Genomic DNA, 72089 nt, shown 5'->3' with positions numbered 1-72089 from the left:
ACACAGTTACATTTATGTGTTTTTCAATGCAATGATACCACTGCTTGTAACTAGGTCAGCTGTACACATACCAGGGTCCCTCAGATATTGATAGCATTAACAGATGTCTGCTGCTGTGCACCTTTGAATGTGTACACAGCCTGACATGCAGCTATGATTGCATGGGATGTTTATGTGGGGGGCAGATTGTTTTGACATTTGTGTAGAATATAACCTGGAATGTGGACAGGTCCCATGCAGCCTGTATGTATAGCATTAGAAAGCGCAGCTTGTACCTGCATAGTTGTTATTACAGGGGCTCTGTAGTGTACATGGATATATGATTGTGTACCTGTTGGGCGGGGAGACAGTGTGTTTATGCTATCCAATACCCTATCTGGCTGAACATGTGCTATTACCGTAGGTGCACAGCAGGTCTTGTTGTTGCCATTATGTTTCATGACACAGCTATGGAATCCTCTGTGTTTGGCCTCATAATATGTGGATGAGTAGTTTCACAGTAGCGTTGGCATTATGTATCTGCATCTTACTGAGGCTGACCATGGATCAACTTCCACTCATGTGTGTTGATCCTTGCAACAGTTACTACCCTCTGTGGTACAGTTTAAGGCAGGGTACCACCGGCTTTCCTTCATGGTCATGTTTGTTGGAATCCTGTGTCTGTTTCAATGGCACAATCACTGCACATATGTGAGTGCCTACCGTGCATTTGTGTAGGACCCAGCAGTTGCACATGCATTGTACATCTGCATGGGTGCCATAACAGTCACCACTTCACTCTTAAGGAGCATAACATTGGCTTTGAAGACTGACCATGTGTGGCATACTGTTAGCCCTGTTGGTGTGACTATGGTGACCTAGGTCATTAGTGTTAATGATATCCAACATGCATTGAGCACATGTGTTGGTGCATGATGAGTCTTCCTGGTTCATAATGGGATAGCTGAGTGGCCGTGATTATGGTGACCTGTCTCACAACCGGTATTCCCCATTACAGCACACTGACAGTTGTGATTTCTGACGCATGGTGGATGATCTGTCATAAGGTGCAATTCGGATTACACTTTGGTACAAAGGTAGATGCTCAGCATAATGCATCTTACATTGTGCAAGTGCAACTTCTGTGGGGGTGTACATATCCCTCAGGAGGTTGGACACACCTGTTGCCCATGTGTTCCAATAAAGGACGTTGGCCAAGAGGTGAGGTATGTGTTATAACATGGTCATGCAGGGGTGCTCTCCAAAGCATTGAACCATATCTCACTCACTGCACAGTTATGTTCTCCATGTTTCAGATTGCCGTAAGTGAGTCCATATTGAGTACCTGATTAGTATCATTGGGTAGCAAGACCCACAGTTAATGTCTTGGCTGTCCCTGTTGCACCAGTGGACTTTCACTTGAACCTGGCATGATGAGGGCACCATAGGGGAAACATGGGCCATTGCCGGTATCCAGATTCTCGGGGAGACAGGTGCAGACCCCGTCTGGAAAAGCATCATGGTCTATCAACCATGTTATCCCAGGCAGAGAGATGCTGGATACACTGTGTATTACACCAGTACATGTCATGATTGTGGAATACAATCCTTGTCCCTGTACTGCTGCATCATTCTGGCCACTGGCAGGATGCTACCCAGGCCTTGGGACATACCCACATGGGCTACATTACATGACAGTTCCTACATGTGTTTCCATGCAGTCCAGGCTACTTCATCACAGGTCCTGCACAACAACATAGCATATGCCAGAGACATGTGTATAGTTCTAAAGGTGGTCGGAGTGTATGGGTATGTGGCTGGTCATGGCAGACAGGCAGCTGACAGTCTGTTTGCCCTCACAGAGCTTGGAGCGTAACATAGTGCTAGGGTTCCCATTCACAAATTAGTACTGTTGGCCATGTTACCAGCCACGTGTTCTGAGGTGTGACACAATCATGCGAACTATGTCGTACAGTCTTTGTATTCTGTTGTCTGTCTATTCCAACTTGGGAGGCCTCTTGCTTGGCCAGATACTTAGAGGCCTCTGTGGATGTGTGTGATATCTGGTGGAATGCGTGTGCGTCTTCACTGTGTTCTGGTAAGGGTATGTGTTGGTTGTGGTGATGAGATGCATGTATTAACCTACACCACTTGACTGTCTAGTCCAGCCATGGGTGTAGTGTGGACTGCCTCCAGGATCACCCCTGTAGCTGCATCCCAGACAATGTGTGGGTGTGTTGTTAGGCAGATTTGGCAGTGTACATGGCATAGAGAATGCATTCCCCCAGGATGGCCACATACACAAAGCTGACATTAGTAAACACCAGTAGCTGAGTAGTGGAAATGCCTTTATGAGCATTCAGTACTACAAGTACCACGTACTGTATTTATTATACTTACTGCTTATGTAGATGTTTTAGACAGTGATGCTCACATGTATATATTTGAGTTATGGCCGTGTCAACACTAGCTATTACAGGAACATGGTAGCTACCTTCAGTAGCAATCCCCCTCTGAGGGCCACATCACATCCTGATAGTTGATTACAGATGATGCAAGTGTGAACAAAGCTGTATCCTTGCCTGGGTATAACCTCACATATCCAGATAAAGCATGGGGTCTTTTGAGCACAGACACCCGCTCCCCACACAGAGTCAAATATCAATAGAGTCTGCTGCCACTATTGACATGATCAGGATATAATCAGATAGTGTACGCCATCACCTATGAAGCAGCTATTGCACACGGGCAGCGGTTTCCTACATCTTACACGCCTACTGCAGATGTCACACTGGAGTTAAAGATGATATGCACCCTGTTATATTACCAGTACTGTCAACATATTTCCAAGCAGCTGTTAGTCTGGCAATGAGAGGTTAGACTACACAAACCCTCACGTTCAACCATTGTGTCTCTACTATCAATATCCACTTTATGTAGGTGTGCACATAGCCATTTGGCACAGCCCTGTAACAAGGGTCAGTACACATTTGTGGAACATGTACACATGCACAGCTGTCATGGATTGCAAACAATAGTAGAGAGGTGGATATTAGGCAAGGTGGACTTTTAGGCAAGGCTCATAAGACAGACCCACCACTGTACATAGCATATGTAACCAGTGGCTGAGGGTATTTCAACTCCGGATGTCTAAACCACACATTACACACACTCGAGGCACTCCTCAGTATGGAGAACATCGATATCTGTGCAGTAACAGACACCTGGTTTAAGGCTCCAGAGAGCACCCCAGCACCACCAGGCTATAACTCATACCACACCTTTCGGCCACAGAACCCGGACCGAAACACAAAAGGCAGGGATGTATCCATATTCATCAAGGATACTCACACCTCCAGGTTAGTGGTGCAGCACGATGCATCAGAGATCATCCAAGTGCAACTGACAATGGGCAACACAGCAATCCAAATTGTAGCTTGCTACAGATCACCCACCATGCCCAGGACCCACATTCCACATTTCTGGGGACACTGGGACATATGCGGGGCCTACCAGACATCCCACTACTGGGTGATGTCAACTACCCGGACATTAACTAGGAGAACTACTCGGGTAATAACTCCCTTGCCCAGTGCTTCCTAGGATTTCTTTGCTCAAACCCCCTGGAACAACTGGTCTACAGCCCCACCAGAGAAAACAACATATTGGACCTGGTCATCAGCAACATTGGCGACCAGTGTTCCACACCCAACATCAGCCCCTCACTGGTTAGATCAGACCATAGACTAATCACGCTGGATATTCACATTCCGCCCACAACCCCAAATAGGGAAACCACCATTGAAATCATATCCAAAGCAGGCTTCACGTTGCTTATGCCCAAGGTGGAACGGTTCACAGTCCCTACGCCACTGGATAATGCTGTCCAAGATGCTGAAACTATACAAAGGCACTCTATGATCATCTGCAGGAATGCATGGATCGCGCTATCCCAAGTCTAACCTAGACTCACTCCTCCTAGAACAGGGAACCGGTCTAGTGGACCCCTGCCATACACAGGCTCTACAATAGTAGGAGGTAACAAGTATGGATAAGAGCGTAATCTCTGGAAGGACAGACATCCCTGATCAGTATCATCAGGAAACTATGATCCCTCATGAAATCATCCAAGGCTTGCTTCAAAAGATGATTTCTCAAGGATCCTACAGGCAACCACAAAGCATCCTTTAGTTATGTCAAGAACCTAAGTGGGAACTCTCAGATCTGCTAAGAGTTGGTGCAGACTGGCACAAAATACACTGACCCGACTGATATTGCCAGCATTTTGGCAGACATGTTCAGTGCAAACTTCACATCCCTCTCAACCCCTACACAGCCCTTAACCATATCAGATGAATGTATGGACCGACACACAGGATGAGACAGCCCTATCCAGAGCCACACATACAGCCTTAATGGGAATGGACACTGTCCCAAGCTGTGTCTTATATGAGCTCTAAATGAACTAACCCCTCACCTGAACACACTGTTCAGACATGGACTCTCTCTACAGGCTACATACCCACAGAGTGGCACACAGGAACAGTGATCCCACTCCACAAAGGTAGCGCCACAATGGACCCCGAGAACTATTGCCCTATAAGCCTGACTAGCCTGGTCTGCAAGGCTATGGAGTGCATCATCATGGAACTCATTAACAGAGACATTGGGTACCTCCAGACACTCTGCACAACCCAGGTCTGCTTGATGAGTGCATATCATGCCAACTGAACCTGTTTGATGTCTTACAGTCACCCAGACCTTAGGTGTGGGGTCTGGTAGTTCACACATACTACCTGGACCTCATTAAGGATTATGACACCATTCCCCACTCAGGTATTGTTTATAAACTCACCAGCCAGTACATACACCCATACATCACAGGTTGGGTTGCCAACAGGCTTACACACAGAACCCACATGGTGAGCCTAGCAGCCTCCAGGTCCAACTCTTAACCAGTCACAAAAACAAGTGAAAAAATACAAAAGCTGAGTAAACGCCTGGTATACACCTCAAGCGAAAAAATGAAAAAAACTATGGTTAGACCACAGCTGAAGTTATAAAAATGGAATTCTCCACACCAGGAAATAAATCACTTGCAGCTTCACAGTACTGCCCTTTATAAAACCAAAAACCTTTCTAAACTTTAAGGTAATGCAGTTAGTGAAAGCTGCTCTCTTAGTTTTGTACTAATAGTTAACAATGTTTATTATGGTATTTAAGAGCACCATAATATTTCATCAATCAGTTAGATTTACTTTTTGTACTGTCAGTTACCATAGTCCAATTGTAAGATTTTAGTGCTGTATTGTTTATAATGTATATCATTATTGCTGCATATTTTTGCATTGTTTTATTCATAGTTTAAATTTTATGATGATTTATAGGTTTGTACTATCAGCTTTGACAATACATATAATATACATATTTTTGGTATTTTGGAAAATTTCGACATGTATTTATAGTTTATTGACATTTTAATAATGATTTTTCAATCAGGGTTTTATATGTAGATTCAGTTATAGGGCACAGACAACCTCTCTACAACATGTGCAATCTGTTTTTAGGCTCATTTATTTAGTGTATTAACGTAAGGAGCCTGTCACTTTAAATATTTAAATAAGGAAGATCAGTTTTAAAATTTGGCAGGTTCTGTATTTATATATATCAAGAGCAATACATTTGCTAATGTTTGTCTTTTTGTCTTCTGATGAAGTCCAACCAGTGGTGTGGACAAAAAGCATTTTTATGAGAGTTTTAACATTTAAAGATATTAAAAGCGTGTATCCGGAACATTAGCCTAAGCGGTTTTGTTTTTGTTTTAGTATATTCCTTATATAACAGAGCACCTCTTTCCCTTACTTGCAGGATTCCTGGCTAGGAGGAAAGAAACGGAACATTACTTGCTGCTGTTGAAGAATCCAGTTGACATTATGTGGAAGCAGCAACACAAGAACAGAATGTCTTTTGCATTTAAAATTCCACATGTGTGCAGAAAGGAAGAACAGGACATCTGTGCGACAATGCACTCACAGACGTGATGCAACAGGTGTGAGCAACTGGACTTTTCTTAAAGAAAAACAGCCTTAAAAACAAAAACAGTATTTTTTTAAATTAAAAAGTAAATGTGATAGTCCCTTGGCGAGTGATGTCAAAATCCAGGGGGTTGCAAGTTCACCCCCTTGCACATGTTTGCGGGCACCCATGCCCATGTGGTTGTCTAGTTAGCAAGTAACAAAGCACTTGGAAACAACTATGCAATGATAAGAGGTAATAGGCTAACTCCACCAAATCTTATTTTACAGATGGCAGTGGTGATCCTCTACAGTTGTAGGTCATGACACCTAGCTGCAACATATACAAATCTATAGAGTAATACATCAACAAGGTGAACAGTGGATGAGAGATATAGTACAGAGTTTGTTTGGGCTTCTGAAATCCATGTTCCAATACCCAGATACCTTCAAGGGAGGTATCCAGTGGTGGTCTCTAGTACATCTCTGGGATGATCATGCTCCATTCCCTGTTGCACAAGATGATAACAGTAAATCACAAGAGTCTGTCTCAGTTGGCTTTGGTTCTATCACCACAGCAAGAAGTGCCAGCAAAAAAAGCATCAATGAGATGGTGAAGATGGAAGGTAAGAGGATCCTGGGCTGCATATCAGTGGGATGTGCTTAAATTCAGTATACCCTAATGATATAGCAATATCTGGTGCCATGGCAGGACATCTATGCAGAACACACCAATTGTAACATGATGATACCCATAAAAGGAGTGCTGTAATACTGTGACAGAAACAGAGTGTACTCACCAGTGCAACCATACCAATAACAGACTCAGCTGTACTGCTCCAGGAGATGATGGGCTTACAAGAGTAGCATAATTAAAGATAGCACTGCAGAACATCATGGCTGATATGCAGGAGCTGAAAGAATATTTTGCTCTGCATCCACATCTGATTATGTCAGTGTTCACAGGTAGAGTCGTGTCCCTGCATAGAACAGTAATAGCTAAATCCAGTATTATGTAATATCATGCCATTTAACACACCAGTAATAATCCCATACTCATTGCCTTACCTGTGCTAGGCAGGTGAGAATGCACCAAATAACAAATACTATGCACACACACATACAGTATGTGTGCATGTACTCACACACAAAACACAAACAAGGTGGCAAAGTGTGGTGCTGTGTAATTATTCACATCAGACCATGTATGATGATCATTATGTCATTAGGATTCTTTTCAGTATATTATCAAATGGAGTGGCAAACATGCATATTACGGGATGGACTGCATCAGTGGTATCTCCTTGTTTATCAAGGAACTGCATGTACAACTGTTTTTCAGACTTAAAGGACAACACCATTTCATAGGTACAACATGCAACATACTGTGCAGCAAACCCAGGTGTATCATAATCTGCTGTAATGTGGACTGGAACTTTACTACTCTCTGGATCTCCACCTCAGAAGCACTGGATGCAAAGTCCACTGTGCCTCTATAGCCTCTACCTCCACTGATCAACATTCCAGACTAGAAACCATAAATACACTGGAGATTCCTGGGATTTAACTGCCAACTCTTCCCTTTTTGTCACTGTTTGATTTTGCAAATCAATTGTGTCACCCAGCATTATTCTTATGGTATCACCTGGTAACTCAGAAGTACCTAGACTATCAGTAAAAATTCCTAGCATATTACCAGCAGTACTGAGTGCAGACATAACCCCACTGCCCTCAGACATTGCTGCATCCACTGCATGTTGAAAGAAAGCATAGAAGTCATAACATACAAGGAATATGAAAGACATCCTCATACACTGAACAGGGGGCATGTAAATAAAAGGCCTGATTAAAATATTCATACACTCCTTACTACATTGCAATTTTTGTTTGAGGAGGTGACTTCTATATATGCTATAGTTTAGATTTGTAATCCTAACTGGACATGTGCTGTTGATGATAAGGTGGATTCAAGCTCTACATCTGGGACTACTCATAGGTTCATAGGTTCATAGGTAGGTACTAGGCTATTGGCCCTAGGGCCCATACAAGCCTAGCCAAAAAATGTACCCTGGCTTTCGTCACCCAAGAAAATTATTTTCCTGTGCCCCTGTCGAGCAGAGCCACAGAAGTGATCCCCAGGGTGAATTTCCCATTTCCCATCCAATCATCAAGATTTTTCTTGAAGAGTGCTAATGAGGAGCTCTGTTTGACATAGATAGGTAGTCTGTTCCAGAGTATGGGAAGTCTCTGGGACAGGAATCTATCCCTCCAGCATGTTCTGTTTATTGTGGTGACAAGGTTAAGGTCCCTAGAGTGTGTAGCTTGGAGGGATTGGGATTTCTTTAAGTGGAGCATGTCCAACAGCTCTGGGTTTGACATAGCTTTGTATGTTAGGCAGAGATCGCCCCTGAGTAGGCGATATGCGATGGAGTAAAGCTGTAGCTTTTTGAGACGGTCTGCATAGGGCATCTGTTTGAGGCCAGTAATCATCTTTGTGAGGTATTTCTGTGGTCTTTCCAGTTGTTGTAGATGTCTTGTGAGGTACATACCAAAAGGGGCGTTATACTCTATAATGGGTCTAATGAGTGATGAGTAGAGGGGAACAATGACCACTTTTTTTCTGGATGAGAATCCTTTTTTGATGAGATGAGCCACGTAGAAGGATTTTCTGACCACTGTGGCAATGTGATTATCAAAGGAGACACTACTGTCCACATGTGTCTCAAGGTCTCTTATCACATTTTCGGCATTAAGTAGACTACCAGCTATGTGGTAGTTCATGGGTACAGAGTTTTTACCAAAGGGGATGACAATGCACTTTTTGGCATTGAGCTTCAGGCCATGGCTTTGACACCAGGTATCTGTCTCAGTGAGGCCCTTTTGTAGTTTGTCCACATCGTTAGGAGTTTAGATTATGGCTCTTAGTTTGCAGTCATCTGCAAACTTTGTTAGCCAAAGACCTTCTGTGTTGGCCTGCACTTCAGAGACGTAGATACCAAACAGGAGAGGACCCAGCACTGAACCCTGTGGTACTCCACTTGTCACTGGTCTGATGTCGAATTTGGAATCCGCTACTTTCACAGTGTGGGTTCTGTCCGTGAGCCAGTTGGCAACCCATCTTGTGACATAGGGATTTATACCTAGTTTAGTGAGCTTATCTATAATTCCAGAGTGGGGGAATGGTGTCGAAAGCCTTGGCAAGATCTAGATAAGCTGTGTGAACCATTTTACCCTCATCTATGGCTTTGGTGACTGCTTCAAAGAAGTCAATCAGGTTTAGGAGACATGATCTGCCTTTTACAAATCCAAACTGAGTAGGGTCCAGAGTTTGGAGATTACCAATGTCTTTGTTTATGAGTTCCATGATGATACGTTCCATGGCCTTGCAGACCAGGCTCGTCAGGCTAATGGGGCGGTAGTTCCTGGGGTCTGTCGTGGCTCCCCCTTTGTGGAGTGGGATAACTGTCGCGGTGCACCATTCAGTGGGTACAAAGCCTGAGGTGAGGCTATGATTGAACATGGTGCTTAGGTAGGGTGCCTGTTCATTCTGTAGTTCGTGTAGAACGCAGCCTGGGATATTGTCAGGTCCCATGGATGCTGTGTTCTTGGCTTTGGAGAGTGTATTTTTTACCTGTGCAGCTGTGATTATAGGAACTTTGCATTCTTCCGGTATAGAGATGGGCCCTCTAGGGGGTGAGAGGGGGGTAAAGTTAGCACTGAACCTATCTGCTAGGATGTTGGCAATATCAGTTGGTTCTGTATATTTAGTGCCATTATGCTGTAACTCAGAACAGATCTGAGTGTTCCCATTTAGATTCTTGACATAGCTATAGAATGCTTTGTGGTTGTTTTTAGAGTCAGTGGCAATTTTGTTTTCGTAACTAGCTTTGGAGATTTTATGAGGGATCTCAGCTTTTTACTGAGGTTGACCAGGGAGTTCCTCCAGTCATGGGATTTTACTCTTTTTTGCAACAGTTTCTTTCTTCTGTTGTAGAGTTTGTTTATGGCAGAGGACCACCAGATTGGCGTCCTTTTTTTGGAGGGTAACATCTTGGTTCTATTAGGGATAGCATGATCCATGCACTTGTGTAAGTGCTTATAAAGTGCATTTGTGTAGGATTCGGCAGTCATACCTCTATTGACCGTCTGCATGGGTGTCATGAAGTTTGCCACTTCTGTCTTAAGAAGCGTGAATTTGGCTTTTGAGAAGTTTTTTACAATGGTTTCCCTAATTGGGGCTGGGGGTGGGATGTGGATGTCTAGAATGATAAGCTTGTGGTCGGATCTGACCAATGAGGAATTGACCTCTGGTGTGGAACACCGGTTTCCCATGTTGGTAATGACCAGGTCTAGGATATTGCTGTCCCTTGTGGGGGTGTGAATAAGTTGATCCAAGGTGTTGGAATTTATGAATTCTAGAAAACGTTGAGCAAAAGAGTTGGTACATGAGTAGTTTTCCCAGTTAATGGTGGTGTAGTTGAAACCGCCCATTATTAGGGTGTTGGGTTGTACCCTAATACTTTCCAGTGTATCAAGAAATGAGGAGTGTGAATCCTGGGGCATGGTGGGGGGTCTGTAGCAAGTTACAATTTGGATTGCGGTCTTACCCAGAGTTAGTTGCACTTGGATAATCTCGGATGCATTATGCTGTGCAACTAGCCTAGAGGTGTGGATATCCTTAATGAATATGGACACGCCTCCACCTTTAGTGCTTCTTTCTGGGTTAGGTGGCCGAAAGGTGTGGTATGAATTGAAGCCTGGTAATGCAGGGGTGCTCTCTGGAGCTTTGAACCAGGTCTCTGTCACTGCACAGATGTCAATGTTCTCCATTTTAAGGAGTGCCTCGAGTGAGTGCATTTTGAGGTTTAGACTTCTAGCACTGAGTAGCATTACCCTCAGATTTTGCTTGCTTGTACCTGTTACAGTGGTGAATTTGTCATTTGAACCTTGCCTAAAAAGGCACTATAGGGGTGGCAAGAGTCTTAGCCAGTATCCGGAATCCTAAGGGCAACAGGTGCAGGCCATCTCTGGCAAAGCATCGTGGACTGTCGATCATGTCGTCCCAGGCAGACAAATACTGGATCCCCTTAGAATGACACCAGAAGCTTAGCCAATTGTTGAAGTCAATCATTTTGTCCTTGTACTGTGGTATCATTCTGGGTCATGGCAGGATGCTACTCAGGGTTAGGATCATACCTGTCTGGGATACAAGAGCAGAGAGCTCCTCCATGTCTCTTTTCATGTAGTCCAGGGAGGTATGTCTCAGGTCATTTACACCAACATGGACAGTGACAGTGTCATATTTGTACTTATTGTGGAGTGACCTGAGTGCATGCATTATGTGGCAGATCCTGGCACCTGACAGGCAGCTGACAGTAACTTTCTCCTTGTTTAGTCTAGTGAGTGGAACATCAGTGTGCCTGACTATAGAGTCACCTATGACTAGAGTGTTGGGTACGTTGTTATGCCTTATGGGCTGTGGTTGAGTGGCACACTGAGTTTGTGGGCTATGTGTCATTTGGGTTGTGTTGGGGGGTGGAGTTTGCTTGCGTTTACGCTTTGGATGTCCCTGATGCTTGTGCAGGTTTTTATTGAGAGCCTCCGCAAATGTAGGTGTGTGTTTTGTGTTTCTATGTGTGTGTTTTGGTGGTGTAGGTTTTGAGGGACTATGTGTTGAGTGTGGTGTGGTGCAAGTGTTTACCCTCTCCTCTTGACTGTCTAGCCCAGTCTTGGGTGAAGAGAGCTTTGCTTCCAGTTTGGCTATAAAAGTGTATCTCTCACAGATTGTAGTGTTGGGAGGTAGGAGGAGAGGGTTGTCTGTGTACATGAGGCAATTGCTGCATTGCCTCAAGATTCCCAGATTTATCAGGTAGACAGGAGAAATCACTGGGAGCTGACCCTTAGACATGCCTGGATAAGTGCTTATTTATTAAGTACTAAAAATTGCTTTCCACTAGACAAGTGAGGAAAGTTGAGTGCTGTAGTAATTTGCAGCCAGCTTATGTAGTGCTTACAATGAGTTCTGAACAAGTGCTGAGTTCAAAGAAACAGATTTAAGTGCTGAAACTAGAAAACTGGCTAGATATAAGAAAAAAACTAAGCTAGAAGGCTTCCCACCGACACAGAAGGGCTTGGGGGCTCAGAAGCCTACAGTCTATACCACTTAACAGGAAAGGCAGGAAACAAGCTTATTTTTTTTTTTCGTCTGTTTCCCAGATGCTCTCTTTGTACACAGTAGGAGTGCCTGAAATCCGAATATGATCTCACTGTACTCAGTTGAGTGAGCAAATGAGATGAGCCCAAAAGGAGTATCCAAACACAAATTTACAAGAGGGGCGGGCAGTTTCAAGGCCACTAAGATTAACACCAAAACAAAAACAAGGAGGGTGGGTGGGACTAACTGAAGAGCAGAGTCAAAACTTCCATTTCAGTTAATATTCCTGCAACACAGTTAAATCAATTTAAATACTGTATTCTTTGAAAAAAAGTGCAGCTGGCTTTTGTACATTTTTTTCAATTGCCAATAATATGTCAGAATTTTTGGAAGTCAAGTCACCTTTTAGCTTGAAAAGCCAATGCAGAATATTAATCTGAGCTAAACAATGATGTTGTAAAGCTTCAGTGTGTGTCTACAATCTGCAAAGTGTCTTTCAAATTATACCATCAAAAGACACTCTTCATACAAATAACTGTTTTCTGTGGATCATTCCTTGGAATAAGAACAGTTGTTGTTACTGCCCTGTAAACCCTCAGACTTCATAGATCACTTTATTTCAGTCTTCAAGCATAATGACTCTCATCTTTCACTCTACAAATCTTTGTTTTGAGAATAGCACTCATTCAGATCACTAGAAAGCAGTTTCTGGTTACAAACTCTTACACTATAAAGGTTGTCAGTCTTAGCCACACTTGCAGAATCTATATCAGAGTCATGCGTCTCAAACAAGAAATCTGGAAAAAGCCAGAAATAATGGGGGGACAAAGACCCAAAAATAGGGACAAATTTTAAATATTACTCTTATAAACTTAGAAAGTTGCAAAAATAAAAGGTTTTGAGTTAACACGCATTTCCTGAAGGATATGAATACCGAAACTCAAATATCTATCATTATTTAGTGAGGACAGACCTTGATTTGCCAGAAAGCCACAAATGTCATGAGAAGCACAGCAAGAATATGAGGCAATATTGGACATTCTGTGAAAATCTGAACAGTTGATTGGTACAACTAAAGCAATTCCCGTGTGTGACTCCAGTTTACTGATCACTATCTTAGCAACCAATGATTCAGTACTTCTCTTAGCTCATATTATCTTTGTATAAGATCTGATACAACATCTTTGACTGTGTTCTGTACTTTATTTGCATTTTGTTTTCTATTTTATAAATTGTTTGCATGCACTTTCATTATAAATATTTCTGTCCTCAGTTGTGGCTGTAAAACTCAAATTAGTTTGTTAATAAGTCAGCCAATCAATCACTCATACAAGCCTGAACAAAAAAGGGTGAGTCAGGACTGTGGCCTGAACAGAACTGGGATGCAGAATATGCTCAGGTTAAGGCATTCAGAGAAAGGTTTTTAGTAGCAAATAATGTGGTACAGCTTTGATCCATTTCTACAGCTGTAGGGCTGACCCAACCCCAAGAGCTTTGTCCATACTGCCAAGACTAATTCTCTGCTCACAGTGTTGCTCTCCACATCTAAGAAGGAATCATTGGTTTCAGGAGAGAGAGCTGACCAATGGTAATTTGAAACTGAATCACACATGGATCTGTGGCCAATAACAGAACAGGAACATCATACAGTTTTGTTCAGGCTAAGACTGTGATTAAAATTGCACATGGCTCCTGTGTTTATAAGATGTCCAGGGGAATATAAACACAAATCTGGTGAGAAGGATATGCAGTTATAATGGCAGCTGTGGTTTGTTTCTTTTTTACAGTGTGGCAGTTTGTTTCTTTTTTTCTTTCTAATATGCAAATGTCTTTAGTGAACAGAATTTAGTATGTTTGTGTATGCTTATATGTGCATGTGTGTGTGTGTGTGTGTGTGTGTGTGTGTGTGCGCGTGTGTGTGTGTGTGTGTGTGTGTGTGTGTGTGTGTGTGTGTGTGTGTGTGTGCGCGTGTGTGTTCATACTTCTAAGACTTCGGAGGTTTAAGAGTAAGAATGGGAAGAAATAATACAGTCACTGAGACTATTTCTTCTTTTTCATTATGCTGACATATTTCCACTTTTGCAAATGTGTATTTTCTTTTTGTATAGCAAGACTCATTTTTAAAATATACATGACAGGTGCTGGTATAATTTATGGTTCTTAACAAAACTCCCCAGGTATGAAAAACATTCACTTCAAACAGATTGTTCCATACTAAGCAGCTTTATTCCTTTTCTTACAGGAACTGAAATGGGTCCATTTGGAATTCAGGAGCCTGCATTATTGATGGTCTAATTTTTCCACATGCAGCAAGATGACGCTATGAAACTTGAAATTAATTGTATTTTCTTAATGCACATAAATAACAGCCTTGCAGTTTAGTGCAGAGGATTAAAGCCATGATCTACTGACAAGCTTCTTCTCAATTTTTTTTTATTTTTCAAATACATTTCAATGAATTCTATAGTATTTATACATAACATCTTAAATAACTATGTACACTGTTTACATTAGCTTTACACTATAACAGATCTTAATGTATACAGTTACTTTATATGTATGTCCAATCCATTATCAGGGTGTCTGTACAATTATTGTATAGTGTCAATCAATGATAATACTTTTCCCCAAGGGTTGTTGATAAATGGCTTTGGATAAATTCTTAGTTCTTTAATTTTAATTTCCAGTAATGCTGTGGTCTTCAGTAGGCTGTAGAAATCTTCCAAAGTTGGTATTGTGTTTGTATTCCATCTTTTTGTTATACACTTCCTTGAAATTGCAAGTATAGTCCATACTAGATACATGTTTGACCTATTCAAATGAGGACATTTGTTCACATTTAATAATATAAGAGTTTTAGTTAAATAAAATGATTCATTAAATAAAGCTTGTATAAAGTTATTAATACCATTCCAAAATGACTTAATTTTAACACAATCAAAGAAAATGCTGTTCCAGCCTGCATTGTGTACTTGTGTATCTCCAACATATTCTTTTTATGGAAGAAGTAATTTTACTTATTCTGTCTGGAGCTAAGAATGCCCTGTGCATGCATTTCCAATTAAAAAAACGTTCCGGTATTGCATAAAGGATGTATATGTTATCAATAATAAGATATTTGTTTTAATATCTTCAGTTAACTGTATTGAGTATCCTTTTGTTATATATTTCCAATATGATATTTTGGGTCTTGTTTTATAGTTTATCAATATTTTGTAAAATTTTGAAATACTGTTTCCCATGTCAAAGTCATTATATATGATTTCATATATCTATTTCGTAAATGTAAGTATTTCTTTAAATGAAGAATTGTTAATTATTCTACTTAAATCTTGTGAATATGACAGAATATTATGTAAAGTTAGCCAGTCCTGTTGTGGAATTTTGCATGTTGTATTTAGTTCTTGCATATCTAAAACTTTTAGTTATTTGATACATTGAAGCCAGCAAACAAATCCTTTCTGTTCCCAGGAATTAATAATTTCTCTATATATTTTATGTGGAAAGTTCTTTGTGACTATAAATGGTGTTAAAAGATCAAATCAGATTTTTAAATCTATGTTTGGATTAATCATTTTCCTAAAATAGTCAATGTAATAATTAATCATATGAGTTTTAGTGGGTTTAGTTATGTTATATTACATACTATGTATCTGTGATTTGAATTTTTTTTGCAAATCAAATTAATTTATATATATTACATTTAGTAATTCTTTCCATTTGCAGAGTAATTTGGACTTATCCAATCTGAGATTGTTTTAGATATTGATGCTTTTATATATGTTTCTATATCAGGAAAGTTTAATCCTTCCTGTTTCCATGGTCTGATATGATGTATTAAAGCTATTCTGTTTATTTTGGGAAACCATAAAATTATTATCAGGCATGAATTTATTTCTTTATGTATATTCCTTTCTGGTAGCAGTTGTATTGCCAAGACTATATATAGGATCTTGGGCAGTAAAACCATTTTTATTAACTGTAGTCTATCTTCAAATGTTAATACTTGTTCCATTTTTCCACAGAGATTTTAATTGTATTGATGATATTAGTGTAGTTTTTTAAACTAATTCATTATTATCCTTGCATAACTCAATTCCTAGATATTTTAAGGTAGATTCTTGTTTCCTTATGATGTGATCCCCCTTAGTCTGCAGTTCTGTTTTTTTTTTATTTAAAAATAAAAACATTGATTTTAATTTATTGAAATGGAGTCCTGAAGTCATGTGAAATTTGCCAAATAATATATCTAATTCTTCTAATGTCTCTTTTGCATTAGATAATGTTAGTAATATGTCATCAGCAAATAGCATTACTTTACAATTGTATTGTTCATAAACATCTATTCCTTTGATTTTTATATTGTTATGAATTGAATCTGCCAATATTTCAACAGCCAGAGCAAATAGAATTGGTAACATGGGATATTCTTGTTTAGTGCCTTTTGTTATATGTATAGTTCAGAGGTAAAAGGACCTAACTTGACATACACTAAATTATTTGTATATATATTCTTTAGGAGATAAACAAAAGATGCAGGAAATTCAAATAGAATTAGGATTTTGAATAAATAGTCCCAATTTAGGGAATCAAAGGCTTTCTCTATATCTAAGCCAATTATGAGTGCTTATTTTCTTTATTAACATAATCTATAAGAAAAATTATCCTTTTAATAATGTTATGTGTGTGTCTATGATATATAAATCCAATTTGATCATTATTTATTGTTTTGGATAGTGGTATTTTCATTCTGTTAGTTAATATTGTCATAAATATCTTATAGTCATTATTTAATGATATAGGTCTATATGAGGTAACAGAGGTTTGGGGATCGGTTTTCCTTTAGGATTGGTGTGATTAAAGAATATCTCCAAGAGGGTGGTATTAAAGCTTGTGACTGAATTTCTAATAGAGTTTTATAGAAGAGGGATAGTATCTTTGAAAGAAAAAGCTTATATATTTCCATGGGCTTATATCAGATGATCGAAATCTGAGAATATCAAAGCTCCAAACCTCGAACTGGAAACCTCGTAACCGGAAAACATTGAACGTGAAAAAAAACAGTATACACTCAAAACAACACACAAATCACTCTATGCAGGGGGGCAAGTCCTCCTGCACCCCCCACACCCCCTGCTACTTAAATATACCAACTCAGAGATCACACTACATTGCAGTAAAGGGAAATCTTCCCTTCCCGCACTCTATGGTGATCTCCGCTTTATGCTTTGATGTTTTCCGGTTTTGAGGTTTCCAGTTCAATGTTTGTAGCTTCAGTATTCTCAGCTTTCGATTTTGTGATATACACCCTATTTCCATAATTATGCCATCTATACCTGGAGCTTTATTATTTTTACCCTCTTTTATTGTAGCTGTAATTTCTTTGTAGGCTATGGGTGCTTGCAGATCTAGTTTTAAATTTTCTGGTATTTTATTTTTATATTAGAATATTTTTCATCTAGATTTAATTGATCAATATGTATATTTTCTTTTTGGAAATGTTCCATATAGTGATTTCTATAGACATCACGAAGGTCACTTATATGTGAGACATTTTCCCTTTCTTTTTATGGAAGATACTTTTAATGTTATTAGCTTTTGATTGTATTTTGATTCTTGTGGTTAAAGTATGTAGATATTTAGAAGAAGTGGCCAAGGTATTAATATTTAGTTTTTCTAAAGCTAAACTAGTTTTGTGTGTTAGAATTTTGTTGTATTTATTGTTTAATACTTCTTTCTTTTTCATCTCCAACTGATTTTGATTTTTTCAGCTTTTACTGACAAAAGTTTGGATTGTAGATCTAATAATTCTGAATCCCATTCTCTGATTTTTTTTATACCAAGTTAGGGTTTTACCACATATGTAAGCTTTTAATGAGTCCCATATCATTATTTTATTTATCTCTGTGGTGTAATTAATGTCTAAGAAGAACTGTAATTCAGATAATAACCAGAGATTGAACTCCTTAATTTGAGTTATATATGCTGGAATTCTGGAGTTAAAGATTAATGGTTTGTACCCATTTTGAAGTTTTAATATCAATGAATTGTGGTCTGAAAAGGGTCAGGGAGTGATTGAGAAATTAATGGAGAAAATCGATATATGTACAGTAACAGAAACCTGGTTTAAGACTCCAGAGAGCACCCAAGCACTACCAGGCAACAACTCATACCATACATTTTGGCCACAAAACCCGGACCGAAATACAAAAGGCAGGGGAGTATCCATGTTCATCAAGGATACCCACACCTCCAGGTTAGTGGCACAGCACAATGCTTCAGAGATCATCCACATGCAACTAACAACGGGCAAAACTGCTATTCAAATTATAGCTTGCTACAGTTCACCCACCATGTCCCAGAACCCACACTCTGCATTCCTGGAAACACTGGAAAATAAAAAGGTCCTACCAAACACCCTGATATTGGGTGATTTCAATTACCCAAACATTAACTGGGAGAACTACTCAAGTAAAAACTCCCTTGCACAACATTTCCTAGAATTTATAAACTCAAAAGCCCTGGATCAACTGGTCAACACCCCCACCAGAGGTTACAACATATTGGACCTGGTCATCACCAACATGCTCTACAGGTGTTCCACACCGGATGTCAACCCCTCACTGGTTAGATCTGACCATAAACTCTTCACTCTGGATATCCACCACCCCCAGTCAAAGAAATCATCATGAAAAACATTTCAAAAGCAAACTTTGCATTACTTAAGACTGAGGTTTGAAGTTTCAAAGCCCCCATGCTAAAGGATAACACTGTCCAAGCTGCAAAATCCTTTATTAATGCACCCTACGAGCACCTACAAGAATGCATGGATCATGCTATCCCAAACAAAACCAAGACTCACTCCTCCAAGAAAAGGAAACCAGTCTGGTGGACCTCTGCCATAAACAAGCTATACAATCGCAGGTAGGAAGAAACTAGTACAGAAACGAGTAAAATCCCAAGAAGAGAAGACATCCTGATCAGTATCAGCAAGAAACTATGTTCCCTCATAAAATCATCCAAGGCTAGCTTTGAAAGAAAAATTGCCATGGACTCCAAAGATAACCACAAGGCATTATTTAGCTATGTCAAGAATCTAAGTGGCAATTCTCAGATCTGTACAGAGTTAGTGCAGAATGGCACAAAATACACTGAACTGACTGATATAGCCAACATCTTGGCAGACAGGTTCAGTGCAAACGTCACCCCCCTCTCACCCCCAAAAGGGCCCATAATGATGCCAGAAGAATGTAGTGCCCCAGAAATCACAGACACTCAGGTTAAAACAGCCCTCTCCAAAGCCAAAAACATATCATCAATGGGACTGGTTGGTGTCCCAGGCTGCGTCCTACATCAGCTCAAAGATGAACTAACACCTCACCTAAACACACTGTTTAAACTCAGTCTCTCCACAAGCTATGTGCCCGCAGAGTGGCGCACAACAATGGTTATTCTGCACCACAAAGGTGGAGCTACAAAAGACACCGGGAACTTTCACCTTATAAGCCTGATTAGCTTGCTCTGCAAAGCTATGGAGTGCATCATCATGGATCTCATTAACAGAGACATTGGAAACCTACAAACACTGGACCCTACCCAGTTCAGCTTTGTTAAGGGCAGATCATGCCTCCTAAACCTGGTGGACTTCTTTGAGACAGTTACCAAGGCTATAGATGAGGGAAAGGTGGCCCATACAGCCTGCCTAGACCTCACAAAGGCCTTTGACACCATTCCCCACTCAGGTATTATAGACAAGCTCACCAGCCTGAACATAAACCCCTATGTCATGAGATGGGTTACCAACTGGCTCACGGACAGAACTCACATGGTAAGAGTTGCGGGAGCTAGGTCTGTCTCTAAACCGGTTACAAGTGGCATTCACCAGGGCTCAGTCTTAGGACCCCTCTTGTTCGTCATATACTTCTCAGTGGCACAGGCAAGCACAAGAGGACTATGGCTGACAAAGTTTACAGATGACTGCAAACTAGGGGCTATAATTGACTTTCTGGCTGACACAGACATCCTCCAAAAGGGTCTCACTGAGAGAGATACCTGGTGTCAAAACCATGGCCTCAGGCTAAATGCCAAAAAGTACAAGTCATCCCCTTTGGAAAAAACAAAGTACCTACAAACTACCACATAGGTGGTAGCCCCCTAAATATGGAAGATGTAATAAGGGATCTGGGGACCCAAGTAAATAGTAACCTCTCCTTTGATAATCACATTGCCAAAGTGGTTAGAAAAGCCTTCTGTGTGGACCACCAAATCACAAAAGGGTTTGCATCCAGATCAAAAGAGGTCATTGGGTCTACCCATCAATCATCAGACCCATCATAGAGTACAATGCCCCATTTGGGATGTACCTTACAAGATACCTGCAACAACTGGAAAGACAACAGAAGTACCTCACCAAGAGGATCACTGGCCTCAAGCAGATGCCCTGTGCAGCTCAACTGAAGAAACTCCAGCTGTACTCGGTTGCATACCGCCTACTCAGAGGTGATCTCTGCCTGACATACAAGGCAATGTCCAACCCAGAATTGATGGACATGCTCCACCTAAAGAAAACCATATCCCCTCAAGCCACATGCTCCAGGCATCTAAACCTCACCACAACAATAAATAGGACATGCTGCAGGGATAGATTCCTGTCCCAGAGACTTCTCATTCTTTGGAACAAAATTCCAATCTACATTAGGCAGAGCTCCTCACTAACCCTCTTCAAGAGAAACCTTGACAAGTGGATGGGAAATAGAAAATTTACCCCAGGGATCACTTCAATGGCTTTGCTGGACAGAGCCACAGGGAACTAATCTAAGGGGGTGGCGAAAGCCAACACATTCTGGCTAGGCTTATAAATGCCTTCGGGCAGATAGCCTAGTACCTACCTATGAACCTATGACCCTAATGATTTTTAGAGCGTAAGTCATGGGCAGCAAATATTTTATCTATTCTAGTCTGGGTACCAAATCTGTGATCTTGATGGGAAAACAACAAATATTTATCTTCTTTAAATTTGAAAGTATCTGCAAGATGAAATGATTCTACCCACTTGTTTAAAGTTTTTGATACAGCAGATGTACGCAGCGGTCTTTTATTTGTAGCTTCAGAAATAATATCAAATATACAGTTAAAATTTCCTCCTACTATTAAGTTGCCTTTATAATTATTGGAAATGAAATCAAAGTGTTTTTTTTAACATTTCCTGTTCCAATGCCTGGGAACCAGTATAGCTTGGCTAGGGTCCATATTCTGTTATTGTATTTAACTATTACTAATGACATAAGGCTTTCTTTATCTTCATACTTATAAATGATTTCCGGGTTAATCACATTTGTTTGTCATAAAATTGTTACTCCTTTTGTCTTTGTCTTATAAGTGGATTGCACCAATATCATATATTCCTTAGTAATCCATTTGTAATTGTCATTTGTTTTGAAATGAGTTTCTTGAAGGAAGACAATTTGTTCTTTGTTCAGTTTTAAATATTTCAGTAGATTTGATCTCTTGCTAGGATTGTTTAAGCCATTGGTATATAAAGATTATTTATTTTATTTATTTATTTATTTACATTTGTTGACCGGGGGTGTCCGACTGAACATAGGTCCATTTTCAGTGGAGACCCAGGGAGAAAAGCTCCACAGTTAAAATAAACAGACAGTAGTTACATTGGATTACATAGCGATTAACAATTTAACATAGCAATTACTTACTTGAAGATAATAAATTTAAATCCATCTTAGGTTATTTAGACTGTGTATTTTTTTTTTTTTGTTATTGTGACTATTAAACATTTTCCTCTGATAGATATAAAGTATATGTTTGAGCTTTTAAAGGGAATTATCAGTTTTATACTTTGAGTGTTTACCAATAAAGTAATGTTTTGGTCAGGTATACTAAAAATGTTTTTGTGAAATAAATTTAAATTAATAAATGTTAACAAAACTAATATGCACACTAGGCATGGACTGAAAATCATTCCTAATCTGATGGATAAATCTAAATCCATCAGATTATCACTCATACCTTGACAATCCAGAACATCTGAGCTCCATAAATTGAATTATCCTATGGAGAATATTTGTAATAGGAATAAACAATATTTATATTATTTTGAACATATATAGTACTATTGTAGATTAGACAGAATTCTAATACAATATAAATGTCTTATTGTATAAGCAATTAATATTTACATGAAAGATATATGACAAGCAATTCAATCATAGTAAAGTCGGATGTATCATATAAAAAACCTCAATAAAAGATTATAGCACACAGTTATTTAACATATTCACCCTCATCGATGAAGTCTTTCAAAACTTATTACTTAATATAAATAGATGGTAATAATATTTATAGCTAATGTTTATAATACAATGTATTTTACTGGATATATCAGAAGTTATATTTCATTGTTTGCCAACATTTAAGTAATCACTTTGTTTGTTGCTAACTTACTTAAAGCATCAAGTTTGTTTTATGCGAACATTGATGAAAGTTAGTGCATTTAAATTATCAGTGCATCCCTCTTCCCCCATTATCTACACATGAGGATTTTCATATCTGTCATTTCTTATTCTAAAATGTGTGAAGTTACAGGTTAAAAACAACAAATTCACTTATTGTGATTAATGATTACAAGTTCCCTTTCCATATTCAGAAATTGTCATTTTATGGCATATACTGAAAGTTTTTAGATTTAAATGGCAACATTCTATTTTGTATAATCAGCAAAGGTTAAACTGAGTAATTACTGTCAATTTAATACTATTTCTTCAGAATGTGATTGTTATATTCTGTGAGATTCTTAGGTTAGGCTTCTATTGTTTCACTTGAACAATTGATGCAGGGAAGTAAATAGTGTGGGAAGAAATAGCCAGGGAATTGTTATGGCTAGGCTTGTATAGGCCCTAGGCCTGATAGCCTAGTACCAACCTATGAACCTATTAACAACTTTGTCAGTTTGATGGCATGTATAAAACATTAGTTAGCTTGGTAACAACTTAAGTATCATGTATGGTCAAGATGGGTTACAAAACCACAATTCAAGTTAAAGCAATTATATGACTTGTTATGCACATTTACTTATATGAGAAAATCATCATGCTTCCCCTTGATGCTCAATATAGTGTATGCAATTTATGACAAGTTAAAACAGTAAGAGCCTGAATGGCTGACTGAAAGCAACAGTATGTAAAAGCTCCATATAACTAGTTAAATAAGACAGGGAAAATGTATTGTTTTTATATTTAAAGTATAAAATCTTATAGATAAAGGACAAATTTACATAATTAGAAACTTTGGTGAAGTTTTACAACTAATTTCCTGTCAAAAAGCTTGGAGATATATTCACTTGTTAAAGTGAGTAACTCATAGAATTCTCACCAGGGTGCTGCCTTAAAGAAGGAACTACAACAGATGGCATCTACCCTGCATGAGTTGTCTTTGAAAATGGGTAATTTTAAACAGAACCTAGAAAATCTTAAAACAAGTAGTCAAAAATAGGCTGACACCCTCAAGAAAATGCTACAACAACAGCAGACAAGGATAACTGGAATAGAGGTTTCTCTAAAATGACTTAGAAAGCAGACTTAAGGGAGGGGAAACACAGAAATAACTGCTTCTTAAACAAAACACTTGGTTGGTTAATAAAGTAGATGACTTGGAAAATAGGGAGAGGAGAAATAACATCAGGATTATTGGATTACCTGAAAACACAGAAGGTGGGGATATTAATTCCTTTTTATCAAGAAGGATCCCTGACTTTTTAAATTTAAAAGAAGGACTTTCCTTTGACATTGAAAGGGCACACAGAGCTCTTGGGAAACCTGCCACTAACTCAAACTCTCCTCCTAGGTCAATAATTATCAAATTTCTTTCATACTTGGACAAGGAACTGATTTTAAGATCTGCTTGGAAAAAGGCACCTCTAAAATATAAACAGAGCCTGATAAGATTTGATAATGACTATTCATCTAGAATAATGAAACAAAGGAAAAAAGGGTGTGGCCAATATTAAAGTTTCTGAAACAAAATAACATCAAGGCACAACTTGCATATCCAGCTAAGATAATACTGTATGCCAATGAGATGAGGACTTTTATTGACTTAGAGGAAGCCTCTTCATTTATTAAAACCAATAATGTGATTACTTTACCAGAAGATATGTATTGGATGTCACCTTCTCTCAAGAGAACAAAAGAAACAAATGTCTGGACAGATGTCAAAAAGAAGAAGCAAAAGACTGATACTGTTACAGCCAAATCTCTCAAAGCATCTACTTTGACATGAATTGTTTTAACATTACTTTAAAGGACCAATTTTACTTCTTGGAATTTTAAATCAAAGGTAACTAACTACTAGAATCTTTATCTATATTTTTTGAAAATAGATGACACATGAGAGTTTTCACATTTCCTCAGGTATGTAAAACAGGATACTTTTTTTTCACAGAAGGAGGGTTATATAGCACATAAAATATTTATACTGTAAATCAACATACATAGTATATGTGTATTTTCTCTTAATTTTCTCTTTTCTTTCTCTCTTCTCTCTTTTCTCATTATTTATTTTAACTGCAGCTTGTCTCCTTTTCTAAATTCTCTCCTATTTACTATACTAATATAGTCTGTATATATTTAATAACTCACTATCTATACATAGATAAATAATAGTCTAAAGTAATCTAGTTTTAAGGTAGACTAATTGGAATAGTGAACTTAATTAATTATTACAATATTTATTAGATTAATGATGGTCACTGTTATGCTTATTGGGATTGGGGACATGTTTGTGATTAACTCTGAAATGTTTCGTTCATGTACATATGTCCTTTGAATTATTTCCTTTTAGTATTAACAAATATATATAAAAAAAAGAGGAGGGAAAAATATACTGCTGGTTAAGAGAAGTGAAGCTTTCTTCACATTCTATTTGGATTGCCATAGCAACAGTAAACAATTGCTGCAGTTTCTAAGGACACTGTGAATCTGCAAAGTGCATTTAGCCTCACAGATAACAAATAATAAGAAAAAGTAATGTTGTTTAGTTATTAAAATGAAAAACAACCTAAACAAGGTAAAATAAATACATAATAGGACTATTTGTAAATATTTTATGATTTATCCTCATAGGATTACATATTCCTGGAAACACAACTGAAATGTTCCCAAACTACATGTGCACTGAAATGTAGCTGCTTGATTAAAAAGTATTACTCATTTTAACATGCTGATTTCACAAGGTGTTTGCACTGTAAAAGTTACATTTTATATGTTACTTGAAATTTTCAGTCTCTATAGCATATGAAAAGATACATATTACTTTTGGCAACATGTTATCTTTGCAGTTACCTCACACTCTGTACAAACTCACTTGGTAACTAATAGCTATTCATTTAAAATATCAGTTTAAATATTAAATGTGCCTTTGAAATGCTATTGGCATTTTGACAAAATATAATCTGAACTGTAAAATGAATGACATTGACTTGAAAGAAGTGAAGTAATGCATAGATTTCAAAGACAGATCTGAAGTAGGCAGACTTCATTCGTCTGCAACCTGTGGGTATCGGATCCAACCCTCGATCGAGCCCGTGGTCAAAAGCTCCTGCTGGCCAATAAAGATAGATATAAGTTTAAAAAAAAAGTTTTTTCTTAATTTTTTCTTCTCTGCCCAGTTGTGTTTGAGTTTTAGGCTTCTCTTTGTTTAATTTTATCGGGTTTTGTGTAGTGGCTGTGTTTTCGAATAATTGCGCCCACAAGCTGGTCCAGCCACTGGCATCCGGCAAGTTAATGCTGTTGGGGGTTGAACACTCATCTTGTTGTATTTCCCATTGCAGGGTTCAAACCCCAGGCTGAGGGGTGGTGCTGGCGAAGGTTGGTTTGGCTGATACTTTACCTGCTACGCCTCCCACTCAGCAACCTGTTGCTGTGAGTGTCCCCAGTTCGGCCTCCCTCTCCCTCCCTCCAACCTTGCGAGGAGGAAGGGGGGAAGAAGGAAAACAAGGAAGAAGGAGAAGGAGAAAGCAAGGAAGGAGAGAGGAAGAAACTTCCAGTTGACTCCTCCGCTCTGCTGGCCTCCCCCTGTGCCTTAGCTTCCTCCTCCTTCGGCTCCACTCCCTCGGTTCTCTCCTGGACCAGCCGGGCTTTCGCCCCCCTCTAGCTTTCCAACCCCCCCACCACGGTTCGGTTATCCGGGTGGCAGATTTGATTCGGGGTGGTTTGGTCGGATCCGGGCACCTCGCGCACGTCCCATCCACCTCCATCTTCAGCAACTTCTGACTACTGACCTCTCGAGCCGAGGCCGAGCGAGCGAGATCCGGGGGGAGCTGGTGCTCTTTCGTCCCTCCCAGGCCTGGAGCACACGGTCTCTGGATCGACGGTTTCGGCCCTCCGATCCCGATCGTTTGATCATCGGGGGGGGGGTTGGCTCGGGGGCTAGAAGCTGGCTCCGGCTTTCAACGGCGGAAAGGGCTGGAAAGGACACTGTCGACCCATCCCCTCCCTGCCGGCGTTCCATCGTGACCCATTGCAGTTGGGCCAGGGCCCAGCCCCCTCCCAGCCAGGACCAGGGACAGCCCCCCAAGAGTGGTTCCCGGAACATCCGACTGCAGAAGAGTACTCGGACAGCCCCCGATGAAGTACCTCGGAAGCTGCAAGTGTAGAGGAGGCACATGGACTCCCTGACTCTGAACATTGAAGACACACTGACACGGAAGGGAAGGCTCCCCAGGTCACCCCCCTGAGGACGCCTCATTTGAGACATCATGGAGATGTTTGTTATCAGGGGGGGGGTGGCCCAAGGCAAGGCTTCGGACGCAGAGTGTGTTCTTGGAGGCATTCGAGGCAGGCCCTTCTTGAGCCTATCCCTAAGCACCCAAGCACCCGGACTGCATTCTTCCAGTCCTCCATACCGCACCACTCCCCAGGGAGGGAGGGATGCCCAGCTCCCCTGCCTCCGTGCATCCCCAATGGATGCCAGAGAATTGGCCCAGATTAGTTCAGGGGTGAGTCCATTTGAGAGGCCCGTGAATGGATGGCACAGGAAGAGAGGGATGCAGCGGGATCTGATTAAAGAAGCGCTGCATCTCCCAGCGTCCTGCATCGAGAGGATAAACAGGTTTACCCACATATGATCTGGACTCAGTCCACAGGATGACTCCCAACACATCAGTCCACTCTACATCTACTCAGATCAGTCCCCGAATACATGAGCTAGTGTAGTATGCTACTGAGGAGCAGCAGAGCCAGCGGAGCAGGCCTAGTCATGAGGCGACAGGCCTGGGCCCGCTCATTTCATTTTACCTGCTTTTCATGGCATTCTTGCCCCCTTCCGATGGTGGCAAGACTGTTCCAGAAGATGGTTCGTTCGACAGTAGTCCAGGGCGAAGAGAGGAGTGGTCGGAGAAGGCGAGGTCTGCCCAGAGTCTCTTCTCAGCTCCCCAGAGGTCCTTCTGTCAGAGTCAAAGATGACAGTCTTCGCGGTGATTGCTGGGTTCGGCATCCTTCCGTGGAGAGGGGGCAGACCAGTCGTAGAGTGGGGGAGGAGGAGGGGCAACGTTGGCTCCAGGCAGAGTTGGGGCTCCTGGCAACTTTGGGTCAGAACCTGAAGGGTTGCCCGGCGCCCGAGCAGTTTCTCGGTCGCGGCAGCCTGCCATGCACCTTGCTTTGGGGGTGTTTGTTGGCTGACAGGGGGTGCTTCACTTACATCCAGAGGATATTTCATACCCCTGGTTCAAGATTCTGCCTCCCAGATGTTCCACCCAGATGTTCCCTCCACCAAAGGAAGGCGCAGCCATCGAACGAAAAACAGCTGCAGAAAGCAGCCCCCCCAGCACCCCCCCATTAGAAAGAGCCAGGGTTTTCGGTTGCAGACTGCCAAAGAAAGGCAGGACTCCAGACCAATCTCCACTCTTTCCCAGTTGAACTAAGACCCCCAAGTGAAAAGTTCAGTAACCAAGCAAAGCAACCCCTACCCCTCTTGAGGGAGGGCGATCGATGTTCCCTCTGAGGGATGCGGACTACCGTTTTACATAGGATGGATGGACAGATCGATCCAGGAGGATTTCGGACTTTAAGCCAGTCATTGTCAGCCAATCAGTCTCCCCCTTTCCCTCACCTCTCAGCTAGCCCCCAGTTACCAAGGTGCTAAGTGGTGGTAGCGGCCACACCTGAGGTCAGGGATTACAGGTCTTTCTAATACCTGACGACTGGCTCTGGACGAGGCATCATCAGACACTTAACACGTTAGCCTTCCCCACAGTGACGCCCGCCAGCCTGAAGTGTCACAGTGCAGCGATCCTGCAACCACAAGGCCTAACTTGCAAGGCCCGTCTGAGGGGCCCTCCTGTTCTATGGCGCAGCTATCCCGCTTTTCATGCCCGCCCGTCTGCCCACATCTCTCCGGGTTCTACTTCACGCTTCGTGTCTGCGTCAGTTTCGCCCCAAACGCCCATTGCGGTCAGCAGAGTCTGTGCCCTCCCTCTGTGGTGGCTTTTCGGAGAGCCCCTGGCAGGGAGAGACCTTTACTGGGTGCTTCCTTGGTGCGTGACCACGGACGGCATTTTGCTCCTGTGGGGGGCATTCTGGAAAGGAGTCCCAAGCACGTGGGAATCCCACAGAGACGCCATTGCGGGGGTAAATGAGGAAATGAGGGCGGTGCTCCTAGCGTTGCAAGCACTTCACCCATTCTTCCTTAGACAGGGTTGCATTCAGACAGACAACATGTCGGTAGTCTGGTATATCATAATAACGAACGAGGAACCCGGTGGTTCCACTTTGAGAGGAGGCCATGAGAGTCTGGCTTTCATTTCGCACAAACGCTTTTGGTAGCAACGCATATCCGGGAAGTAACATCCTGCGGACAAACATTTCCAACCTATCCTTTCTCCACACCAGTCTCCTCAATCTTCAAGTAGTTTTGAAAGAAGATTTTTTTGGGGTTGGCCTGTTGCGATCTTTCCCTCCTCAAAAAAACGCCAAAATGCATTTTTTTTCGGGCTCTGCTCCCCCACCCAGGAGAATTGCTCGAGGATGCTCTGGTGCTTGCCCTCCCTCCGGTCTCCTTTATGCCTACCCTCTTCCTCCTCTGATGCAGAGGCTGCAGAAAGAACAGTTTGGGGGAGCAGAATGATGATTCTCATTGCCCCATGGCCTCGACAGCCTTGGTTCCCCTTTTGTATGGTCTCACAATCAATCCACCATGGATTCTGGATCTCGATCTCATCTCATCTACCCCTCTGGGAATGTCAGTTCCCAATTCATGGACCCCGCCTTATTTCTTTCTCTACCCTGATAGGGTGTGCCTCAGGACCAATCAAGAGCATCCTTTGGCTCAGCAGTGCGAACATCCTCCCCTCGGAACATCCGCCCAAGATTCAGGGTAGCTAGAGAGCAGGTACAGGTTGGTGACGAAGTTCGCCTATTTTCTTCGGTAGATATGTCTCATTTATAAGTTGCACTCTGCTAAGGTTGATTCATTCGATGTAACCATCCCCTCCCATCCTCTGACCCATCCCCTGACCTTATTATCCTTTTTTTATCCTGTTTTGGGTACTGTTTTGGGTATTTTGAATCTGAGGTCAGTCAGGGTCAGTCAGGGGGTTATGGGTAAGAGGAGGAGCTAGGAGCTCGCTGGCCTAAGCTTTTCTTTTGAGCTCGGATCTCGGTGGTCGGGATCGACACCACCAGGTTGCATCTGAATGAAGTCACCTTCTTGACACTACAGTAAAAGTAAAAATATATATTCACAAGGAAGTATTGAAATGTTTTAGTCTTCCAGTTAAAATAGCTTACTGTCAACATTTTGCGATATCAGAAAGTTTGAAGTGCTAGAAAATTACTATTCTTTGTCTTTATAATGATTATTAGACAGATGTTAGACTCTGCTTAGTTTAATGAATTGTGACATATGTTTATGAGGAAAAGTGGACTCAGTTACTCACATTCAGCTACACATTCCTGGAAATTCAACTGAAATGTTCTCAAATTACTTGTGAATTTAAATGAAACTGCCTGATTAATAAACATAATTTACTTTAACAACCTGAATCCATAAGCTATCCGCATTATATGTCACTTGCATATGACAGTCTATAGAGCACACGAAAAAATACATATTATTTTCGCAACATGCTATATTTGCACTAACCATACTTTCTAAACTAACTCAGTTGGCAACTAACATGTTATTTATTTGAAACATCAGTCTAAATATTAATTGTGCCCTTGAAATATTGTTGCTATTTTGACAAAACAAAACCTGAATTGAAAAAGGAATGATTTGAAGAAGTGAAGTATTGTACAGATTTCAGAGACAGCTATTGACACTACAATATAAGTAGAAATGTATACATGCAAGGAAAAATTGAAATGCTTTATACTTTTCATTAAAATTTCTTATTGTTAACTTTTTGCTTTATCAAAAAATTTAAAGAGCTAGGAAATTATTTCTAATTTGTTTTTATAATGTTTACTAAAGTGATGTTAGTCACTGACTTGTTTAATGGATTGCGAGTCATGTACAAGATGGACTACTGAATGTTATTTCTGTTTACCTATGTTTGCGGAATTTCTTTTATTAGTACTGATTTAAAACAAGGGAAAGAAAGGGAAGGGAAATCTTTGTTTTTGGTCAAGGGAGGAGAGGCTTAAGAATATTCTAACTGCCCCAAGAACTCTCAAAGATGCTCTAAATACTATTTGATTAATACTTACCTAAGGTAAGTCTTGATTAACATATAGGTACCTTCACATTCATTCTAGACCTGATGTGATTACCCATTCTGGAAGCAGGAGGTGCCCTATGCAGGATGGGAATTGTCAGGGTGATCATAGCTCATTCTTAGAATCTGCTTTGTAAATCTATAAATATGTAAAAGCATTGCACACTAGAATGTAGGGTGCCTCTACTCTGAGTCAGGATGTCACTGATAAGCCATGTCTTTTCATAAGTATAAGTTGAAGTTAGTGAGCTGAAGAGTGGGAAAGTAAAGGAAGACAGCACACTTACAGTAAATTCATATTTCATTGGTAATCACTCATTGTCTCCTGAAGAGTCATTTTAGTCAAATGATTTTAGTAATAATCTATTTGTTGTTGGCTTATTTAGTGTATGCTCCTCTGTTGCATTTAATTTATTCAAAATTACATATCTGACATGTTTGGTATCTCTTAAGGGTAACTAAATATTGGATATTTTCTAAGTCAACATAATAATTGTTTACACTACTAACATTCCATCCGGATGTATAAAATACTATTGAACAATAATAAAATAATATAGAATTTCATATCTCTTTTAAGAAAATTCTCCATGTAATAATTTAACATATGGAACTCAGTTGATATTGTTGGTTAAAATGTATGAGTGATAATCCAATAGATCTATCTTTATCTTTTGGATTAGGAATGACTTTCATTCCATGTTTAATGGGAAATTCATATTTACTTGTTTTTGATACTTTAGAATTAATGTTTTATAGAAGTACTTTTTAAAGCCTGACCAGAATTTTATCCTACTTATATTTAAAGAAGAAAGAACATTAAATTACACTCCCAAGTTTACACATATAAAAATAACATCCAATGTTATCAGAGAATATGGTATAACTACTATAATCAAAATAAAAAAGAAGCAAAAAGTAACTTGAAATGGCTTAAATAATGCAAATAAAAGATCAAACTTACTAAAATATTTAAATCTAAATAAGGCACAAGTAGTATTTATCCAGGAAATGAATTTTAAGACTAATGATAGCTTTATTTGGAACCCTAAGAACTATACAGTCTTAGTTCAATCCTCTTATAGAACAAAGACAAAAGGAGCATCAGTTCTCTGGTAGAAAAACATAATCACTCCAAAAGTTATTTATAAATATGAAGACAAAGAAGGTCTACTAGCATTTGTTATCATTAAATTTAATAACAGAATATGGACCTTAGCTGATCTATATTGGTTCCCAGAAATTGGAGCAGGAACGGTTAAAAACACCTAGATTTTATTTCCAACAATTACAAAGGAAATCTTATACTGGGAGGAGACTTTAATTGTACCTTAGAAGCTTCTGAACCCACAAAGAAGTCTTTTTGCATAGCAACTATTTCAAAATCCTTAAAAAAATGGATTGATTCATTTCATTTAATTGACACTTTTAAAGTAAAAGATGATAAATCCTTATTATTTTGCCATAAAGACCATAGATGTGGAACACAAACCAGAACAGACAAATTAGTCGTAGTTCAAGATTTACAAACAAAACTCCTCAACTTCTCAATAGTTCTATGCCCCTTCTCAGATCATGACTCTCTCTCTCTGATAATGAAGTGTCAAATAGAGTTTAAACCTTTAATCCTCTCAACTAGAATTCCATAATATATCATGAAAATTAAAGAATTCAGACCCTGGATTTTGTCAGAACTACAATTATTTTTTGAAATTAATAATTCAACAGACGTCAGTAGAGTCATGGTTTGGGACTCATTAAAAGCATATTTATTTGGTAAGACCCTTAGCTGGTACCAAAACAAAGTTAGTGAGTGGGAATCTGAATTATTAGACTTGCAAACCAGACTCTTCACAGCAAAATCTAAAAAAAACCTCAGAATTGTCCAGAAGTCAAAAAAGAAATGGAGGAATTAAATTAAAAATATAATGAAATTCTAACACACAAAACTTGTCTAGCCTTGGAAAAATTAAAAATAAACTCATTAGCCACCTCCCCCAGATATCTACATAACTTATCTACAAGAATTAAAATACAGTCTAAAACAAATAACATTAGCAGTATATATATATATATATATATATATATATATATATATATATATATGAAAAGAAAGGGAAAAAAGTATCAGATATAGGAGACATCCTTGAAGCATTTGTTTCCATTATATGGAACACTTCAAAAAAGAAGATTTAGATACCAACCAAACAAACTTAGATACAAACCTTATCAATATAAACAAAATCCTGAAAATTTAAAAATAAACCTACAAAAACCTATATCCTACAAAGAAATTGTTGACAAGATAAAATAAAGTAAATCTAACAAAGCTCCAGGGATAGATGGTATGGAAATTTACAAACTCTTCCCTTCAACAGTAATCTCCTTTTTTCATAAAACTTTGCAAGAAGTCCAGTCAGAAGCAAAAATACCACCCTCATGGAAATATTCTCTCATAACACCAATTCTAAAAGATAATAAACCATCAGACCTTTGCACCTCATACAAACATATCTCATTACTGTATAATGATTACAAAATATTCATGTCAATACTAGCTAACAGAATGAAAATCCCACTTTCAAAGACAATTAATAATGATCAAACTGGATTTTTATATAACAGGCACGCACATGATAATATTAAAAGGATATTTACTCTTATAGATTATGTGAATAAAGAAGATAGAGAAACACTTGTAATCAGATTAGACATAGAAAAAGCCTTTGATTCCCTTAACTGGGACTATCTATTTAAAACTTTAGCATTCTTTGAATTTCCTCCTCCCTTCATCTTATTACTAAAAAAACATACATATTAATAACTTAGCCTACATTAAATTAGGTCATTTCACCTCAGAATATATCCATATAACAAAAGGTACTAAACAAGGATGCCCCCTTTCTCCTATTTTATTTGCTTTGGCTATAGAAATATTTGCAGAAATAATATGCAATAATCCAAGAATAAAAGGAATAGAAGTCTATGACCAGTACATATCTAAAATAATGCTTTTTGCTGATGATATTTTATTAATCCTATCAAACTCCAGAGAGTCATTAGGAGAGCTAGAAGAAGTAACAGAGAAGTTTTATAAGATTTCAGGTCTACACTTTAATAGATCAAAATCAAAAGTTCTATTTTTAAATAAGAAAAAAGAACTAAAAGTTACAGATAAATCCATCATAGAAAATCAAGAACTTATGCTAAATTATTTAGGAATAGTGTTATGTAAAAATATAAATGAAACAATATTAATAAATTATAAAAACATTACTGAATTGAAACAATAAATAAATATATATATATATATATATATATATATATATATATATATATATATATATATATAGAAAAGTGGAAAAAATTATATTAAATTTAGAAGACAGATTGCAATTAATAAAAATGGTATTATTGCCAAATATTCTATATGTAGCATTAACATTACAGTTAATTCCTGAAAGATGCATTCTTAAAGAAAAACTCATGGTTAATAAAATTTATATGGTATCCCAAAAAGAACAGAGTTGCTCTAACTCATCACATTAGATGCTGGAAACAAGGAGGATTGAACTTCCCAGAAATAGAAACATATATAAAAGCATTTGTGCTTATAACTACAATAGACTGGATAAACCCAAACTATTTTGCCAACTGATTAACAACGGCTATATTAACAAATTAATTTAATCTGTTAAAAAAATGTTTTAATAGTAGACAAATCAAACAAACCCTGGTACATACTATGCATAAGTATACAATATAATATAACAAAACCTTCTAAAACAACACTGATTAATCATTACATCAATTCCTACAGGAAACTTATCAATGCAAACATAGATCTAAAACTTTGGTTTGATCTTTTAACCCCATTTACCATCACTAAGAACTTTCCTCACAAAATATATAGGGAAACAATAACCTCCTGGGAACAAAATGGATTTGTATGCTGGTTTCAATGTGTAAATAAATTAAATGTTTTAGATATACATACGATAAAAACTCCTTACAATATTTCAACACAGGACTGGTTAACCTTACAAAGCATTCTAATGCACACTCAAGATTTATGCAGATTAATTAATAATTCCTCATTTAACAATATTCCAAATCTAATAAGTTTTCTGTATAAATTTATATATAATAGCTGTGAAAAGAAAAATTCCATTTCAAATCTATATAAAGAGTTATCAGAGTCACCATAAACGCTGTTCCAAACGGCAATAAAACGTCTTCACTGCAAAAAAGCAAGTTGTATAATCTCCAAATATTCCAGAGCAAGTTGTTGTAATAAAAGCATTTGTGCTTATAATTACAATAGACTGGATAAACCCAAACTATTTTGCCAACTGATTAACAACGGCTATATTAACAAATTAATTTAATCTGTTAAAAAAATGTTTTAATAGTAGACAAATCAAACAAACCCTGGTACATACTATGCATAAGTATACAATATAATATAACAAAACCTTCTAAAACAACACTGATTAATCATTACATCAATTCCTACAGGAAACTTATCAATGCAAACATAGATCTAAAACTTTGGTTTGATCTTTTAACCCCATTTACCATCACTAAGAACTTTCCTCACAAAATATATAGGGAAACAATAACCTCCTGGGAACAAAATGGATTTGTATGCTGGTTTCAATGTGTAAATAAATTAAATGTTTTAGATATACATACGATAAAAACTCCTTACAATATTTCAACACAGGACTGGTTAACCTTACAAAGCATTCTAATGCACACTCAAGATTTATGCAGATTAATTAATAATTCCTCATTTAACAATATTCCAAATCTAATAAGTTTTCTGTATAAATTTATATATAATAGCTGTGAAAAGAAAAATTCCATTTCAAATCTATATAAAGAGTTAATAACATATAAAACAATTTCTAAACCATCATACTGGCAGTTCTTAACAAAAGGTCAGTCATTGCAGTTAACAGAAGAAATTAAAACTAACATCTTACTATCAGTTAATTACACCTCTAACACACAGTACTGGAAATATTTAACTGGAAATACTTACATAGAGCATTTTTAACACCAGATAGAATTAAAAAGATCAGTACTACTGCAAATGTTTTTTGCTGGAGGTATGAAAAGTCATATAAAGCAGACTGGATTCATATTTTTATGAATGTAATAAAATTAAATCATTTTGGAATGGAATCAATCATTTTTTACAAGCTTTAATGAATCCTTTACCTTAACTAAAGTATTGATAATTCTAAATGTAAATGAAGGCCCCTACCTGAATAAGACAAATATGTATTTGTTATGGACAATACTTGCTATCTAGAAAAAACGTAACCAGAAGGTGGAATTCAAATACACCCCCAACCTTGGAAGAATTCTATACTTTACTGAAGACAACTGCATTAATGGAAATAAAAATCAAAGAACTAGGAATCTATCCCAGGCCATTAATAAATAATCCTTGAAAGAAAGTTATATCTTTGTTGGACACTCTGCAATAATAAATATTGTATCTCTGATAACTGATCTGTTAATTCTATATTTAATAACATACAGTGTATATAATTGAAAGTCAGGCTATTGTAAATATTGTATATAGTTGTTTAAAATTATATTTAAAAATATTATGTAAATGTTATTTTAATTGAAAATAAAAAAAAATATTTGAGAAAAAAACAAGTTAAAACATTAGTGGTATTATACACAAGCCCATGTTATTAAACTGAGTGTCTATTGTCAATTTAATACAATTTGTTCAGAATATGCTTGTTACATTCTGTGACATTTCAGGTTCAGGCTTCTATTGTTTACCTTGAACAACTTTGTCAGTGTGATGTCATGTATAAAACATTAGTTACCTTGGTAACCGCTTAAGTATTATATATGGTCATGATGGGTTACAAAAAACACAATTCAAGTTAAAGCAATTACATGACTTGTTATGCATATTTAACTTATATAAGAAAATCATCATGCTTCCCCTTGATGTTCAATGTAGTGTATGTCATTTATGACAAGTTAAGACAGTAGTGTTATTATACACAAGCCTATGTTATTAAATCTTGTCTTTAATGTCTAAATTCAGCAGACTGCTTCATCTTATTATGACGATTATATATTTTATGTCTAGATTTACTAAAATCATATATTTTTTTTTTTTTGGCTGTTGCTTAGTTATTTGAAAGACCACATGCTGTAATGCTTATTCTTATTATTAGCTCCTTCCAAGCATGTTTATACAGTCTATAGACTTTAAATTATGAGACCCTTCTAGTTTCTTATTTGTTATAAGTATATTTTCATACTTACATACACACATATCAGTACTTCAAGCATGGGCAACAATGCCCATCCAGTTTTGGCAGAATGCCATTCATTAGTTCATGTGGTGTGTTTCCAGGCTGTTTTTAAAATATCCAACACACAAAAAAACGCTAAAAATTTAATGAATAAAGCTTTCGGGTTATCCACCCTTCATCAGTACATAAAATCATTGAATTTTTTCAAACTTTAAATAGAGGTCCAATTAAAATTACATGGTCTAGCCAGCCAAACAATTTCAACTTGTAATCCAACATTTAAGTCAGTTCTTAAAACAACATTAACACATACTATAAAAACATTCAAATAATGGATATATTATATACCTATCTAAATATAAATTATATTGTATTAAAATGTATCAATGAACATTTGAAATAACAGAATCTCACAACATATAATCATCATTAGGATGCAGGCAGATTCATTACAAGGCTTGAACAACATGGTTAGTATAAAGCCAGTGTTGATAAAAAAAACAAAGAGAAAATATTTGAGGAATATTTTGAATCTGCCCTATACACCTAAATATTTAGATTAGTTATATGTTGTGAGATTCTGTTATTTCAAATGTTCATTTATACGTTTTAATACAATATAATTTATATTTAGATAGGTATATAATATATCCATTATTTGAACGTTTTTCTAGTATGTGTTAATGTTGTTTTAAGAACTGATTTAAATGTTAGATTACAAGCTGAAATTGTTTGGCTGGCTAGATCATGTGATTTTAATTGGACCTCTATTTAAAGTTTGAAAAAATTCAATGATTTTATGTACTGATGAAGGGTGGATAACCCGAAAGCTTTATTCATTAAATTTTTAGCGTTTTTTGTGTGTAACTTCAAAAAGAATTTTGTAGTTTCATCAAAAACTTTGGTTTGTTTTAAAATATCTAAACCAATATTTGCCCTATTCCATTTTACCAGCCTGTTCCATTCAGTGGCCACTCTGCCAGTGAACCACTCAACACACCTTCCATTCCCACAGATATTTCTACAAAGGAAATCTGATGATCTCTAGCACTTTCTGGCAACCCCAAACACCCCGAGAATCAGCTATCCCCATATGCCCAACACGTCTGAGCAAGCTCACCTCCTAGACCACTGCAAAAGGTACTGCACAAGACCAAGTGCTCTTAATCTTTCACAATAACTCAGACTTCCACTCTTATGTAAGTCCTTAATGTGTTTGGACCAAAATACATTTTAAATATAAAATTGTACTTATTATTATTTTTTATCAAGAATCAACTTAATGAGCTAAACGAAGTGTTGGGAGAACATCAATATGTGTACATGTGGTTTAAAATAGCCTCTTTATTTTATATATATATATATATATATATATATATATATATATATATATATATAAAATTTTTAAACCAAAAACTTAATTGCCGGGAATCATCTCAGAGGCTCCTCTGAGCTATTAAGTATTATCGTCACTCTGTCTCCATTACCATAGCAACCTGGGAGCATCTGTTTCTGTTAGTGCGTCTGTGTACTGCATACCAGAGGCTCACAATGCAACTGAAGCAAAGCTTCACTTCGCTGCAACCTCAAGCTTAAATTCTCTTCCTTTTAGTGAGGCAGCAGCCAGGAAAAGAATGGGGAGCAAACAGATCAAAAAAAAAAAAAAAAAAAACCTCCCAACAAGCCGCCACAACAAGAGATAATGCATTCTTTCAGCCTTCCCACCTCTTACTCAGCAGATGTATAAACAAACTATTCTCTGCAAAAATATCCCAAATCACAGTTTTATCTACCCACTTCCCCTGGATCCAGGCTAAAACACCAAATGTCTCTTCCTAATACACAAGCATCAGTAAACCTCAATCACAAGCCACAACCCACAGCTTCCTGGAGATGAAAACAGCATCATACAACAGCTGCCAGACACACACCACGTCAGGCTTAATCAAACAGCACTCAAAGCTATGATACCTGCCATGATTGATATTAACTATGTTTAGACAGAATACTAATGACATTTGTACTACCTGACAGGCACAGCTGCATCCATGCACACCATATCAGGATTGATCAAACATAGCTGTGATACCTGCCATAATTGATATTAACTATATTTAGACAGAATAATGATGACATTTGTACTAAGAGCTTGCTACTATTATTTAACCAGAATATGCATGACATTTCTAAATCATACTTTAACTGAAGAAGGCATTAGTCTCCATGACAGCATTTTTTTAAACACACTACGGCTACTTCTATTTTATATGATGTTAATTTGTTACATTTCAGTCTGAACGCTGATGAATGATACCTTCTTGAATTAATTACTTAAATTATTATAAGTAAAATCAATGAAAAATGAACAAGATAAGTATTTATTGAGTTCAAGTAGGGGAATAGAAACTTCTATGTTTGTATTATATGTTGCTTTGTTTGGCTTATATATAATGTAAATAGTAACCCATTTTGACCTACCTTTGTTTGTGAAGAATTATTGGACTCTTTGAACATTCTGAATAAATCACTACTCTTTCTCAGTTGTTTAAGAAACCCTTCTATTTTTAAAATAAAAACAGATGATAAGTGAAGTACCATATCAGCTGATACTTTGAGAGACATAGTTGCAAGAGTTATTTTTTTGGGGACAGCTATCTTGGAATTAGTTTTTTGCTTCTTCTTTCTAGCATCAGTCCAAGGATTTGTTTCTTTTATTCTTTTAAGGATAGGGGCCATCCATTCCATTTCTTCTGGGATAGACACTATGTTGTTGTTTTTGATGAATATAGTAGCTTCTTCTAAGTCATTAAAGGTTCCTCAGGTAGTTGAGCCAGGGTAGGGAGGGTTCCTGTGATAAGAAAGGAGATAGGATGTTAGAATAAGTAAGGTTACACAGTTTAAAGCAGGATAATCCTCAGTACAGTTTAAAGCAGCATAGTCCTCAGTACAGTCTGTAAGCAAATGTTATTAAAGATCAATGTGAGTACAGCTGTCACAGACACAAACAGATAATAACCATTCAGTGTGTCAGTTGGAATCACCCTTGCAAGGTTTAGGTTTTCCGCTACCAAAGTACAGCTCAATGCAGTTAACAGTGTTATAATGAGCCTCTATAACAACAAAAGAATATCAGTACACAATTGGTCATATCTGGGTTAGAAAGGAACAGCTTCCTATTACAGACGTGCAATATAGATGCTTAGATTACGACAGCAGCTAAAACATATAACCTATTTAGATAACACAACTTTGGCCAAGTATGTGATTATTGCATACAGAACCTTAAATAGTAGCTATAGATATCCTCGGTCCTGTCCTGTACTTAACTAAGTAAAAACTAGAAATCGTCAAGCAGGTGGAAGCATTGGTATTTAGCTTTGTACCTGCTACTAGCAGGCAAACACGCCATACAAATCGTCAGCAAAACAACAGTGTTAGTTGTCCGAGAACCATACAGAGTCTTACAAATAAACATTCACTGGCAATATGACTTGTAAAGGCTGTAATATGACTTGTATAAGACTGTAATCACCTCAGCGACCAGCAGGCAAACAAAGTGTCTAGCACCAACAACAGTGTTAGTTGTCCGAGAACCATACAGAGTCTTACAAATAAACATTCACTGGCAATATGACTTGTATAAGGCTGTAATCATCAGACAGTATACACAAATTACATTACCAAACAGAGTAGACTGCACAACAAAAGTAAAACTATCTCAGTACATTGCAGAGTAGAAAGAAGCTGAAATGAGCCAATACGTTCACATAAAGCTACTAGGCTATGGAGTTTTACACAGATTTGAGTTTTCTTGACAGACTGTGAGTTACCTTTCAATACCAAGCGGACAGGCAATACCAATAGTAAGGAGGAGTAAATGTTAGAATACCTGAGAATATTTGATAACTTCCTGCGTTAGCTTCCACGTCAGATTCCCAGGTCTTAGTGAGACAGTCTTCCAGGTAAGTTTTATCAACTGCCAGGTTCCTGGAACTAGATATATTTATTAGCCTTTAGAGAGAAATATGCTATAAATTTACCCTGTAGCTTAAGTTAGGTTCTGGAAGTTCTTCAATATCCTTTTAAGGTAAATTACTGGTCAGGGCTTTTCTCAGTGGTTAGTCGTCTAGGAGCTTTATTAGGGTCTTGGGACCTCAGGTAGTTGAGCCAGTAGGGAGTTCCTTCGGCCGAGATACGGCAAGCAGACAGGCAATACCAATAGTATAAAACAATTACCAAACCATCATACTGGCAGTTCTTAACAAAAGGTCAGTCATTGCAGTTAACAGAACAAATTAAAACTAACATCCTACTATCAGTCTAATACACAGTACTGGAAAATATTTAACTGGAAATACATAGAGCATGTTTAACAGAATTAAAAAGATCAGTACTACTACAAATGGTTTTGACTTGAGCTGTGAAAAGTCAAATAAAGCAGACTGGATTCATATTTTTTATGAATGTCATAAAATTAAATCATATTGGAATGGAATCAATCATTTTTTACAAACTTTAATGAATCCTTTACCTTAACTAAAGTATTGATAATTCTAAACGTAAATGAAGGCCCCTACCTGAATAAGACAAATATGTATTTGTTATGGACAATACTGCTATCTAGAAAACGTAACCAGAAGGTTCAAATCACCCCAACCTTAAAATTCTCACTTTACTGAAGACAAGCAAAGGAAATAAAATCAAAAACTATGAATCTATCCCAGGCCATTAAAATAATCCTAAAAAAGTTTATTTTTACACTTCAATAAAAAATGTTCTCTTAATGATCGTAATCAATTACTAAGCATAAATTGATGGCATCAACAGCTGGACACAGTGAATCAAACAGCATCAAGTATGATTGATATATGTTTAGACAGAATAAACATTTACTACCCAGCTGCATCCATGCACACCATATCAGGTGATCAAACAGCTGATACCTGATATTAACTATATTTAGACAGAATAATGACAACTAAGGCTTACATTATTTAACCAGAATATGCTTCTAAATTTAACTGAAGAAGGCATTAGTCTCCATGACAGCATTTTTAAACACTGCTACTTCTATTTTATATGATGTTAATTTGTTACATTCACTGAACGATGAATGATATAATTAATTACAAATTATAAAGTAAAATCAATGAAAATGAACAAGATAAGTATTTATTGAGTTCAAGTAAATAAACTTCTATGTTTGTATTATATGTTGCTTTGTTTGGCTTATATATAATGAAAAACCATTTACCTTTGTTTGAGAATTATTGATTTTGAACTTTGAATAAATCTATTCTCAGTTGTTTAAGAAACCCCATTTTAATAAAACAGATAGTGATACCATATCAGCTGATACTTTGAGAAAAGTTGAGTTATTTTGGGACAGCTATCTTGGAAGTTTCTTCTTTCTAGCATCAGAAGGATTTGTTTTATTCTTTTAAGGATCATCCATTCCATTTCTTCTGGGATAGACACTATGTTGTTGTTTTGATGAATATAGCTTCCAGTAAAGGTTCTCATCTCATTGGCAAATATTTATCTTGGCTGGAAAGGCCAGCTGTGAATGTTATGTTTCAACAGTTTTATTATTAGACTTTTTCCTTTCTAGAAAGATCATTGTCAAACCTCATCAGGTTTTGATTGTATTTTAAGTGATTTTCCAGCAGTTTTAATATTATTGTCCAGAAATGAAAGAAATGTTAACTATGGATCTGGGAGTTTTGTTAGAAGCAGGTTTCATGCCATGCACAAAATGAAAGTCCCTCTTTCAAGTCTAAAAATTCAGGAATCCAGGTTGTTAAGAATTAAATAATGTCTTCTTCAGTGTTTTCCAGCATATCAAAGATCCTTATGTTTTTTTCTCCTTTCCTTGTTTTCTAAGTCATCTATTTTGTTAAGCAGCCATGTATTCTGTTTAAGCAGCTTGGATTTTCCTATAACTCTCCTTCAATGTCATTTAGAGAATCTCTATATTTGTTATTTGTATGTGTTTAAAGTTCAGAGTATCAGTCTGTTTGAGAATTTGTTTGAGGTTTTCTAAGTCATTTTAAAGCCATCCAGCTTCAAAGAAATCAGTAGATGTCATCAATTGCAGTTCTTTTTCAAAGTAGCATCTGGATGACAATTCGAGTTGTCATATTCAGTGACTCAATTATCTAAGTTTGACAGGAACATTTTTATATCTCACCAAAATTGATGTATAGTTTATTAGTTTATCTATAGATTTCTATGTTTAAACTTGAAAATAATAATGTCCTATATTATTATAATAGTTGAGATCAGACTGTGAGTTACCTTTCGGCCGGGCAGCGGAACAGGCAGGCAATACCAATAGTAAGGAGGAGTAAATGTTCGCAAGAATACCTGAGGGAATGTTGATAACTTCCTGGCGTTAGCTTCCACCGTCAGGATTCCCCAGGGTCTTAGTGAGAGCAGTCTTCCAGGTAAGTTTTATCAACTGCCAGGTTCCTGGAACTAGATATATTTATTAGCCTTTAACGAGAGAAATATGCTATAAATTTACCCTGTAGCTTAAGTTAGGTTACGTGGAAGTTCTTCAATATCCCCTTTTGTAAGGTAAATTACTGGTCAGGGCTTTTCTCAGTGGTTAGTCGTCCCGGTAGGAGCTTTATTAGGGTCTTGGGGACCTCAGGTAGTTGAGCCAGGGTAGGGAGGGGTTCCTTTCGGCCGGGAGATACGCCCGGGCAAGCAGACAGGCAATACCAATAGTATAAAACAATTTCCAAACCATCATACTGGCAGTTCTTAACAAAAGGTCAGTCATTGCAGTTAACAGAAGAAATTAAAACTAACATCTTACTATCAGTTAATTACACCTCTAACACACAGTACTGGAAATATTTAACTGGAAATACTTACATAGAGCATTTTTAACACCAGATAGAATTAAAAAGATCAGTACTACTGCAAATGTTTTTTGCTGGAGGTGTGAAAAGTCAAATAAAGCAGACTGGATTCATATTTTTATGAATGCAATAAAATTAAATCATATTGGAATGGAATCAATCATTTTTTACAAGCTTTAATGAATCCTTTACCTTAACTAAAGTATTGATAATTCTAAATGTAAATGAAGGCCCCTACCTGAATAAGACAAATATGTATTTGTTATGGACAATACTTGCTATCTAGGAAACACGTAACCAGAAGGTGGAATTCAAATACACCCCCAACCTTGGAAGAATTCTACACTTTACTGAAGACAACTGCATTAATGGAAATAAAAATCAAAGAACTATGAATCTATCCCAGGCCATTAATAAATAATCCTTGAAAGAAAGTTATATCTTTGTTGGACACTCTGCAATAATAAATATTGTATCTCTGATAACTGATCTGTTAATTCTATATTTAATAACATACAGTGCATATAATTGAAAGTCAGGCTATTGTAACTATTGTATATAGTTGTTTAAAATTATATTTAAAAATATTATGTAAGTGTTATTTTAATTGAAAATAACAAAAATATTTGAGAAAAAAACAAGTTAAAACATTAGTGGTATTATACACAAGCCCATGTTATTAAACTGAGTGTCTATTGTCAATTTAATACAATTTGTTCAGAATATGCTTGTTACATTCTGTGACATCTCAGGTTCAGGCTTCTATTGTTTATCTTGAACAACTTTGTCAGTATGGTGTCATGTATAAAACATTAGTTACCTTGGTAACCGCTTAAGTATTATATATGGTCATGATGGGTTACAAAAAACACAATTCAAGTTAAAGCAATTACATGACTTGTTATGCATATTTAACTTATATAAAAAAATCATCATGCTTCCCCTTGATGTTCAATGTAGTGTATGTCATTTATGACAAGTTAAGACAGTAGTGTTATTATACACAAGCCTATGTTATTAAATCCTGTCTTTAATGTCTAAATTCAGCAGACTGCTTCATCTTATTATGACGATTATATAATTTATGTCTAGATTTACTAAAATCATATTTTTTTTTTTTTTTTTGGCTGTTGCTTAGTTATTTGAAAGACCACACGCTGTAATGCTTATTCTTATTATTAGCTCCTTCCAAGCATGTTTATACAGTCTATAGACTTTAAATTATGAGACCCTTCTAGTTTCTTATTTGTTATAAGTATATCTTCATACTTACATATACACATATCAGTACTTCAAGCACGGGCAACAATGCCAATCCAGTTTTGGCAGAATGCCATACATTAGTTCATGTGGTGTGTTTCCAGGCTGTTTTTAAAATATCCAAAACACAAAAAAACGCTAAAACTTTAATGAATAAAGCTTTCGGGTTATCCACCCTTCATCAGTACATAAAATCATTGAATTTTTTCAAACTTTAAAAAGAGGTCCAATTAAAATCACATGATCTAGCCAGCCAAACAATTTCAACTTGTAATCTAACATTTAAATCAGTTCTTAAAACAACATTAACACATACTATAAAAACGTTCAAATAATGGATATATTATATACCTATCTAAATATAAATTATATTGTATTAAAACGTATAAATGAACATTTGAAATAACAGAATCTCACAACATATAATCATCATTAGGATGCAGGCAGATTCATTACCAGGCTTGAACAACACGGTTAGTATAAAGCCAGTGTTGATAAAAAAACAAAGAGAAAATATTTGAGGAATATTTTGAATCTGCCCTATACACCTAAATATTTAGATTAGTTATTGGTGTTTAGATTTAGGCGTTTTTTCTTGGTTTGTTTCGACTAACCATAACCTGTTAAGGTACCCAATAACGTTCACACAACATAGTTCATCAGAGAAGAATAATCTACTTTACTGTGAAGAGAAGCACATCTGGGGGGACTAGGAAATCAAGATTCTGTCTCCTCCAACAACAGAATCAACCATTTTTGCTATACCTTCTTTGATTAACGACAACAATCTTAGAACAAGCACTGACAAATTAAAAATGAACACTAAAACATTAAGATCTCCTGACTCCTTGCTTATAACTTTTAAATACTAGCCATGAGTTCCACAATACATAATCAAACTTTCTACAAAGAACAAATCTTTCTATATTTCTGCCATGCTGGCAGTTTCTAACATTTTTCCTTCTCTGTACACTTCACTCTTCATGAACTGTAGGCCGGTGACCAAAACCAGGCAATGAAAGCGAGAAAGTAGACAAGGTTTATCTAGCATGACAAATGGAGCAAAAATTGCTAAGGTAAGCATTATAATTTACAGGCAAATTATGGAAAAGATTAAATAGTGGTTTTGCAGAGATATTTATCAGTAATATATACATGATGGTGGAGTTATATCCAAAATTGGTAGAAATATTTTGCATAGCTATAATTATATATCTCAGGCTACCATCATTTGTCTGAAATTATTTTTTTTCTGCCCATGGCCTATCTCACCATACTAAACCCCATTAAATTCAGAAGAGTTGTTCTATGTTGTTAAGCAAAATGGAATAATTCATTCCATTAGTACACCACAGTATCACAGAAAAAAGTGATCCGTCAAAAAGGCTGGTATAAAATTTCCAGGTAGGTGTAAAGAAATTATCAAAAAACATGATATTAATTAAAAATAAAACTGTTTTTTTCTGTTATAATACAGAATAGACAACATTTGACCACAGGACAGGGACCTGCAGAAATCTTCTTTGGCATGTCTAAACAAGACTGGATTTAATGAAACCATTTAACTGGGACTGCTTGAAATAAAAAACAGTATTTGCAAAAGCATGCAAAGGACAAACATTTCGATAAAGAATATTGAACCTGTTGCTGGGTGACACTAAGGAAGAATTCTAAAATGATTCACAGGAATTATCTGTGCAAAAACTGGTTCAAGTTCATATTGAGTTTAAGGGGCTTTCTTATTGATTTTCTACAGGATTCAGTCAGTCCAGCTGTGAGCTTAACCAGTGATGGGCGAGGACGCTATCTCTCCGAGTAGAATAAATCCAAATTCCCCAAGATGCAATAATAGGTGTGCTGATGTATCACAGCAAGAGTGTGAGACATTTTGCAGTCCTGATTTGTTCCCTGACATGACATAGGATATTGTTATGCAATGGTAGTGTGAGTGATGTGGTAGTGAGGCATTTCTTGTGCTAGCTCTGAAAAAAATTGCAAAGGGTTTAAAAAAAACATCATATTGTTTAACCTGCTGATGTTCTTATGTTTATTTCTCAAGGGCAACAGGCACTTTATTTATGGATGAATCAGTGAAATATAAAGTTATTTGCTAGCAGTAAACTCTTCATTAGTTACAGATCTCTTTAATGTGGGATTATTTAGATGAGTTTTACTTCTGCAGAGATTGCGCATATTTACTGATACTGGTGGATTGTAAGGCAGAAGTGTGAGTAGACTTTTATGATGGAAATGTTCTGAATTGGGCAGTTTTGTCATTATTGCTTCATACATTTTGTTTCATTGCTTACTGGAAAAAATGTTCAAAACTACAAATTTAAAACACACTCTAACAAGTGGTGTTGTATTATATAAGGAATATAATTTAATACCATCATGAAGGTGAATCAAAGAACACAAGCATGTATGCATGGTCCTAAATATATGTGCAAGGGGCCTATGATTTCGAAACAGCCCAAAGGTAAACTTTATCTGCCACTAGCCAGATGCATTTTCTTTGAATGTGGGTTTCAATGCTGTTTCAATAAATGTGAGTTTCAAGAACACTCTGTCTAAGCTAGGGCAGGAGAACTACTGAGGCCAAGGAGATTGAAGGAAATTTTGTAGCAAGGCCAGAGACACAGAGAAGGAAGGAGTGTGCATTTGCTGGGTGACACTGGGGAAGAATTCTAAACTGGTTCACAGGATTTATCTGTGACAAAACTGGCTCAAGTTCATATTGAGTTTAAGAGGATTTCTCATTGATTTTCTACAGGATTCAGTCAGTCCCGCTGTGAGCTTAAGGTAGTTGATGTGGTGGTTTTGAAGCTGTCCACCAGTCAATAGGAATAAATGGATAAACTCTTTACAAGGCTTTACATTCATAAAAAAAAATATAGCCTTTTAGGTGTTTTCCTTTGCCATTTAACTCTTCTTGGTCTCCAGGCCTGTCTCTGTAATACCTATTTTTAACTCATTTTCATTTTTCCATTCTGTATTTGCATAAGCAGCTAATCTTTAAGCCCCTGAAGGTAAGGCAGATTGAATTCCTGCAATTATTATATAATCTGAGCAGTCTCAGGAAAGTATTATTGGTAGTAATTGATCATGGTATAACATTTCTCCTCAGCATTTGTTTACATCTCATGAAAACATTTTGCACAAATCTTCTCCATTGCTAGAGCATACTACTTTTCAGCAGTCTAAAATCCAAACAGCAGTACTACACTGTACTTGGGTCATGCATGTGCTTTCCCATAAGCCCAGAAACCTATGTAACTGTACTACATACACAAACACACACATGTGTGTGTATGTGTGTGTGTGGGGGGGGGGGGGCAATTGGTACCTCATGAATGTTCTTCACATTCTCTGCAGAAAAGTATATCCCTTCCAGTCTGTAGCATGACTTGCACATTTAATCTATAATTTACTAAACAAGTTTTAATTTTGTATATTTCAGTCCATAGTCTTGCAGTCATTACAGTACTTTATGTTAGTTACTGACATGCTATAATTATCAGTTTTCCCAGGAGTAAGCAAATCATATAAGTATACAGATATATTAAAATACTTGAATATGTTTTCCATTACTGAAAATTAGTTGAAGAGCCCAAGGTTAGTGGCAAGCTGTGATAAATGTATTTCTGTGTGCATTAATCATCAAGTACTTTTTAGATTTAAATTCAAATAACACTTGTTGAGATGCAGAAGCTAAGTTTCTTTTAGCAATCACAGTTTCACCATGCAACATAGCTATCAGCTCTTCTACTCGAGAGATTAACTTTGTCTCAGTGCTTCACTTCATTAGCAGATGGTAACAGTCTACCTTTGCAAAACTTTGGTGTGATGCCCTGCCTTACCAAAACAATGGTTTTAGTACCTTGTTACAACTTCATCACATTCCTCACATTGCTCAGATAAAGCACATATTACATTTAATTAAATGATGCGACAAACTCTAGGTCATAAATTTAATTTCTTCCATGTTTTTCTATAATTTCTGTAGATAATTGGTCTTGTATATATTGGGTCCTTCTAATTCTGCAGTGCTCAAAAGCAACTATTCCTTTGCTTCTTTTCATATCATATTGTAGCCTTGGTTTTACCCAGCACATTCTCACCCCTGCATGTTCTATGCTTCAGAATTGTATTTTGTAATCATTCCATAGGAACAGTGTTTGGAACATCCATTAGATATAACAGATAACTGCCATAGCTGCACCTATTTCCTCACTCACTTTTTATAATTTATAACTTTTGTAGACAGAAACAGTTCTCTTTTGAGAACTTATTCAAACATTGGTAATTTGGTGTCACTTTCAAATGCTTGTTCACCTTAGCATGTGCATTTAATATTGTGCCATGTAAGTTATTGTTTTTATTATTGTCTTGCAGTTGTACTTTTCTATACCACACTCATATGCATAGTTTTTACATAGCTATGCAGTTAGTATCTTTATAAGCTCTTATCTTTAACAGGAATTGCCTATATTTGTCAGTGTATAGCATGAAACTGAAATTCATAATCTCATCATCATATCATGCCTCCCATGGATAAATCCAGTATTACCCACATCCATTCATTGATTATTGTTATAATAAACACTGAATTAAATGTACAGATTGAGCAGTTGGAGGTAAGTACTAGGGCAGTAGATGGTGGTTCTGGGGAGAGGTTTAAGGTGGCACAGTGATGACTTACTTTTGAAGCTGTGAGTTATAAACAGACTTTTTTATATTTCTTTACATGAGTTGAAAAGCACTAAAAATTATGGCAAAAAATCTGAGAGATCACAGCTTTGATTAGGAGATAAACATCATCTCCCATTTAAATATAATTGGTGCCCAATTGTATATGCTACAAGAAAATAAACGTTTTGATGAAGGAAATGGGGAACTTTAAAGGATTAGTGTAGGAAAGGTAATTTGTCTTCATGAACAAAGACAGAGAGGCCAAATTGTCTGCGGAGGTGACTTTTACTAAAAATAAACAAGTGGTTCTGAAACTGCATAATGCATTAGCTAAAGGGAGATTATTATAGGTAATGATGGTATGTGGATGGGCAGCATTAGCAGCATCAAAATACATGCCTCAAATGCAGACATCCTTGGATTCTTTAAAGAGTATTGTTCATTTTATGAAGTATGTTTGTTTTACATTTCATTTAATTTCCAGTTATATTCTTCAAGTTAAAAAAATGCAAGTGATCTTCTAAAAATGAAAATGATGGTGTGCTGTTTGATTTTTTTTAGATTCACCATTTACTCAAGTGTTTTTCTGTACAACCACACCCATGAAATGATGCCATGGTGGTTATTGGCCAGCAATTCACATGCATCTGAAAAACATTAAAGGCAATCAAAAACAACTTATGTTTTAGATAAACACCTTCTCAATACATTGTTGTATCACTACTATCTCATCATTTGTTAATTTTCAGTTTAAGATGTTCCTTCTACAAGACAGCTTCTCCTTCAAAGAAGTAAGAAACTACTGCTGATGGAGTTACCATGCAAATATAGTAGTCTGCCCTTTAATTTAAGTAGTGAGATATGGATTCAGTCTTTCAAGATGTCATGGCAGGGGTTTTCATCTCTGAGAAAAAATTCAGGGGGTCATGCTTAAGAACAAAATAAAATGGAAAAATAAAAACAAGAACACGCATTTTGCATCAGAGATGGTGTAATTTTTTAATTATACATGATTAGGAGGTGATGTCGACTTGAAAGTTTGTTATTTACATTTGCATCAGAAGGTGGCAGATGCACCTTAATATATCACTCTCACTTAAAATGGGGGATGGGTTTCTTTCTTGGGTAGATAAGATATATAACTCCCTAGGAAATGGATCAGGGAAATGAATCTACCTCATATTATCTGGACATAAGCATTTTGCATTATATATGGGTCTTATGTTACAACATTTGTGACACAGAGGGTTATGATTGGGTCTCTGATTGTAACCACATTATTATGTGTTTGAGACATGAAATTTACCTTGATAGTGAAGCTTGAGAGGTGAATCTTTGCATCCCTGTCAAGAACACATAATAACAGGTTACGATCAGTGAGAGACAATGATAACACTTTGTATTGCATGGATATTTACCTACTCCATGTGCTACCTGTTATAAAAAAAAGTGCTTTACCACCTCTAAAAGCCAGTAAAGTACTTGGTGAGTGTTGTTGCTTAAATAGCAAGTAAGGAAAAAGTCAGGGACAGTTTTTAAATACTGCCCTAATTTAAATACGTTACTTACAGACTGATGCCTGTAAACTTCTGTGGACATAGGAGGAAAGATATTCAGGGACCAAAGGAATGTCCCTTCCCTGATACCAGACAGTAACAGCACATAAGGTTTATACCCTTTGAAAGCTTTGTTATGGTTGGATCTTGCATTATAGAAACTAGTAAAAGATTTATCAACCCATTAGACACAGAATATTGCTAGCACTTTCTTTATGCAGAAGATTTCTTGTTAGACATGACAAATCTCATTGAAAAATCTTATCCCCTCCCCCCTAGACTTTTCAACTTTGAAGAAGTTCAAAACATTCTGCAGTTTATAGGAAGTTCAATAAAGTCAAAGAACTCTAAATGTATCGTTAAGGATTAATGTTGGGGTGTCTAGCCAAGAATGGGAGGACTAAAGCAAGAAAAAATTGTTAAATACTGGGAGAGCCAAACTGGATCTGGTAATGCTATATAAACACAGTTCTCCATGACTAGAAGAATTGCAAAGTAAATGATAAAAAAGGCTGGGGGCTCAATGTATGACTCAAAATTTAAGCAATTGGAATACTGGTACCCCCACATTTTATTTATTTATATGTCTTTTTGACCTTGTTTGGTTAAGTAAGTTTTGGGTGATTTTATGAAAATTCTGAAGTTGTTTTGTGGAATAAAACAATATATTAAGAAGCACGAAATTTGATATGTGCCTAGGGTATTAGCTGTTTGAGGAATCTCAGAGTTCTGTTCAATTTGTACAGTAGCAGTTCTCGAGCACTGGAGCATTGATCCAAAGTGATAACAAATGATCCACAACCATCTAAACCTGGAGGAAACAGTGAATCCTGTTCTGAAATGGATGGTGAATTTTCATATTGTAGAGATAGCTTGATATACTGAGCTTTCCTGATTCATATGATCAAGCTGTTTTTGAAAAATAAGGAAAGTCTAAACAGGAGATTATGATTCCAGGATAACCAGTTACCAGTCCAACTGGTTAGTATAATCTGCGCAATTTAAATTCATTAAGAGCTTTTCTGAGCCCAGTAGATATGATACACATGGATTATCAACTTCAGACATCTTGAAGTATAATCAGTTAACTTCTTTCTTATGGGTTAATGGAAGGGAAGGCTTTATTAAGTAGGGATGTAATCTGTTTTAGGCCAGAATTAGAAATAGTATGGATAGAAGGTATTAAACTTTTCAGATAATCATTATAAACAGTGCTGGGAGGTGATAAGTTATGCTTTGAGTTACACTTTTGGAGGGATTTCTAAGTGATGATGAGGCACTTTAGAAACATCGGGTTTACTTGTTATTATCTAACAGACACGTGGAGCGATTGTTGCTAAGACCATGGGCAGATTGGGAATCCAGAATATGGTTTTGGATTGGGAATTCAGAATATGGTTTTGGAGTTGCCACCAGTTATCAGGTTTCAAGGAAGCTTTAGCTTGCATACACAAGGATATCTTCCAAGGTAGACAAGTTAGATTGGATGAAAAAAATGCTATTATTCTTGAATATCTAAGATGTAGGATTATAGGTACTTACTTGCTACTGAACCATGAAGACCTTCAGAAGCTTAGCTATAGATTCCCATGAAGTTTTTAACCCTTACGTTTTAAGTACAAATAACCCATAGACAAGTAAAACATTTCCATGTGACTGTGATACATTACTGCCTCGCTGTCTATCCCGAGTTAGATACTGTTATGAATGATGTCTGCAGAAGATTTATGAGGACTATGTCACTAAGGAAGTAAGAGTTCTCACCCACCATCTACTAATTTTCTGTTCCAGTTCTATTCTTTAAATATTCCTTAGAATTGTATTAGTTTTTGCTAATTGTAGGAATAATAATAATAATAATAATTGGAAATCTGCAATTTACAGTTATTTGTATGTGTTCATTTATATTTGAATTTTCTCCCTCAGAAAGAATGAGTTGAGGATCTACCAAGAATGATTTATACAGCTGAATCTTGCTACTGTATTTAGACACTAGAGACACGTACTGTCATGTTGAGGAAGTATTCTGCTAAAGAAAAATTGCCAGCACCAGTGATTCATATGGCTTTTAAATCCATACGTTATTGATTGCTGTCAAAATGAAAAATAGTTTTTTTTTCTGTATTTAGAGAACTTCATGTGACTGAGGGCAGCCACAGTGGTGCAGTGGTTAGCTTTGCTGCCTCACAGCAAGAGGTTCTCTGGTTCGATCATCGGCTGGGGTGACTTCTGTGCAGAGTCTGCATGTCCTCTCTGTGGTGGCGTGAGTTTCCTCCAGGTGCTCCAATTTCCTCCCACATCCCAAAGACATGCTGTAGGTGGATTGGATACTCTAAATTGGCCCTAGGCAGGTGTGTGTGTGTGTGTGTGTGTGTGTGTGTGTGTGTGTGTGTGTGTGTGTGTGTGTGTGTGTGTGTGTGTGTGTGTGTGTGTGTGTGTGTGTGTGTGTGTGTGTGTGTGTGCCTTCCATGGAAGGTTGTGTGCTGGGCTGGCAACTTGACACTGTAAAACTCCACTGCCAATCATGAGCGGACAGGTGATCCACTGTAGTGACCCCTAACCGGGAAAATCCAGAAGAAGAGAACTTCATGTGACTGTGCTTTCTCAATGAAGGGTGTGAAATGTAGCTATAAAAGACCATCTAGCAAGTCAGTTCACACTGCATACCCCTATGATCACCATACTAAGTAAGATATAGTACTGTGATGCATGAGGGTGGCAAGAGTATTTTTAATAGGATCTCTTGCAATTACATTAACATTTTTCATAGTTTTATTTATTTATTTATTTATTGCATTTGTTGACAGCATAGGTGGACTGGTTGACAGACCTTTTTCAGTTACAGCCTGGACCAGCAAGGCAACAAGAATAGAAAGATAAAACCTTGTTAATAAATTATTTAGTTGCAGTATAGATTGATAAACATATATTTTGGAGACACCAGTTATTTTCCTTTTAAAGAGATCTGAACTGTTTTATTGTGTTACTTCTACAGGAATTGGATTGTAAATAGCTGGTGCAAGCTTTGAAAATGCCCTCCCACTGCTGAAGTTTAAAAAAAATTGGTCTAATAAGAGTTATTCTTCCTTCCTCATCATCTCTTAGAGAATAGCTTTGTTGCATGATATGCAGTTTGTTTTAGAATGGAGGGCAGCACTCCAGCTTGATAATTTTATAAATCTGTGAGGTGAATAGCAGTGTTGACTTTTCATTGGCTGGTAGCCAGTAGAAGCATTCTAACAATTGGGAATGGGGTGTTTGTTGGTCTAGAAGTAGGACAGATCTGTGTATTTTGTTAACTGTTGCATGCATTTTTTGTGTGTTTGTACTAGAGTGGAAAGCTATTAGAGGGAGCTCATATTTACATCTGGGGTCCAATACATTCCTTGCAAAGGTACAAGAAGTATTGGAAGTGCAGAGTCTCATTAGCAATATTATCAGCATGTTTTTTTGAAATATAGTGAGGGATTATATTTCCTGATATCTTTTTTTCCAACACATTTAGCAAACAATTGCCTTTCTTGCCTGTTGCACCTATGCTTGGAGGTTTTGGGAGCTTTTGTATGCTTCCAAAGGCTATCCTGTTGGACTTAATGGATTGACCAACAAACTATTGCTTTGGGTTCACGTGCTCAAGGATGTAAAACCCCCATACAGTTCATGTGGTAAGGAGGGTATATCTTTGCTAGATTCTTGTAGAAGTAGGTCATCAACATGCATGAGATACATGGTTAGGTCATTAATGAAGTGTGAAAATAGCAGAAGCACAAGGATTGACATCTGAAGGACATCTTTGCTAATGATATCTTGATTTGAAAGACAATCTTTACTAATGATATCTTGATTCAAAAAACAATTACTAGAGTAAGCCTGAAAAGTTCTATTTTGCAGATAACATTGGAACCAGTTAATTGCTGAGGCATCAAAGTTAAATTTGTTAAGTTTATGGAGAAGAAGGTTGTGATTTAATGTTTCAATGGCTGTAGTCATATCTAGGAGCCCACTTACCTTTGATTCATTCATATTGTTAAATATGGATTTTGCAGCAGCAATTAAGATCAGGGCACTGAAAGAATTATGGAAACAATGTTGCTCATCACAGAGGATCCATATTTATTTATGAGATTGACTGATATGATTGTAAATTAGCTTTTTCAAATACTTTATACTGTGGTGAAAGTTATCTATTGGTCTGCCATTTTTGCATTGTTTAGCATGATGTTTCTTAGGAAAGGAATTACAAATGCATGTTTGAAAAATGTGGAAAATATTCCTTAAGCTAAAGAGGTTATAAATGTGAGTCTTATGTCTAGCAATGAGGGGACAGATATTTCTAGGAAGGAGGGGATTCAGCTTGGATAATCTTGCACCAGGATTATCGTCTAATGTAAATAGTGCTTTTAGGGCTTCTTTCTCAGAGACCTGCCTAAAACAGAAGGTTACAGTGTAGACTGCCAGGGTATATTGTGCGACATAGTCAGACAGTTAATTTCGACAATTTTTCCCTTAGATGCAGCTGAATTCGAACAGTGTAGCTCCTCATCTTTAGCACATTTCCGGACAAAGAGGCAGTACTAGTGAAGCTGCGTAAACACCCCATTGTAATAATGGCCTCTAGAGCTTTTTGTGGCCACAGTCTACCTACTAGTGTAGCATTATATGTTTGGTTAGGACTCCTATTTAAGTCATTGCCAGCTGCAGAATCCCCTTCATGAATCTGGATGCCCACTCTGCCTATTTGGATCAACTTGAGTCTATCAAGATACATCCTAACACCATAGTTTTGGGCAACTTTAACTACCCTAGCATTGACTGGGTGAATTACTTTAGCTCAAACTCACCTGCCCAAAGGTTCCGCGACATTGTCAACTCCAATGCTTTGGACCAGCTGGTTGAGACCCCCACCAGGGGTGCCAACATCCTGGACCTGGTGCTTACAAATATGAGAGACAACTGTAGCTCCCCCAGTGTGAGTTCATCCCTGGTGAGATCTGACCACAAATCAGTCTCATTTGAGGTAACTACCAAACCTGGCCCTCCCCTAGCAGCAATTAGACTAAAAAAACCCATAACAGATTATAACCTCTTATGGGATGGTTTAACTCATTCATTCATAAAATGCTGCCTGCTTACTTCCACCATAGGAACAACAGTGCAGCCTGAGCTCATTTTCAGATAATCCATTTGTAATACCATACAGAAAACAAATGTTCATAACTCTTTAACTGCAAGAGATAGACTAAAAATGTAAATGCAAAAGCTGTTCAGCAGACAATGGCCTGTCTAACAGTGTAAATGTTGAAAGTGCGTATCTAAGTTATTATTAAATATTTGCCAAGGAATGCTGATGTCATGCATATTTTTTACCTTTTGGTACAACAAATCACAATATCTTGGTGAATGCACCATGTAGACCCATACAACTTGTAATTAATTTGCTTGTATGAATGTTAGCTTTAAAATGATACCTTAACCATTACTGTGTGATGGTCCATTGTGGAGATACTCACAGAAATATGATTAATATATTTTTCATAATTAATTAATAAATCATAATATCTCATCACCTGTACCAGACAGAGACCACATATCAGAGTACAAGTTGTGTGGATCAATGTCAACTTCAAAATTATGCCTCATTTGTGTCGACACCATGCTCTCTTGCAAGGATATGGAAATAATAATGAGAAATATTGCAAATGTATAATTTTCATAATTTGCAAGACTAAACAAACTGTGATATCTGTACATGTGTACAACATACAGACACAGTTCTTATACCATAGTGTAAGGAGTAATACTGTCTTCAAAATAATATTACTTGGGACATTGACATGCTCCCTTGTAAAGTTATTTACCAAAATATGTAAAAAAAACATAATTTCCATAAAGTGAGTCCTAAACAAACTTTGATATCTGTACATGTGCACAAAATACGGACACTGTTCTTTTACCATGTTGTAACTATTAATATAGTCTTCAGAATGAGGTATTACTTAACACATTGACGTGCTCCCTTGCAAAGTTATTTACAAAAATATAAAAACAATTATAATTTTCATAACCTTAGTTTTAAACAAACTTTGATATTGTTCACTAGGTGGCTCCCTTCCCTAGGCTCCTATAAGCTTCTAAATATTCCTTACCTTTATCTCTTTTGGATCATTACTATACCACTCTGTAACACTTTTTTGTCTTGCATTTTATCTGCACTTTGTGTAGTCCCTTTTCCTTTCCTTATATTCCTTCTACAGTCCTTTATCCCTTGTTACTGAATAAATATTCCAGCACTCCCCTCTTACCTCGAACCTTCAAAGAAGATAGCTGTATTCAGCTGTTCACAGATTGTTTTTCTGAGCTATTCCTCACGTTTCTTCTACATTTCTCCCTTACACTTTACTTCTATTTTTCTGAAACTATCCTCCCCCATGCCTGTCCTCTGCTCTCCTCCCCCTGTTGTTTTTTCTAACTATTGTTACATCCTGCTCCCCTCCCACTCTCTATTGTCAACTCTTGCCTGTACTATGGATTTCATCCCTTGCTAGCACGTTTACTTGGGGTCAGCCCCGCCCTAGTCTCTCAGTTTTTCACCTGTCCTATTCCCCTCCTTCTTACCTCATATCCTGACCCAAATAGCATAAAGGTGGGTTGTCCAGCATGGCGCCATCTTTATTAGGCTTACTCTCTTCCTGGCTGCTGTGTACCCCTGGCCCAGTGGGTCAGCATCTATCATTGTAAGTATCCATATGAGTGCACTTGATGTTTGTTTCTGTGTAAGATAACTCCTGCAGAGTTTCATTGACTGTACTTGTTAAGAGAGCTAACATTTGCCTATCTGTTTTTTGAGCTATAAGTGTTGATTCTGCGGGTTTTTTGATTGCTCAGTGTAAAAGATTATTGAAGTGTTCGGCTTAAATCCATCTAAGAGCATTTCAAACTGGCTATCCCTGCTCTAGGGTTTTTTTTTTTTCGCTTTTTCACTAGAGTTGCCGATATCTGCCAGATAAGTTGGTCACTCTCTGTTTTGTTAATCTACACAGTGTTGGGACATATTCCACATGAGTGTGTTATATGTCTTCTGCTTAAATGCTTCACTACCCTAACAATTATGTGGCTACAAACTTGCTATTCTGCAGAGTTTAGCATCAGAATTTTCCATAGTTTGGAACTTTGACCAAGGGTGATTAAGCGTGACCATTTGTTTTTAGATATGTGTTGATTAAATAAGAATAGCATATCTACAACTTTATACAATGTGACATTTTCACTTGGACAATCTCACCTCGCATGTTTTATGGAGCATCTGATATGAACCTCTGTTAAACTGTTTGTTAAACGGGCAGTATATTTCGCTCTTTGATACTTCTGCCTCTCTACTGGAGCCCCCCCATGTGGCTTGTTTGTATGCCATATACTTTACCTCAAGCGCGCTGTGCTACTGGGAGCTCTATCTAGCTTCAAATCAGCTGTGCATATGCAGCAGTGATCATTTGCTACAATGTGCCATTATTTGTAGACTTTGCTATCTTCCATTTACCAGTTCTAAAATTTAGCATTTCAGAGGGGTGTAACATTGCTTGGGAACACTGTTTTAGGCTCAATTCGACATCTGAAGGGATACTCAAACTGCTGTAAAACACTGGCTAGTTCTGCTTAATTTTTCCTTCCATAGCTACTTTACCCCTACAGGCAATAGAGTAGCAGCGTAAATTAACCCTGCTTATCAGGACCGTTATTTAGCTTCAAAACAACTGTGCATTCGCATTAGTGCTTATTGCATATGGGTGCCATTATCTGTAGTTTTCTCTGCCTATCATTGCTTATTTCTAAGGGTAGCAATATCAGAGAGGCATAAAATTGCCTGGGCACAATGCGTTAGGCGCAATTTTTGAAATCTAATATACGTTCTGTAAGGCTCACTAAAACTGCTGCAAAACGCAGGCTAGTTCTTCATAATTTTTTCCATAGCTACTTTTACTCTTACAAATAAGAGAGAAGCAGTCTAAATTAATACTGCTTAATAAGAGGCTGTGCCCTCTTTCCCATTTCCTCCCAGCCTAAGTAATAACTCTCTTGCTTAAAAGTGGACGCTCTCCATCCACATAGAGAAGCCCCCATCAAACTAATACCCTTTTCCAATTAAATCTATTGGCCTACCTCCACCTGTTTTTACTGGAAAGTGTCTGCAATGATTACTATGTGTTGAATGTACTCCCTGTTTCTGGCTAATGGAATGTTATCCCATGTATATAGTCAAAAGATAAATGTTTTTATATACTGTATCATAGTTGTTTAACTTACCTTGCTTAATCACCACTAGGTCCATGTGGACTGTCATTTTGTTCTACTCATGATCTATTGAAATCTTACTTTTTGATACTGTTTAATGCTTGCAGTCTAATCTTTTGATACTGTTTAATGCCTGTAGTCTAAACTATACTAGTGTTTGCTAAAAGAAATGTGTTGTGATTTATCCTACATGGTTTGAAATTGATTTAGAATATAGAATTCACCCTAGCATCCAGCTTTTATAGAGAACCAAATATTCTATGTAATTGTAGCTTTCTAAGTAGGAGTGCATGTGTACAGTGTTTATATTAATGCTTATCTGGATCTCAACCTTAATTGTTTAATGCCTGATGTTATAATTATTTACTGTCCATTCTTTGATCTGCTACCTTCTCCTCTCCCAAACCTACCTAGCTTATAACCTTCTATCCTGCTGTAAGACTTGCGTATCTACCTGCCTATCCTACAAAGACCCACCAACATAAAGTTAACCATCAAAACTATATTCTAAAGGAAGTTGCTGTCCTATACTCAAACTCCCCTCCATCCAAAGAATCAGAGAAAGTATGTCTGACCTCTCATCTAAGTTGTGAAGTTGAATTGTAATTACTGTTACATTAAAACTAAGACATTTTTACAGTTTAGTATTTTGTATTAAATCACCCACCTGAACCTGGTACCCAGCAGCCTTACCCCTATCTACCCTATAGGGTATTTGTCTCTCTTTAATTCGGACTGTCCAGCTCTGTCCTCTGTTTTCTGCTCCTTCCTAAATAACTTGAATGTAAATTTTTCATTTGTCCACTAGGTGGCACCCTTCCCTAGGCTCCTATAAGCTTCTAAATATTCCTTACCTTTATCTCTTTTGGATCATTACTAGACCACTCTGTAACACTTTTTTGTCTTGCATTTTATCTGCACTTTGTGTAGTCCCTCTTCATTTCCTTATATTCCTTCTACAGTCCTTTATCCCTTATTACTGAATAAATATTCTAGCACTCCCTTCTTACTTCGAACCTCTAAGAAGACAGCTGTATTCAGCTGATCACAGATTGTTTTTCTGAGCTATTCCTCACTTGTTTCTTTTACATTTCTCCATTACACTTTACTTCTATTTCTCTGAAACTATCCTCCCCCATGCCTGTCCTCTGCTCTCCTCCCCCTTTTGTTTTTTCTAACTATTGTTATATCCTGCTCCCCTCCCACTCTCTATTGTCAACTCTTGCCTGTACTATAGAGTTCCTCCCTTGCTAGCATGTTTACTTGAGGTCAGCCTCACCCTAGTCTCCTAATTTTTCACCTGTCCTATTCCCCTCCTTCTTACCTCATATCCTGATCCAAATAGCATAAAGGTGGGTTGTCCAGCGTGGCGCCATCTTTATTAGGCTTACTCTCCTCCTGGCTGCTACGTACCCCTGGCCCAGTGGGTCTGCTTCTATCATTGTAAGTATCTGTATGAGTGTACTTGATGTTATGTTTCTGTGTAAGATAACTCCGGCAGCATTTCATTGACTGTACTTGCTAACAGAACTAACTCTTGCCTATCTGTTTCTTGAACTATAAGTGTTGATTCTGTGGGTTTTTTTGATTGCTCAGTGTAAAAGATTATTGCAGTGTTCAGCTTAAATCCATCTAAGAGCATTTCAAACTGGCTATCCCTGCTCTAGCTGGATTTTTTTTCACTTTTTCACCAGAGTTGCCGATATCTGCCAGATAAGTTGGTCGATCTCTGTTTTGTTAACCTACACAATATTGGGACATATTCTACACTAGAGCATTATATGTCTTCTGCTTAAACACTTCACTACCCTAACAATTACATGGCTACAAACTTCCTATTCTGCAGAGTTTAGCATCAGAATTTCCTATAGTTTGGAACTTTGACCAAGGGTGATTAAGCGTGACCATTTGTTTTTATATATGTATTGATTAAATAACAATAGCGTATCTACAACTTTATACACTGTGACATTTTCACTTGGACAATCTCACCTCACATGTTTTATGGAGCATCTGATATGAACCTCTGTAAACTGTTTGTTAAACGGGCAGTATATTTCGCTCTTTGATACTTCTGCCTCTCTACTGTAGCCCCCCACGTGGCTTATTTATATGCCATACACTTTACCTCAAGCATGCTGTGCTACTGGGAGCACTATCTAGCTTTAAATCAGCTGTGCATACGCAACAGTGATCATTTGCTACAATGTGCCATTATTTGTAGACTTTGCTGTCTTCCATTTACCAGTTCTAAAGTTTAGCATTTCAGAGGGATATAACATTGCTTGGGCACACTGTTTTAGGCTCAATTTGACATCTGAAGGGATGCTCAAACTGCTGTAAAACACTGGCTAGTTCTGCATACTTTTTCCTTCCATAGCTACCTTACCCCTACTAGGCATAGAGTAGCAGCGTAAATTAACCCTGCTTATCAGGACCGTTATTTAGCTTGAGATCAACTGCACATTCGCATTAGTGCTTACTGCATAAGAGTGCCATTATTGGTAGTTTTCTCTGCCTATAATTGCTTATTTCTAAGGGTAGCAATATCAGAGAGGCATAAAATTGCCTGGGCATACTGCATTAGGCACAATTTTTGAAATCTAATATACTTTCTGGAAGGCTCGCTAAAACTGCTGAAAAACACAGGCTAGTTCTTCATAATTTTTTCCATAGCTACTTTTAGCCTTACAAATAAGGGAGTAGCAGCGTAAATTAACACTGCTTAATAAGAGGCTGTGCCCTCTTTCCCATTTCCTCCTGGCCTAAGTAATAACACTCTTGTTTAAAAGTGGACGCTCTCCATCCACATAGAGAAGCCCCCACCAAACTAATACCCTTTTCCAATTAAATCTATTGGCCTACCTCCACCTGTTTTTACTGGAAAGTGTCTGCAATTATTTACTATGTGTTGAATGTACTCCCTGTTTCTGGCTAATGGAATTTTATCCCATTTATATAGTCAAAAGGTAAATGTTTTTATATACTGTATCATAGTTGTTTAACTTAACTTGCTTAATCACCACTAGGTCCATGTGGACTGTCATTTTGTTCTACTCATGATCTATTGAAATCTTACTTTTTGATACTGTTTAATGCTTGTAGTCTAATCTTTTGATACTTACTTTTTGATACTGTTTAATTCCTGTAGTCTAAACTATACAAGTGTTTGCTAAAAGAAATGTGTTGTGATTTACCCTACATGGTTTGAAATTGATTTAGAATATAGAATTCACCCTAGCATTCAGCTTTTATAGAGCACCAATCTTCTATGTAATTGTAGCTTTCTAAGTAGGAGTACATGTGTACAGTGTTTTTTATTAATGCTTATCTGGCTCTCAACCTTAATTGTTTAATGCCTAATGTTATTATTATTTACTGTCCATTTTTTAATCTGCTACCTTCTTCTCCTTTCCCTAACCTACCTAGCTTATAACCTTCTATCCTGCTGCAAGACTTGCATATCCACCTGCCTATCCTGCAAGGACCCCTCAACATAAAGTCAACCATCAAAACTACATCCTAAAAGAAGTTGCTGTCTATACTCAAACTCCCCTCCATCCAAAGAATCAGAGAATGTATGTCTGACCTCTCATCTAAGCTGTGAAGTTGAATTGTAATTACTGTTACTTTAAAACTAAGACATTTTTACAGTTTAGTATTTTGTATTAAATCTCCCACCCGAACCTGGTACCCAGCAGCCTTTCCCCCTATCTACCCTATATGGTATTTGTCTCTCCTTAATTCGGACTGTCCAGCTCTGTCCCATGTTTTCTGCTCCTTCCTAAATAACTTGAATGTAATTTTATTATTTGTCCACCAGGTGGCTGCCTTCCCTAGGCTCCTATAAACTTCTAAATATTCCTTGCTTTTATCTTTTTTGGATCATTACTAGACCACTCTGTAACACTTTTTTGTCTTGCATTTTATCTGCATTTTGTGTAGACCCTTTTCCTTTCCTTATATTCCTTCTACTGTTCTTTATCTCATTACTAAATAAATATTCTTGCACTCCCCTCTTACCTTGAACCTATTAGAAGATAGCTGATTTAGCTGTTCACAGATTGTTTATCTGAGCTATTCCTCACTTGCTCTAACCCACTCCGTTCGTCCTGCAGGCTCACTCCACTCTCCTACCCTACCCCCAAATTCCACCCACCCCCAGTGCACTTAATCTTATACATCTCCAGTCCCACCTCCATCCTTTATTAACTAATAGCTCTTTCTAGATCATTTAATTACCTATCTTATCTCCTGCTGCCTCCCTTTACCTAACTTTCCTATTAACAACTCCACCCTTTAACTTCCTCTCTGTTTTATATCATATCTCCCAGCTTCTATCATCCCATTTCTCCCAGCTATGGCTATTTTACACAGACCTGGGCTCTATAATGGGTCTCTCTTTCTCACTATCCTTACCATCCCCCCTATGTTTGTCCCATTACCTCACTTGCTATGAATATCTTAGCCTTACTAGATTTCATCTCCCCTTAAAACAAACAACTTCAATCACTCCTCTAGCCTCACAAACCCACATTAACATAACATCTTCACCATTCTACCTTCTACCACAGTTTCATAGAACAACACATATTAAGTATCCCCACACTAGAAAACAAATCCCTATTCTCTGTAAACTCTTGAAACACTTTCATAGCCCTCTACAGCCCCTACTACTACATGGTGATATTCATCCTAATCCAGGTCCCAACAATACCATCTCTGATCCTCATTCTCTCCATCCCATCACTTCTCATATCTTCACTAGTACCCATAACTCTCTTTTCATAGGCCATCTCAATATACGTAGCCTAAACAATAAAATACCCAACTTCCTGCCCTGCTACACGTATACTCTTTTGATATCCTATGTCTTACAGAAACATGGCTTAAACCAGCAACTAAGGACAATGATATAATCCCACCTGGTTATAACATCCTGAGATCTGACCATCTAAATAAAAAGGGTGGTGGGGTAGCAATAGTATATAAATCTCAATTACAGGTTATGCCACTAGATATTCAACATCCCACACTCAGTAATGTTGAAATTCTAATCTCTAAGCTATAGATAAACACTAATAAATCATTATATATAATTTTATCATATATCCCTCTAGGCAACAACATTAATACTCTTAAAAATGTCCTCAGCTGGCTCTCCACATCCTTCCCACAAGAAATCATACTCCTTGGAGACTTTAACATTGACTGGAACTGTTGTAACTCTATCAAACCAACTACTCAAATAAATCTTTATGGCTTCAATCAAACCATCACCTCCCCTACCAGAACCCATAAATTAAGCAATAAGCAAGCCAATAATCTTTAGGCAGCTGGATACTAGTTATCAGTAATCCCCTGTCTTATAAAGCAGGTATACTTCCTGATGATATCAGTGACCATTCTCTTACTTTTATAACTAGACAAAAAACCCTTACACCGAACCAAACAATCTTCAGAACTATCCGTAATAAAAAAAAATTTCAACCCAGCTAGATTCCAAGCTGAACTCAAAGCCTGTAATTGGTAACCCCTTAAATACCTACCTCTTGACAAAGCAGTCTCTTATTTTAATAATAGATTCCTCCAAATCCTAGAACACCATGCCCCCTCGCGGACTATCAGAACTAAGAACAAACCTGCACATTGGCTTGCAAAGGAGACTAGGCAAAAAATGCTTCAAAGAAATAGAATCTGGTCTAATTGGAGATATACTAAAAACCCATCTGATCATGAAATCTTTAGACAGCTGAGAAATGCTAAGAAAAAATTAATACTCCAAGATAAAAAAAAACTATTACCATAAACTCCAGCAAGCTCAACATCTAAACCCACAAAAAATATAGTTAGGTATAAATAGCCTACTCCACCCAGGGCACTCCAAAACTCCAACCCTATCTAATTTGACTCAGAATTCTGCCAGCCAAATTGCCAATTCCTTTAATAATTTTTTTTTGCTGAAACAGTCCAATCATTAGCAAATGCCTTATCACCTGCCAGCATCTCTAACACTCTCTCACTAACCAATTTACTTCTTGCCCTTCAACTACAGTCTCTTCCAACATCTCTCAACCATACCCTGCTTCACAAACTAAAACCATGTACTCCTTCAGCTGACCTCCTTGCAGCTGAATTTCTGCAGATCACAGCTGGAGTACTTGCTTATCTTATCTCTATCTTAATAAACAGAACCATTACAGAAGGCTCTATACCATCTCTTTGGAAGGTCTCACATATTATCCCACTACATAAGGGAGGTAACAACTGAACTCTCTAACTTCCGTCCCATAGCTCTACTTTCCCCATTGGCAAAAATCATAGAGAGATGCATTCACTGGCATCTACTTGATCATCTCCTCCAAAATAATCTATTAGCTGACTGCCAGCATGGCTTTAGGCCATTTCATAGTACTACAACTGCACTCCTATCCTTTTCTGACTCAATTAATAAAAATTGTAACAACAACCTGCTCTCTTTCTAGACCTCTCCAAAGCCTTTGATGTGATGAATCATCATTTAATGTTAGATACACTTACTTCACTTTCAGTTGACACTCAGGCAGTCAAATGGTTTAAATCATATCTAGGAAATAGAAAACAAGCAGTCCACAGGGACAATAACCTATCAACTCTGCTCCCTATCTCCCTGGGAGTCTCTCAAGGCTCTATTTTGGGACCCCTCCTCTTTTCTATTTTCATCAATGATCTGAAAACATCCCTACCTCAAACCACCTGCATACATTATGCCGACGACTCAACATTAATCTGTGCCGCAGCATCTTCTGCTGAACTGCAGTCTAGCACCCAAAACGTGTTTACCTTAATTGAAAACTGCTTCTACAAACACTGTCTCCTCCTAAACCCTAAAAAATCTAAACTTCTAATGTTCACCCCTACCCAGAAGACTCCCCCTATATATTTCACAGTTGTATCAAATAATGGCACTGTAATAGCACCTGACACAACTACTAAACATTTAGGCGTAACAATTGATCATAGTCTTAATTTTGATTCAGACATAAAACTTAACTATCAAATCAATGAATAGAAAACTTGGTTTCCTCTTCAGGCTAAAACCCTTCCTTACACCTACTGCCAGGGCTACTATCGCCCAAACATACCTAATCTCCATCCTTCTCTATGCCTCCCCAATTTACACTAATCTATCCAAAAACAATCTCAATAAGCTGGCCACTTCGTATAATAACATTGCTAAATTTGCCACTGGTTCACCATTCTGAACTCACCATTGCCAAAATCTAAAAAAACTAGGATGGTTGAAACTGCAAAACCAGCTTCTTCTTCAGCAATTAACTATCACCGACAAGATCTTGTATTATCCCACAAATACTCCCATACTCTCTAACCTTATCAACCCATATAAAAATCTGAGAACCCTATGCACAGCTAATAAGTTACTAGTTGCAACCCTTAAATCCAATAATAAATCTGGCAATTGCTTATTTACTAACACCATTGGAAACTCTTGGAACAAGCTTCCTAATAATCTAACATCCCTGACATCTACTCCACTTTTCAAAAAGCAACTAAAAACCTTCCTTAATTCACAATGGCTATGCCCATGTACTAATCCTAACTGAAACACTTTTGACAAGACCAACCTTTTCTAGTTTATAAGTTTCTTTTATTTAACTTCTGTGTTCTAACTGCTCTAATTCTACTTTGTATCAATCCTTGTTTATATTAAGCTGTATGTTCTTGCTTAGTTGTGTCATTTTTTGTCATGTTATATTAGATAAGCCTAACTAAAAGGGGTTTTTCTATGTTTAATCAATTTTTTGAAAATGACCCCCCTATGTCTTTTCTTACTCATGTATATTCATTTGTATAACATTATTGTGGAGCTTTTTTCCCTGGGCCTCTACTGAAAATGGACAAATATCCAGCTAGACTAGCCCAGTCAACAAATGTAAAATAAATCAAAAATAAATAAATAAAATATGTAAAAAAAATCATAATTTCCATAACCTAAGTAATAAATAAACTGTGAAATCTGTACATGTGTACAGCATACATACACAGTTCTTTTATTATGTTGTAAGGACTGATACCATCTTTCAAATGAGGTATCACTTGGCACAATTACATGCTCCCTAGCAAAGTTATTTATTGAAATATGAAAAAAATTATAATTTTCATAACCTTAGTTCTAAACAAACTTTGATATCTGTATATGTGTACAGCATACAGACAGCTATTTTATCATGTTGTAAGGACCAAAACTGTCTTCAAAATGAGGTATCACTTGCCACAATTACATGCTCCCTAGCAAAGTTATTTACCAAAATATGAAACAAATCATAATTTCCATAATCAAAGTCCTAAATGAAATTATATCTGTACATTTGCCCAGCATATGCACAGTTCTTTTTCCATCCTGTAACTACTAATACTTCCTTCATTAATGAGGTTTTACTTACCCTGATGACATGTTCCCTGATAAAGATATTTAGCAAAATTTGAAGAAATATCATAATTCTCATAACCATGGTCCCAAACAAACAGTGATATGTGGACATATGTACAGCATACAGACACAGTTATTTTTATATCTTGCAAGTACTATGTCTTCAAAATGAGTTACTACTTAGCATCCTGACATGTTCTCTGACAAAGTTATTCACCAAATATGACACAATATCATAATTATCATAACTGAAGTCCTAAACATAATGTGATATCTGTACATTCATCCAGCATACAGACACAGTTCTTCTTCCATCCTGTAACTAATAATATTGTCTTCAAAATGAGGTATTACTTACTCTGATGGACATGGTCCCTGACAAAGTTATTTAGCACAATAGGAAAATAAATCATAACTCTCATAACCATAATTGTAACCAAAGTGTGATATGTGTGCAGGATGGTTATTGACATATTCTCTTGTATGTGGCACTCTCCTCAAACAATTGTTCTTACTTAGCATGTTCACCATCTCCCTACCACAGCTATTTGCCAAACTAAGAAAAATATCATAATTTATATAACACAATTCATAATCAAGTGGTTATCTGTATCTGTGCACAGCATACAGATAGTTCTTTTACAATCTGAAAATAAAGTGTTACTCAGCATGTGCACATGTTCCCTCGCAGTTCTTTTCCTAGTGGACAACAGTGGTCATAAAAAATAACAATAGCGTTTCTTACCATTCTGGTCCTACTTGGTAATCGCTGTTTTCCATTCATTCTCACTAGCTGCATGTTACTAATATATCGTGCACAGCTGTCATCATGCCATTGTGGAGGTCAGTCAAGAACAATGCAATGCCATCCTCAGTTAGGTGAACACCATTGCTTCTGAAAAGGTGAACATCTCCTGCAGTGATGCTATCATGGCAGATTGTTGATCCACTGACCCTGTGCATCAAGCCATGCATGAACCCATTCTGTAAATGTCTCGCCTTGTGCGCTGCCCGTTGACTGTTTGCTGTTTTCTATATCTGGTGAGGAATTATGTCTGACCACACAAAATGACAACATGGCCACTATAACTGCAGCTGTTCAAAAATTGTTCTGATTTGAAACTGCAGCCTTCCGAGTGGGTGAGTGATATCATTCCCTCCAATGTGCACCACAAGAATGTCAAGCTCTGGGTAGATGAAATACTTCTCTTCCAACAACTGCAGGAGTCCGCTCCAATGCATACCTCTTCTTGCAATCCAGTATACCTTTGCACTAGAATGGCCACACACCCACACTCTCGCTTGCCGTTCTCCTGCTCGTGAAGCATTGTCACTATCACAAGGTGAACACACCTGCACAAGAAAGACATGCAAACAGGTTACTACTGATGTTTGAGAGATGTATTTGAAGACTACATATATATGTATATTATATGCATTACCTGGTTAGCTCATCCAAATCTTCACTCCTATCCATAGGGGCATTACTCTTTTGATAATGTACATAACTACTGATGGCAATGCAGAGGTTCATACCTACCACTCTTGACAACACCAAATGACACACATTGAGTGATGCTGCATAGGTACATACCTACCTGCCTTGAAAACACCAAATTACATACAATGACTGACAACGGGGTACAGAAAGGGCACATGTAAAGAGAAAAAAGCAGGGTAAGGACTGCCACTCCACTAATATGCCCAGGACAGGTGGCATGAGGCTTCAGCTGGTGGGTGTCTGAAGTGTCCCATACCTGTGCAGGCCACCCACTCAGACTGCTGGTAGCAGCAAAGACTCCCAAATGCATGCAGTGCCAGCACTCTGCCTTACCTCTGCCTTTTCCATTTGCATGTGTTCTTTTGGCAATGGCCAAAAGGAGTCAAAAGAGGGAGCTAATGTAAAGCCTCTTGCTCTGACCTACATACATTCACTACACCAGAACTGAGGGAGACTGCATGGAGAGCTAAAGCAAGACAATGTGTGAAAAGACCAAGACTGACCCAGGCTTTTCCTTTTTGCATGTATCCTTTCCTATGTATCAGCTACCAGTAGCAGTTTCATTCATTTGGGAAAAAAACATAAAAGTTGCCTTGATGATGGCTACCAGTGATACCTTCTTGTCCCATGGGGATCAACCAGATTAGTCAATCACAGGAAGGCTGATGTCAGGCAGACAGCAGAGATAAAGGTAATATAAAGGAAGAAAAGTACTATTAAAACTCAAATGTTTGTCATTATTTAATGAATGTAATCTTCAATGATTTGACAGAAAAACACACATTTTATGAGGAGCAGTCCAAAAACATGAGGCAACGATCTGGACATTCTGCAAAATTCTAGATGGTTGAGAAGTATGTGTCCAATAATTATATAACTTTTTATCATCCCTATGAATAAAATCGTACAAACTGTAATTTGCATGATACTCCTTCTCTAGTGCACACACACACACACACACACACACACACACACACACACACACACACACACACACACACACACACACACACACACACACACACACACACACACACACACACACACACACACACACACACACACACACAGGTCCAGTACAGTTAATGATTACATAACTAAGATGAGAATTTTGTATCATACTTAATATTTATTATAAGTGAAGTTTACTCCAATAAACTTGAACATTTATTAAGACAAGCTAAAATTAAAATTATGGATTTATAATCCAAAGAATAAATCTTTTAATGACACTATAAATTAATTTGGCTCCAATCCAGTTTGATCAATTTGGTGCTAAGCAAATCACATAAAGAAGATTCAATAAAATATATGTGATGTCAGCCATGAGACCCACAATGTGGCACTAGCCAAATGCCTATCATCCTTAGACAGGACAGATTCAAAAAACACAAAGTTGGTATCTTAGTGTCAGTAAAATATGCATTTTGTGTGACCACAAACTAGGTAAATAGTAATTTGGAAAAAAAAATAGATTATACAAGTTAGATTTGTTATGCTACTTGTTATGTTAGTATACAAGGGTGAATTAAATAAGCTATTTTCATTTTCTATAAAAAATGCCCCCCCACACACACACAGACAAAATGCTAAATTAGTGAATAAACACTTCTATTTAAGCACCCTGGGTTTTCCTCTAATACCTGCCATCAGTTTGCGGTCTTGTGTCAGGGCACTAACTGGAAATATCCTGGGGTTAGTTAGGTGGTAGCATGATGCTACATCCATTTCTACCAGGTTGGAAAACAGCCTTATCCTGGCAAAACGTTTCTTCACAGGAACAGAGCTTCTGGGTCACCATAGTGGGTCACACAAGGTTAAACAAAAAACAATTAAAAATTGCTAACAATTTTATGCGCGCCACCGGAAAGAAAAGCCAAGTACGATGTTTGGATATTTAATAAAAATAATATACATATAAAATACAAAACACAGTGAAAATAACATATAAAATAGCCTTCCACAGAGCATGTCAAAATGCACAAAGAACTCAAAACAGAACGAAAAGTCAGGGTGTTTAGTTTATGCAGCCACATAAGCAATAGCTTTACATTTTGGTGGTATGGAGCATGTGATGACTCCTTACTTTTTGCTCATCTGTTCACTTCAGCTGGCTGGGGGGGGGGGGTGCCTGCTGCCATTGTGACATCACATAACCTACCATATAAGGGAGTATGTTAAGACCTCGTGTGGGTCACCTGCGGTATATTCAAGGCTCTTGTACTGGTATGCCAGGGTGGCTGTCAGAGTGGACAAAAAAATGGAACAGAAAGGGGAATGCTTCTTGATGCCAGTAAATTATTTAAGTAACTAGCTGTACC

The sequence above is a fragment of the Protopterus annectens genome, chromosome 6.part0, assembly GCF_019279795.1.
Source record: "Protopterus annectens isolate FY-2018-M chromosome 6.part0, PAN1.0, whole genome shotgun sequence".
NCBI classification, from domain to species: Eukaryota; Metazoa; Chordata; order Ceratodontiformes; family Protopteridae; genus Protopterus; species Protopterus annectens.
Note: the sequence above shows the minus strand (reverse complement) of the source record.